General features: G+C 33.5%; 1 pseudogene; it reads left to right on the forward strand.

Moving 5' to 3' along the window:
• Positions 1 to 23512: 23512 nt before the first annotated feature.
• On the forward strand, positions 23513 to 58519 carry LOC149572090 (ATP-dependent zinc metalloprotease FTSH 2, chloroplastic-like; annotated as a pseudogene).
• Positions 58520 to 72089: the final 13570 nt, after the last annotated feature.

Consider the following 72089-nt stretch of genomic DNA (forward strand, 5'->3'; position numbering starts at 1 on the left):
AACCACAATGGAGTAGATGTTTAAAAGCAAGATTACCATAGACAATTAACAAGATTAGGACTCTGCTAGATCTTTTGAGAAAGAGATTAATCGGGTGAACTAAAAGTCTTTAAGTAATTCCATTAATGAAATTAGATGATTAATCTATTTAACCAAAGTCATAATTCATCAATTTGTTTTAATGATACATTTTAATTATGGGAAATAAATCATTAACCCTAAAGGTGGTCAAATCGGTTAGGCTCTCTAATAACTTTAATAACTTGATCAACCTTAAATTTTAAACCATTAATCATACTGGGGAAACCAAAATTTTAGAAGATCAGATAAAATTTTACTATTCAACCAAGCTAGCTACGTGAATAACTTTAATCAAACATAAACTAACTCATTAACTTATCATTTACAATAGACATTTCGACTAGGTTTAATTCAATTAAATCTATAAATTAAACTAAGCTTTATTCCAAACCATTATAAATTTAAGTCAAATGTTAACATGTCAATAATAAGATTAATCTAATTTATCTCCAAATAGTATGAATTAGAAAAAAAACATTAAAACTAATTTAATTAGTATACATTAAAGTCAACTCAACTTTAAGAAAGGTCAATTAATAATCTAACAATTAAAAGAAAACATTCCTAATTAAAATTAAATATAATTTTTTTAATACTAACATTTATTTAACTTCCCTAAAGCTACATACAAACTAAAGCTTTTCATCTTCTACTAACAATGATACTAAATTACTAACCTAAATTCCCTTCTAACTAACCACTAACTCCACTTAACAAAACAACACATATAAAAAAAAAATTATTAATCTAAAATACCCCACCCACCTAAGCTATTACCTACCCCTAGTGCTCGTCACAAGGCCTGCCCACGCGTTGCCCGAGGCCTACGCATGGTAGGTCTGTACCCCGTCCTTGTGTGGGGGAAACACGTCACTGTTGGCCTACGTTTGGAGACAGCAAGGGAGACTTGCATTTGGAGGGGATCATGGGGATAGAGGGTATGTACGTCCCTCCCTCAAATTTAAACATTGCTTGCCCTCCTTCATGATGGATCGACCCCCTGTGCTAGTTGACAGGTGGGTGAAAGGTTTAATCTTTTTAACTTTTCCATGTGATTTGACCAGCTTCAACAGTCCTATGGAATTAAATACCAAAAGTTTTATAGTTGAGAGATGAATTTTAAAAGTATTAACATATATAAATATATATGCTTTATATTCCAACTTATTAAAGTTATATTGTTAAATTAAATAAAAATGATTTAATTTGCAAGGAAAAGAGGAATGTTTCATGGAATATTCTTTGTAACATGGAGAATTTTAAGGCTTCTTCATACATTTTCCAAAGAGCCATTTGGCTTGGAGGTGCACATTTTGTTTGTTTTTTTTTTGTTGCCAATTTTGACTAAGTGTTGGCATGCTTTCTTGCTTAAGTTCTTTGATATGCAAGATGAGTTTGTAAAAATTTCTAGAGGCAATATGGAGTGATAATCCTCTTATTCAAATTGATACAAAAGCATGCAAAGGATTATAATCTTCTTAATCAAATTGATTTTGCTCTTTATGCAACTTAACAAGGAATTATGATCCTATATCCAGAATTCAAAAGGTGATGAATAATTCTTATCAAATTTAATTGTATTACTAATGAAGCTTAACAATGAATGTGATAACTTGGTGATCACAATGTAGGATTATTATTACGTGCTAATATTCAAAACATCGAATTGAAAACTTCAAAACCTCAATTGTCTTTTACTATCATAATTGAAACTTGAAATTTCCCAATTCAAGACATTATCTATCATTTTAGTTTCTCACATACATATGCCAAAATTTGGAACCTCATGAGAGCATTGCAAGGAAAATTTCATAATCTTTTCTTTTCTTTATTATTCATCCTGGTTCAAGGCTCCATTGGGAATGAACCAGTAAGAAAATCCGATGTCTTTGCCACTACATAAATTTCAATTACAATTTACATGATATTACAATTCATTGAGTTTCCTTCAAGGCTTCCACAAGAGACTTTTATCAAATGTCTTCATTGAATCAAGGGTAAACATGGAAGATACAAGAAATAACATGGAGATAGCAACACAAGGAGACAAGCAAAAAGAACATACATTCCCACCCGGTTGCACAATAGGTCCAACAATGAACCAATATAGGGGAAAGGTAGATTTTCTCAATAGGAGAAGTCTATCACCATACCTTCACTTAGCCCTTTTGGGGCTAAAAATTTAAGAAATTCCATTCTTTCACAAGGCCCTTTCGGGGCTAAATCCACAAGGATTTTCATTCTATTCCACATTCAAGAATTATCAATAACAACAAGGTATGGGAAGACAAGTAGGGGCCCATACACCCTACCCTTTCTCCCTCCTCTCTCCATGAGAGGAGACTCTACACTATTGAGGTCCAACTAAGGCCCTTTCCCCAAGCATGGCCACTTCTTCCCTATCCAAGGGTGAGTGTTGCCAAGAACATCCCCATGAAAACCTCTCAAAAACAAACAAAACATCAAGAAGGCATATGAATAACATCAAAGGAAAAAAAGATAAAATCTCTCCCAAATCCACCCCCAACACACAAGCAAGGAATGCATAACTACACAATGTCTCCAACATGATTCAAGCAAGATTCAAAACATGAACACACACAAAGAACCATTCATGGAGTGAAGAACTCCTACCTTCATAAAAGAGTTATGGAAATGGTGGTTTGAGAAGAGCTTCCCTTTTTCTTTCTTCAATCTTCAAGACTTCCTCCAAAACTAGAGGATTGGGTGACAAAAAACTAAACCCCCCTCAAAAATGCCTCTAAGTATGGTCCTTAACTCCACTAAGCTTCAAGTAACTCAAGATGGAGGTTTTTTTTCACTAACCCAAGTAAAGAGCAACCCCATTTTCGAAATCAGCCTATAATAGGGTTTTTAAGAGACCCTAAGAGTTAACCTAGGAGGCTAAAGGGTTGGAAAGTACCCCCACCCATACCCTTACCCATAGGGGTACTTAAATTTAATGTCTCTAAGCCTTTAAAGGCTTGTTAGGAACAAATAAAAGTTAGGAGAATAGTAAGATCAAATTACAACCTTTAAAGAATTACAATATAAGATTAGCACAAAATTAACAAGAAATTTAGCTCCGTTTCTTCCATTGAGTTTTCTCGGCTAATTTTCCTGCACACTCATTGCACACATCAGTAGGTCCAAAACCACATGCATAATGTGAATTACATATTAGAGGAATTATATAAATTAAAGCATCCATTTCTCAATAAATAGTTGTTTATCTAATTCTACTCATATTTCTAACCTTTTGACTTGCATAACCAAATGTGTTAGTGTTGCATACATTTTTCTTCATCATTATACATATTTATAAGCATTAAATGGCAAAATCAAATAACTAAAGTAAGCATCACACATCAAAAAATAGCATAATAATGTTTAGTGTATCCAATAATGTTATGACATAACAACATGAGTATCAAAATAACAATGTATCATCAGTGCTAGGATGGGTCGGGGTGAGGCCTCACAGGATCTGAACAATATTAAGATACACTATTTAGGACTAGAGTTACAAGTCTCTAGTTAATGGATAAATTCTCTAGAGATGTTATACACTTCATGACCATCTATAAATGATTTAAGTAACCCTTAGGTATAATCATGGGAGAATCTGTCCATTCCTTTCAGTCATAAAAACCGAATAGCTTTATCTCTTTCTATCATACAAGAGGGTTCCTATTACCCTTTTTATATAGTTTTTTCAAGGATGTCTTAGTTTGTTAATTAGAAACTCAATTTTATTTTCCAATAACATGTCTCATGTATGTATAATGGCTTCTATACTCTCTTTTAAAGTCTCATACATTATAAAATTGACTTACTTTGATTTATTAAAAATACTATTGGTAATCAATTACAATATTTTAAGCTCTACACTTGGACACTCAATGATCAAGAAAAGAAAAATATGGTGTATTTATAATTTCAAATATAAATCCTATAATATTTTTCAATCCATTTTAATGTTATGGTTTTTTAAATATGACCTAAAAAAAATACAATAAAGACACTAATGCTATTTTAATTCATCCAAAAGAAATACTATTTTTATAATGAATTCTTTAGATACAAAAATTATGTACAAAATTATCTTTAACAATTGATACACAACCTAGTTTCTATTGAAGGAGGGAGGATTTCTTCCCTATATGCAAGAAATGGCAGGATATGACAAAAATTATGCAATACAATTTGTGAATAGTTAGAATATCACAAGGTCACAATAAATGGTATTACTTTCCAAGTCAATGAGGAAGTGATTGCAATGGTGACTGGGTTGTCCATGAAGGGGAAATAATAGCAGGACGTCATGAAAACTGTAGATGAGGCCAGCATGAGTAACATTTTTGAGGAGAATGAAGAACCAGTAAGGTATAGGGGAGGATTCAGAAGAGATAAGCTTCTGACTCCATGGGATGACATCTTCCTGGTGATTATGAAATACCTTACACTTGAAGGTAGGTTTGGAATTTACTACTACTATCACTTTCCTCTTCTCAATCATTTTAGGAAAAGGTATTTTGTTTCTATTCCATTTTTTCTCTTACATTCCCTAGAGGATACTATAAATGATGTTAGGGAAAAAATGGGCAAGGGTCTAAATTTTACCATTATTCACCAAGGTCTGATCTTTAGGCTCTATCAGTTCCACCTCACCCTTTGTCACCCTAGGGCTATAGTGGTTGATAACCAATGCCAAAATCAAAATTCCCTCTTGATTACCAGCACAGGTACCAAATTCCACTCCTTGCAGCCCTTCCCTAGCGGAGATGATAAAAAAAAGAAAAAAACTAGAGTTGGCTATAGAAAAAAAGGGGTGTAAAAACATTAAGGTTGAAAAACTTGTTGTGGTGGAAATTAAGGAGTCAAAAGAGGAGGGAGGGGAAAGGGTAAGAGAAGGTCAGGAAGGTTGGAAAAATCCCAGGCTAGGTACAAACAAAAATTCAAAAGATATAGGCTAGAAGAGGAGGGTGAGGAGAGCTCTATGATCAAGGAAAGGGAGTTGGAGGAGGAAAATCTCTGTGATTCTAAGAGAGAGAATGAGGAATGGAAAAGAGAGAAAAGTGAGAACTTGGTGGATAATTCCTAGGTGTCTACTGGTAATACCCTAGCATTAGGTGGTAATGACATTACCATTGAAACTCATGTTTCGGTCAGTTTCACCCTTTAGCCTATAAATTTTTGTGAGGACAATAACAAAGTGGACACTTCCCCCATCACTATTTCCTCCCTGGTGAAAGAAAAATGTAATGTTTTTATTAACCCGCTGTAGGATGGATTTCATTTGACAAAGTCTAAAGGGGGACCTAGAAAGTCTAATAAGGTAGGGAATTTTAAAATGGAGGAATGTAATGAAATGACTACACCACTACAAAAAAGAATTAGATGCTTAGAGGAGCGATTTCATTCTTTCTCTAAATTTGCACTAAAGTTCACACATGTAGTGGTTACCACCCTCCAATTGCTGGCACATGAGAAGGATGATGTAGGGATGGACAAGGAAGATAATAAGCTTCTCTACAAGTTCCTTGCTGATGATTGGGCTCGAGTCCTTCTAGCTGGGAAAGGAAAAGAAAAAGAAAAAGATAAAATTTGAATGTTTTTGAGGGACTTAAAGTTTCTTATTTTTGTTTGTTTTTTGCTGCAACATAGTTGCTAGTTTACTACTATTACTAAGACTTGGGTTGGCTTGTTTAAGCCAATAGTGGTTATTCAAAACTTTATTATGTGTTTAAGATTTTTAGGCTTAGGCTACTATGTTTAGTTTTTAGATCTTGAACTCCTCTTGGTTAGTTTTTAGACTTTTGTTAGTTTTGCTTCCTTTTACTGGTGCTTTTAGGCTGTAATTGTCTTTGTGACTGGGTGGCACATTATTAGTTCTATATGTGTTTTTTGGTAGAGTGCTGGTTACCAATTTTTTTTGTAAGGGCCAATCCCCTTTTTTGGTCACTTTTAATTTAAAAAATAATTGATACATATTTATAAATATAAACTATTATACACTAACTTATATAATGTAAATTTTTAATTACAAAATCCCATCCACATCTTATAAGTGAAGTGTTGGTGATATGCTTTAGGTATAGATTTACATCATTTTATCCATCCATAGTTCACACAAACCCTAATCATTGTACTTTTTAAATTCACACGCAGTTCGTAGAAACCTTAATTAAATCCTTTGTATGAATAACTTCTCTACTAAGGACATAGTTTTGTTCTGATCTAAAGAAGATGAAATTTTATTATGATACCAATTTTTAGTGATCTCTTTCTTAAAAAAGGATAAAGAATGCCTATGCAAAATTCCTCTCTCCTTTAGTATGCTACATATGAAAATGCAGCATAACTTTTTCATGGAGGTGAATACTAAAATCAGCGAAGAAATGTGGAGGAAAATCTTCATTTTTTTAAAAACTTGGTTGTTCCCTCTAAAGATGTATTGCCAAATCTCAATAAAAACCTACCAAAATGTAGTTGTATATTAATGGAAAATACATATTTTAATTCTCTTTTCTTAATATTTTTGAATTTTTGAATTTTGTAAAGTTCATGACAATTGGGGTTTTTCATGGATCCATTATTGATGACATTGTCTAAGCCATTCTAGATTAGTGGTCTTTCATAGTTTTTTGTTTGAGGGAGCTTTGAGTTTATAAGATGATGAAATTTTATTTGAAGGTGTTTTAGGCTTCCATTTACTTTTTATCTTTTTCACCTTGTGTTTAACATGTATTGGTATATATAATATTAAATTAAACTTAAAAAATGGTGAGAAAAGCAGAGAAAGCAAATAAAGCAGCCTATGAAAAAATAATTTTTGCACAAATAAAAAACCCTCCCATGATAGAGGAAAAGTTGCTAAACATGGTTGCATAATAAATGCAATATTACCAAAAAGGGAACTAAGAGGAAGGAAGGTGCAACCCTATATTCCAACCAGTAACAAGTTCCAAGCACTTGTAGATGGTGATCAGAAGGAAAATTCTTTCCAAAATATGGTTAAAATGCATGAAGCTCAGATAGTAGAAGAAACATTTATATCCAAAACCAGGCCTCTCGATGAACCAAGGAGAAACAATTCTAACCTAGTCAGACACTGGTTTAGAGCATCTGCCAAGACCCAAGAGAATCTACAAAAATGCAAAACAACCAAAAAAAAAAGGATTCAAAACCCTAATTCAGCTTCATATAGAATGCAATGTTGTCATTCATAAGTCTTAGAACAACACGAATGAACATGAATGGAAGACCATTGTAAATAGAAAGAAGCCTAGACAAATAAATAGAAGCTAGAGTTCAAAACTATACAAAGGGAGTGAAGGTATAAACTAGTGGCTCAAAAATAAAGATGTATTCTTCAATAAAACCAAATATCCTAGCACAGAAAAACAAAAATCTCTATTGAAAAAAAGCTAATACAATAAGATTACAAATCAACCCACCCAGATATTTGGGCCCAATAATATACCTCTAGGTCCTTCCTCGCCACAAACATGGGCTCTTGTTGATAACTAGGAATCATATGATTTTATACCAAAAAAGCTAGAACCAATTCAGAGGGGAAACAAAGCACGGTCCTGGTCAGCTTATATTCCACCCCATCAAAAAATGAAAAATATATTAAACAAATCGAGTGATGAAAGATACCCTAAACAAAGTGATCCTATGGAAGAAGACAATATTGATACTATAATTATCAGCAACATATACAGTGAAGCAAAATGGAAGTAATGCATAGAAAAAGGTATTTATGCATATTGGAACGGTCTAAACAAATATAGAATCACTTTGGATCAGTACCTAACAAAGATCTCTAAAGCAAAGGTAAGTAACATAATATCCCATACTAAGCATTATTGGTTTCTATAATGTCTAGATATAGATTCTAGAAATAAACTTTTAGAATTATGAAAATGTTATTACAAAGGGCACCATATAGATCTCATACCATGGAAGCCAAATTCCAATGAAAATTATAACAATCATAAAAAAGCAATCAAATGGATGGAATGTGCGAACATACCATCAGAATTAAATGAAAAATCAATCTCTAGGAACTCTAATAGGCATTGAATAAAGTAAATAGAAAACAAGAAAAATAATATTTTTAGTTAAAAATAACCAAAGAAACTCCATAAACAAGAAAATCACAACAAAAAAATCAATATAAAAACTAACATTCACTGAATACACAGGAGAAATCAACAATATTATAGGAATTGACTTTACTAATACCACAGTAAAAAATAACATTAAGAAATTATTAAGGGAAGGTAGGAAAAAGGATGGAAAACTAGAGGAAAACATGGCGAAAAGAATACCAGAGAAGGACAAAAATAAAGACATAAAGAAAGTAGATATAAACCAAGAGACCCAAATAGAGGATTCTGAAAGGGAAAAAGAAGGCAGAACATGGATGAATGACAAACACTGATTATCAACATTCACTAGAAAAATATAGAAAATGTCAGGACTACAAAAAAAAGGTGGACTCAATAGATGAGATAGAGATCAATGTCAAAAAAATAAAGATGCTCACTCATGAGATCTTGCTATTACAGAATGATCTGGAAGATCAATGCATCATAATAGAAGCTAATAATATAATACACAAAGGTAAGGGAATTTTGGAGAAAGATGCAGAGGAGGAAATACCAAGTAGAAGTAATACATAATTTAAACTAGCAGAGGAAGAGATTTGTAACAATTAGTTAGAAAAAGGGATCCATAGAGAAATTGAACAAGAACGAGAAATAAATCAAGAACAAGATCAAACATTGAAGAAGAAAGAACAAAGTCCAAGTATTCCACCAACAGATTCAACACAATTGTGTAATATAACTATCAAGAAAAAAGAAAAAAAGAAGAGCTATAAATTCTATCAGAAACCAAGTAACAAAAAGGATATGTTCAATTGGGATAGAGAGGAATCTAGGAAGGAGATAGATATAGGAAAAGTGGCATCAGGAATAGAACATATAGATAAGCAAAAAAGCATGCAGAAAGAAGAACAAGAAAATTAAGTAGAGGAAATATGGGAGGATTATGGACCTTTTGTGGAAAGCACCTCTAGGAAGAACAAAACAATAGACAAAAGATTGGAGGAAGAAGGGAAAAACCTAGAAATAGAAGAGGACCAAATAAGTAACCAAATTATCCAAGAAATCCTAATAGAGGAAAAATAGATAATAGAAGAATCTAAAATTGCAAATAGAGTAATCAACCAAACAAATTTGGAAAACTTGGTTATAGTAATGAATCAGGAAGGCATAAAGACACCCATTTGTGGCAAACAAAAACAAAAAAGAGGATGCAAATCATTGAAAGAGTTAAGGGAAGTAGTAGGACAAGTAAAGGAACAAACTAAAATAATAGAAATACTACAAGGAGGGAAGGGGAAGAACCTTCCCAAGGAACACTAAAAATCACTACATGGAATGCTAGGGGCCTAAATGCCCCTAGAAAGACATGCTTATTGAAGCATAACCTAACAATATTTAATACAAAGATTCTATTAATTCAAGAAACAAAACTAAGAAAAGAAGAAGGCCTCAGATTAGGAAAGAAACTAGGAATCTGGAAATTATAATTTAAACCATCTCAAGGAGCCTCAAGAGCACTAGGAATTATTTGGAAGAACTAAAAAGTTAGTATAGAATACATCATTTCACACTCAAACTAGATGGGAAGCAGAGTTTCCAGCACCAAGACAAACTTACAGATGATAGTAATGAATGTCTATAGACCTATACAAATAGTAGAAAAATTAGTAGTCTGGAGTGAGATCAACACCTACCTTAGCACACTACAAGAAGAGAACATCATTATTTAAAATGAAATTTTAAATAGAGATAAAAAATATGGTGGGGCCAGAACAATGTCTAGAGCTATAGAAGATTTCAAAGAATGGATAGATAGGAACTCTATCATTGCCATTCCAACATCTGATGGAGTGTATACTTGGAATAATAGAAGAAAAGGCTTTAGCTACATAGTAGAAAGATTGGATAGATTTTTCTTTAAAGGAGAATTATGCAACCTGAATAAAGAGATCAAGGTAAAAATTCTACCTATGGCAAGATCAGATCATTTTTCGATCGAAATCAAAATCAAAGAACAAACCAAACCTAGTAGAAACCCATTCAAATGTGGAAAGATGTGGTTCATGGATAAAAACATTATGAATAATATAAAAAAATGGTGGCAAGAAGAACAATGTCAGGGATATAAAATGTTCTTCTTTGTATCCAAACTTAAGAGTATAAAAGAAAAGATACTAAAATGGAACAATGCACAATTCAAAAACATATTTAAAGAAAACTTAGATATAGAAGAGAAATTGGAAAAATTAAACAAAGAAGTTATATTGGAAAAAGGAATGAATAATAAAACCTACCAACTAGAAAAAGAATACTTAATAAAACAAGAAGATATATTGGCCAAAGAAGAACTAAAGTGGAAGCAAAAATCCAAAGAAAAATGGCTGGCAAAAGGAGACTGGAATATGAAATACATTCATAACAACACCTTACACCATAGGGAATATAACAATATACCAAAAATCAAAAACAAGCAAGGAGTACTTACTGATAATTTAGACAATGTAGCAAAAATTTTCATGGAACACTTTAAAGATATTCTCAATAATTATGAAACATCTAATAGATCAAAACAAGAAGAAATGCTGAAAACTATACCCAAGGTTATTACACCTGATGATAACAAAATTCTCAATAAACCATTCACACTACAAGAAATCAAAATGGCTCTTTTTAATATCAACCTAGACAAATCTCCTGGACCTAATGCATTTCAAGCTTTCTTCTTTCAACAATGTTGGGAGATAATAGGAGAAGATTTATGGAAAATTTGAAGCATCCAGGAATGGAGGAACACTTCAAGCAAAAATTAATCACACCTTTTTGACTCTTATACCCAAGAAAAATAAGAGTGAAGAACCAAGAGACTATAGACCTATAGCTCTTTGCAACACTATATACAAAAGTATTCTCGAAAACCTTAGCTAATCACCTTAACAATTTTCTCCCTAAGTTAAAACCAGAAGAAAAAACAAGTTTTGTACCTAGGAGATCTATCCTAGATGGCATCTCAATCATCCAAGAAAAAATCCATTCAACAATAAAAAATAGTGTAGCATATCTATTACTAAAATTAGATATACAAAAATCTTAGTAAATTTGACTGGAGATTCTTATGTAAATCTCTCGAAGCTTTTGATTTTTCAAAATAATGGATAAATATCATCTTTCAATGTATCTCCACCCCTAAAATATCAATCCTCATCAATGGGACCCTAGAAGGATTCTTTAGTATATCAAGGGGGATTAGACAAGGTGACCCTATTTTCCCTTTCCTATTTATCATTATGGCTGAATCCTTTGGAAGAGCGATCAAAATAACACAACTTCAAAATAAAATCTTAGGAGTAAAGGTCACCAAAAATGTGGAAAATACCACTCACCATTAGTTTTTTGATGACACAATTCTCACCAGAGTAAGTACTAAGAAAGAATCAAACCATTTTAAAAATATCCTGAACAATTACACTGAAGCTTCCAGTCAAAAAATTAATGTAGAAAAGTTAGAAATCTTTTGGAATGGCTTAGAAGACAAAAATAAAGTAGCATTAATAAAATGGGAGAAAATATGTAGACCTAAAGAAGTAGGAGGTCTAGAAATAAAAAGCCTAGAATGGCAGAATGAAGCTTTAGGAGAAAAACAAGTTTGGAGAATGTATCAAGAAAGAGATAGTAAATGGGCTAGAATTTTATACAAAAAATACCTAAATGTAAATGAAAGCACCTCATTATTTAGAACAAGGAATCCCCCCCAGAGGTTTGACAACTTGGAATTTCTTAATGAAGTGTTGTCTCCTCATAATCAAATATACAACTTGGGATATGGGGAAAGGAGATAAAGTGTTATTTTGGGAAGACTCTTGGAATGGTTACCCCCCTTGTAAAATTAGGTCTGAATCACAATGTCATAAGTCATTTAAAAAATAGTCGGGGCTCCAAAATTAAAGATTACATTAGAGTAACATAAGCCCACATAGAAACCTCTTTGGAATGGAAATCCTTAGCTAATTGTGGCTTTGAATCAGATAGATCAGGAGACCCTGGAAAATATTTTGAAAGATAGGCCGATCAGAGTTAAAAATAGGGAGGATAGGCTTATCTGGGCAACATCTAACGATCAAAACTATAAAGTCAAAGAAGGATATAAACAAATAAATAACTCACAGAGATGGGAAACATTAAACATCCCAATGAACCTATTTTGGGATTGTAGGATTTGAGAAAATATACCAATCAAATCCATGAAGCCCAAGAATATCTACATGTACAAAATATATCACGGAGAAGAAAAAGACAAGAAGAGGTAACAGTTTGATCTAAAAAACATGAAAATTGTAGCTAGATGAAGAAAAATATTATTCAATGGATTAAATTAATTACAAAGAGATCAATCCTTATAAAAAGAGATCGAAACCCAAAAAGTGTAACCTAAAGCCTAAAAAAGCTAGGTTGCACATTATAATTAAGATAAAATATTAATTATATGCACCTATGAGATAGCTTAAGAAAACTAGAGTAATAGAAAAATTATTTAATTAAATTAAAGTAATTTAATTAATAAGTGTAAAAAAAAATTACTCTAACACCCCCCCATAAGAGAAGCTTAGAAGGTAAGATAACCTAGCACAACTATGAAAGCAGGAAAATGGGTCCCGGCAACAAGGCCCGATGAGGTACCCAATCACAAAAAATCTCTATGAAATGGAGAAATAGAGAAAACCACATGGGAAAAAACCTAATCCAAAAAGAGATAGCAAAGAATGTTCCAAAAGATAGGAACAAAGAGTGATCATGAAGAAAACCACTAAAGCATGAAGAAGCCACAAACTCTATAAAAAAGAAACTATTGATCTCTAGAACCTCCATGGAAATAGAAGGCACAAACTGAGAATGTCTATATAGTAGATGATCTATCTCACTGAAATGCATAGGTAGCTAGCCACTGCAATCACCTAGTATATAGGATCATGTACTAAATATATAGGTCACACTAACGAACCATCAAATCAAGGAAGCATTAGAAACAATAGAATAATCCCCCCTTAATGCAGACAGGGTGAGGTGACAGGCAAATGAAAAAGTGGGCCAAAATCCTCTGCAGAAAGAACCAAGAGCAATGAGAGAGAGTAAGAGGTACAAACACCTATAAAGGCACATGTCACTGACACTGCATGGGGAAAAAAAGGAAGAGGGCACAAAAGTGGCAAACAACTATCCCCCCATGGCACTTTATAAAATAGTGCAAGTACAACTATCTCAAAACAATGTTCATGAACCCAAAATGCAAGAGTGGCACTTTATCTCAGTGTGTTTGCATAAAAATGCTTACAAATAATATCAACAATGATCAAAAGAGACAAAAGTTGATAGAAAAGATAATACAGCCCAAAATGAATCATTTGAAGCAATAAAATTGATCCCTAGACCTAAAACAACCAGGATATCCACTAGAATGCAAAAACATAGAAGACTAAATAAAATGTGCTTGGAGCAAAATCTAGAACAAAAACCAACATCACTGGAAAGAATGTGGAAACAAATTTCCAACAATATAAAGAAGTCCTAAATTAGAGATCGAATGCTCAAGATACGCCTCCCAGAGTGCAAAAAAAATCTAGCTTTGACTGCCAAAATAGGAAACCAAACTACATAAAAACCCAAAAAAACCTACACCAATGTCTTTGTCTTAGAACTAGCCTTTTGACACATTTTTTGGATAAAAAAAATACATCTGTATGCTCAAGTTACGGAGAAAAAACCAACAGAGTCCCTGGAGATACAAAAAGAATAATAAAAAAAATGAAAAAATGGGCCACCCCCGCACTGCCAATGGAGTAGTGGCTAGGGTGGAAGAGGGCCACCATAGGGTGTCATTATAGTAGGGATATGGTAGGGGCCACCAGTGGAGCCACTGCAGGCTGCTGGCAGACTGCCAATAGTAACTGCTAGCGATGACTGTAGTGGTGATCGCTAGTGGCTCCGCTATGGTTTGCTAATCGCCACATAGTTAAAACCATTTTTAAATTTTTTTTGGTGATTTTAATAAATTTCTTCACCTCAGAGTGCATGCAGAGGCCGTATAGCCTTGCTAGGAAATTTTTTTTGCCTCTTGGATCAATGTTGTCCAAAATGGACAAATTTTATATGGAAACAGGGGTTTGGACTCCTTCTTAATCCCTCTGTGATGTCTGTTTGGCCTCAAACAGATCCAAAAATACTAACCCCCCTATTTTCTTAGAAAAAACTTGAAAAACACTAGATCTAATCTGCCAAACCCTTATTCTTTCTTTTCTCCAAATATCGAACAAGGTATAGTAGATCTGGCTTTGATACCATGTAGGATTTGAGCAAATATGCCAATCAAATCCATGAATCCCAAGAATACCTGCACGTACAAAACCTATCACAAAGAAGAAAAAGACACAAAGAGGTAAGGGTTTGATATGAAAATCATGCAAATTGTATTCAAATGAAGAAAAATATTATTCAACAGATTCAATTAATTACAAAGATATCAATCCTTATAAAAGGAGATCAAAACCCAAAAAGGGTAACCTAAAGCCTAAAAAAGCTATGTTGCACATTATAATTAATATAAAATATTAATTATATACACCTATGAGATAGCTTAAGAAAACTAGAGTAATAAGAAACTTATTTAATTAAATCAAAGTGATTTAATTAATAAGTGTAAATAAATAATTACTCTCACAGGGATCCAATAGGGCTTCCCAAAGCTAGTATCTTCCTTTGGTCAACTATCCAAAAAAGAATCCTCACAGCGGACATAATTAGAAAAATGGGATTAGAAGTCCCATCAAGATGTATTTTATGCAAAGAAGAATCAAAAATTGTAGAGAACCTCCTATATCAATGTAAATTTGTGAAGGAGTATTGGATCTGGCTCAAATCTGAACTAAATTGGTTAGCGCCCTACCAAAAAAATGGCAAGATCATATAATTGGATGGCCGAAACATACAAACAAGAAAGCATATGGAAAACTCTGGAACATCACCCCAATAGTTTTAGTATGGGAGATATGGAAAGAGAGAAATAGATAGATCTTTCAAGACAAAGAGGTAAATATACTATTGCTCTGCAATAAAATTGAAGCTAATATAGTGGAAGTTATAAATAGAAACTTAAGAAAAAAGATGATAGAAGAAGGCACATTCATAGAATGGGATGCTAAAAATAAAAATAAAAAAATTCTAATCAATCCACCCCTAACATACATGAAGAATAGTAAAATGGCTAGAAAAGAATGTAAATGGGAACCACCCCTGAAAGGTTGGAAGAAATTGAATTTTGATGGGGCCTTTAGAGGTAATCCTGGCAAGGCAAGAATAAGATGTATAGTTAGGGAAGAAACAAGAAACTAGATAGCTAAAAGAGAAAACCTCTAGGAGTTACATCAAATAACATGGTGGAATTAGAAGCAATAGAAGAAGGACTAAAAATTTGTATCAAGTTAATAATTAAGAAAATTATAATTGAAGAAGATTCACAAATAGTCATAACTGCACTCAGAAAGGGAAAAAACTCCAAAATGGATTATAAATTCTTGATTGGAAGCAACTTTAAAATTATTGGAAGGATTAAAATAAGTTAGATTCTCCCATATATTTAGAAAAGGCAACACTAAAGAAGATTATCTAGCTAACATAGGTACAGATGGAGCACACATCTTAACATTTAATCATAGCTAGTTCATGTATTTTTTGAAGACTCTCCAAAATCATTTCCCTTGACACTTGGCTTTATGATTTCCCAAATTGGTGCAAATATTGGCTCACATTTCTATGATCACTTAATATCAACCTTATAGAAATAAAATGTATCAAAGTGACACTTCAATTATGACTTGAAAGGGAAATCATCATCCGAAGAACATAGAAATGGCATCACCTTGTGTAGTTCTAGATCCTTCTTTCTAGATATTATAATAAACCTTTTTGGAGTTTAGTTTCATCATTTTTACCCCTCTTTTCTAGCAATAGGCAATGTATAGCTTCCACATTATGGAAACTAACATCTGCCTGTACCATGCCTTTGAAAATAAAACAATGACATTTTGTGGCCCTGTTAAGCTGGAAAGATGGAACTGACTATTTCAACCCATTGATGACATGAGTAGAGTGGCTATTAGTAGGGTCCTAGGGGAATGGGTTTTCAATTATGAATACTCATGGTGAACCAATAGTGATATACTAGGGTTATGGATAGGATGCTTAGCAAGGGTCAAAGTAGCAAAATGGGACATTATCAGATTAACCCTCAATCTATTCGACCTGAGTTGGTTGATAGGTTTGGAGGAATTAGTATTGAAAATTGATGATAAAATAAAAATCCCTTTGCTAGAGGCCTATATGGAGTACTAGTTAGGAAGCCCAGAACTAGCTAGATGCCTTAAATGCCCTAGTTTGGTTATTTGAGACAACATCCTCTTTTATAGAGAATGGTCAAGAATGGAGGCAAGTGTTCAATTATTATTGCATTGGCAAGCTATCATAGAGGACCCAATAAGGGATTGGCTCATGAATTACCTACAAGCTTTTTATGCCTACATTCACCCGAAGGTGAACTTTTCTGACTTGGATGCAATTGAATTCTACCTACCCAACTATGACAGGTCAAGCAGGACTAGGAACACTTATGAATTTCCTTTGGGTTCAAGGGCAAAAAACCTTTAGGAAGCCACTGAAATTTTCATGTTCTTCAAGAAATGGAACCAAGAAGCTTAACCAGGTCTGTGGGTGAACCTACATCTTTGTTATGGTTTTTTCCCTCTTTTGTCACTATAGCTTTGAAGCTAATATTATTGTAGTTAGTTGATAGATTTTGAGGTATGGTTTGGATGTATTTTCCCTTGATAGCATATATAATGTAAAAAGTTTCAGATACGACTTGGCTGCATTTTCTCTTGGCAACATATATAATGTATAAAGTTTAGTAGATGTTGTTGTATTGCACTCTACATAGACAGTTAGGATAGTTTTTGGGTAATTAGGGTTAGATAGATTATTTTTTATAATTTAGACAATATTAATATGAAAACTATATTTAGTTTATCTTGATTCAAATTTGACGCTGCCATCTAGAATGCCTTCTGTGAGTTTGTAATCTATCACTAATTTTAATATTTGATAATCATCATACTTTTTAATCCAAATTACAAGGCTATAACTTGGCATGAGCAAACAATATTTTAATCATACTTAAAGATCTCAAAATTAAAATGGAATATGGGTAACATTATAATAAAGAAAAACACAGTACAACTATTATTAACACTCCTCAAAATCAGTAGAAGAGTACCTTAACCCTTATTTCTTTACAATTTAATCTATTAATCAATCTAGACACAAACTTTTAATCATCCAATTATTATCAAACTCAAGAGAGTGGTTATTTGCTGAGATATGGTAACTCTTATTTTCAATTAAGGATTACACATTAGATCATAATGGCTCCCTTTTAGTTTACTCCCTCTTTGGATTATAATGATATGGTCTTTGATTATATTCTAATTTTGGATTAACAATTAACATCGTTTGGTGGTTAGTTTGTGGTGTTTCTTATGTAATTAGGGCTCTTACTCCAAACACTAGGTGACATTTGTTAGAGTGCTAGTGGATTATCAACAATAAAATTACTAAAATATAAATGTATGTAAAAATTTATGAAAATTTTTGATCAATTTTCTTATTGGGGTATTCCTCTTTTATTTTTGTATAATAAAGGACTTCGGTCCCGAGCTAGACTGGAGGTTTTCTTTCTCTATACTTTCCTACCAGTGCCCATTAGAACAAAGAATTTTGTAATTATTTATTATTTCTTTAATATAATACAAGGCTTTGCCCATTTATTGATAAAAAAATGTATCGGTATATATGAGCTCATAATTTATTAGATTTATACATTTTTTTAATCTCTATCCCATAACATGTAGGACAATGTTGTTATAATATGGTAGAAAGAGATTTGTGATATTGCTATCAAGATTTAACTCCATAGTTTTTGAGTCAAACTCATTGATCCATTTATCATGAGTAGTGATTCATATATGAATCCATCTCTCGTGAGAATAAATGAAACACTTGTTCATTGGATCTAGGTAAGGCTCACAAAGGTGAAGCATTGGAATACATATATAAATGAATTATTGTGAAAATATAGATTAAAAAATACCACACCAAAATATTTTCATAGAAATGTAGATCAAAAGGTTATAAGGATGGTTAAATCAATGGTTGAAACTATTAATTACTCAGTGTTGGTGAATCATTCACCTTGGGAGAACTTTGGTGGGAGAGGGGACTAAGACAGGGTGACCCTCTCTCTCTCTACTTTTTTATCATGGTAGTTGAAGTGTTGGGAAGGGTGTTCTTGAGAAAGATGGAAAGGGGGGTGATGAAAGGCATTAAGCCTACCTCCATGCTTCCACCAAAGGTGATTCAATAGTTTGTGGATGACACCTTCCTAAGTGGGGAATCCTCTATGGGTGAAGCTAGGGCATGAAAATTTTTCTTGGAAGTTTATGTGGTCAATGAGGGATAGAAAATTAATTTGGATAAAAGTAAGGTGTTCTTCTTCAACACCCCTCCTAATATTCAGTGAAGGATCTTAAATATTTTGGGGTGTAATACTACTTTGTTACTTGACACGTATTTGGGCCTTCCTTTAATGGTGAAAGATGTATGTAACAACTTTTGGAATACCATTTTGGAAAAAATGGAAAAGAAGTTGATTGGGTGGAAAGGTAAAAATTTGAGTAGTGTGGGTAAGTTTTAGATTCTAATTTCATCCCTCCAAGGATTACCTATGTATTTTCTATTGTTGTTCAAAATTACTAAGTGTATGGCAGACAAATTGGAAAAAATACAATGTAACTTCCTTTGGTCAGGAGGAAGTGAGAAGAATAGGTTAAACTTGGTAAGCTGGGAAACAATATGTAAACCTAAGAGAAAAAGAGGCTTGGGAGTGAGAAGGATATCTGATTTGAATAATGTGCTTCCCACTAAGGTGGGGTGAAACCTGATGAAGGAGGAGGAAAATTGGTGTAAAATTCTAAAAGCCAAGTATTTGAGAAATTTGAAATTCTCTCACTGCACCTGGAGAAATGATATTCCAATGGGAATAGATTTGGGGAAATATTGTGAGAAATATAACTCTCTTGAAAGAAGGTGTGAGGTGGCTAGTGGATAATTCTAATTACATTAATTTTTGGGAGGATCAGTGGCTTACTAATAAACCTTTAACAAGAACAAAGTATGGGTCCCTTCAGGATCACCTTGAGGAGCAGATGGGGAATAAGTTTGTTGATTTTATTGGCCTAGGGAGGAAGTGGAAAAGGGTGAAATTGCAATAGAATGCTTTAGATGGCAAGGAGATGATTGAAGAGCTGAATGGTCTACTTGAAGGGTACAAAATATAGGAGTAGACTAGAATGATGCATTCATTTGGAAGGCTACTTCGACGGGGGAATTCTCTATAAGATCTACTTATAATTTAATGTTTGATAAAGCCTTAGAGCATACTTACTGGGGGAATATATGGTTTAATCATTTAATCCTAAATATTAATATTTTCTGGTGGACAACCATTCATGGGAAAATACTCACTACTGATAACCTTATGAAAAGGGGTTTTCAATTATCCAATAGATGCTATTTATGTAAGAAAGTGGAGGAGAATTTTACCCATTTGTTCCTTCATTTTAATTATACTTATAATGTTTGGGGGAGGCTACTATAGAAGTTGGAGGTAACCTGGGTGTTTAATAAGGGATTCAAGCAATTTGTTGAGAGTTGGCATGGTCCTTTTCCTCACCCTTCCTTGTCAATATGTGGAATGTAATCCCCCCATGTTTTCTAGAGTATTTGGAAGGAGAGAAATAATAGAGAATTTAGGAATGAAGAAAGAAGTGAGGAGGTTTTTGTGGACAATATTTGCAAAATTCTGGTTGAGAACATGAAGTGCAATAGGTGGAGAAAGTCGATGTTCCCCCCTAAATAGCTGGATATCAGAATTTCCAAGTGTTGGAGTTTGGAGGAGGGGATAATGGAGATTGATAATTCCAATCTATTGGCAAGGAGAAGGACATGATGGAAACCCCCAATAGAGAACTGGGTCAAGCTCAACTTTGATGGCACTGCCAGAAAGGATAGATCAATGGGTGGAGGTATAATTAGAGATAGCAAGGGTAGGATGCTATTGACTTATACTAGACAGCTAGGGAAAGTGTCCAACAATATTGTGGAAGCAATGGCTCTTTATTGGGGTCTAAAATTGGTGATTAGTGTGGGATGGGAAAATGTGGTGATTAAAGGTGACTATAAAATCATTATAGAGACTTTTAAAGGTATCATGAAGGAAGGGTGAGCTATTAAATGTTTTATAGAAGACATCAGACAATTATTAGTTATTTTAAATAGATTTGAATTAAATCATATTTTTTGGGAGGGAAATAGGGTGGAAAATGGAATGGCAGCTTTAGGCTTAAATGTGAAGGGGCTAAGATGTTGGAGGGAATTTAATGCCTTGCCAAATTTGGTAAGAGATTTAGTGATTAAAGAAATCAAGCATGATAAAATCTAGTTGGAGGATCATTTAAAATTTTTGTGACTTGTTGCTGAGTAGGCAGATAGGATAGAGTCATTATGGATAGATGGCAAGGAGTGGCAGAAAATGTACTTGTGGTAATAAATTTGCATAGCCCAAAAAAGAAAGAATTTTCAAGTTTGAGATGAAAGGATTTTTAATGATTTTTTTGTGTGTGTCCTTGTACATTGGGATGGGTAAAAGTTCAAATTTTAAATGGTTTGAGAGTATTGGGAATGATGGAAAAGATTGGAGAAGAGGTAGAGGCAATTGACATGTGACATTTATGTCCAGATGGAATGCTACTATTATTAACAATAAAGGCCTTAATGCTCACTTATGGGCTATTATTTTTATGCCTAAGTGTGACTTCATTCTTAGTAATTGCTTTTGTTTTGGGAGAAGAATAGAGTTTTAGGGAAAATTGCAGAGATGGCAAGAGATTTTTTAAGAATTGAGCCTTCTATGATAAAGGAGAATGCTAGGAAGCCATTGGTGTGCTACATGCTGAAGGAAGGTGGTTTCATCCCATTTATGGAGGTGTTGAATGAGTACGATGAAAATTGTTCCCTATAGTTTGTCAATTCTTGGGAGGACCAACAAGTCACGATTAATGGCATCTCATTTCATATCTCTAAGGAAGTCATCTCTTTGGCAATGAGTCTTTCTATAAAGGGAAAGGAAATGGGAAAAAGTGACAAGGGTGGCTAATGAAGTGAGTCTGCAATGATTCTTCTTGGAAGGGGAGGAAACTATTCAAGATAGAGGAGGATTTATGCGAGAGAAGCTCCCTAAGCCATGGAATGATGTCTGTCTAATGTTGATGAAGTACCTAACTTTGGAAGGGAAGTATGGTGTCTATTATTACTATCATTTTCATCTCCTAAACCATTTTCACCACCGTGACTTAATTTTTGTTCCTTGCTTTCTATTACATGATTTAGAGGATACAATTATTGATTTAAAAGAAAAAATGAGGAAGGGTGTTAATTATACCAGTCTACATCAAGGGTTGATGTTCTGATTATATCAATTTCACCTTACTTTGGTCCCTCATAGGATTCTTGAGATTGATATTCTTGCTCACCCCAACCCTTGGTCCCAATAGGTCCCCCTTAGAATCACAACCCTAGAGCCCCTACCCCATAGCCTTTGCCTAGTGGGTCCCTTATTGAGTTGAAGCCTACCCCCTTGGGTAAAAAATAGAAGTTAGATAAAGGTAAAGATAAGGAACTAGAGGAGTCAAAGGATGAGGGGATGGGTGATAGGAGGAGGTCTAGGAGAATTGTAAAATCAAATGCTCAAAGGAAACTAAGATCAGGAGCCTCATAGGAGGAGGAGTTAGATTCAAAGGACATGGGCCATCCTTAAAAAAGGATCAAAGAGAAGGCTTCAAATTTTGGTGAGGGGAACATGGAGTAGGAGGAAGTGGAGGTTTCCTCACAATTTGGCTTAGGAGGTGGGACTAAAGAGAAGATAGAAATAATGATTGTTTCAGCCACTAGTGGGTTGGGATGTGTGGACTTAACTTGGGACCAGTTCCCTAAAACTATAGATAGGGTAGCCTCCCCTATTATGATATCCTCTTTTGTTAGGGTTTCTTCCAAAGATAATGCTAACCCCTCAATTGTGTAGGATGTCACTAAGGAGCAAGTGGATGGCTATCATTGTGACAAGCAAGAGGTCACCGTGGAGGTCCAAAAGATGGCTAACAATGAAATGTGGGAAAGAATTTATGCTCTGGAGGAAAGAATGCATATCTTGACTAAATTTACTATCAAGGTGACACATGCTATTGCTATGATGCTACACTTGCTTAAAGACTAGGAGGGTGATTTTCAAAAGGAAGACTCCAAGATGTTGTTTGACTTCCTTGCAGAAGATTGGGCTAATATCCTCCTGGGGAGGAAGGATGCCAAGAAGCCTTAGGGCTCTTTCCTCCTATTTTTTTATGTTGTCTTTTTGTTGGTTGTTGAACTTTGTTGGGTTTAAGGTGGTAATGCCTTTGTTTTTATGTTTCCTTAGTTTTTTTTTAGTTCTAGTATTCTTTTAGCTATGTTTTCAAACAATTTTTTTGTGTTATAAGTGGTAGGGTGTAATTTTGGTTAGTGGTAATTTGCTAGTGGATCACTAATTTGAGAGTTTTATGGGCTAGCCTCCTAGTTTTTGGCTTCTTTTAATTCAAAATAATTTTTTTTATAAAAAAATAAAATTAAAAAATAAATAAAAAATAAAATAAATAAATAAATAAATATATAATGCTAGTATATTCACCATAAAAATAGACCCATGAAAAATAAATCTTCATAGAGAGCACAGGGTAATCCATTTGGTTAAAGGATTCCTTCATTTATTTTCATCAGACTTGGCAGTCCTCTTCCCCCTATGAGCATTCAATGCCACTTTTCCCTTTCTTACTTTTTTGATACATATCAAATAAATGTTTTGAATTTATCCAGAGCATCATAAACATCCATCCTTGAATTAGATGAGGTTACATCATGATTTTTATTTGATTCTAACATGTCATGCAAACCACATTAGATATGGAATGATGTTTTCAAGCCATCCCTTCCTTCCAATGTCTTTTTCTACCTAAACAGTAGCCGATCCACAATAGTTCTCAATCAAATTTGAATTCTTTGTCTACATAAACCCTAATTTTTTCCATATTAAGTTTCAACAATAAATGATGCAAATATGATCTTACTCAAGATTTTTTGAGTATTTAGACAAAGATCAAGTGAGAAAAATGGACATTTCTTAGAATGAAATGGTGCGTATTATGGAATTAGTGTCTCCTAAGATGGGAATAAGATACAAAGAGTCTAAGTGTAATTTCGAGGGACAAGCCATGAATTGATCAAAAAATTGAAGGAGAAAGTTGTAAATTTTTCTACCCATCCATTGCAAGAAGATGTGTGGGATGTCATCTTTAATCTATTTGATAACTTATCCTTTCCTTTGATTTTGATTGGTACTTTATTGATATTCTCTAGAAGGTCTCAAAGTGGTCTAGGAGGTCCTAGGGGACTAGGTTTTCCTTAGGGTTAGGAAGATCTAGGGAAAATTTTTAGTTGGAGCCTCATGTTAGTGTAACTTTTGATGATGTTGTTGGGGTTCATGAGGCCATGCAGGATTTTGAGGAGATTGTAGAATTTTTGAAAAGGCTTGAGAAGTTTACGGTAGTGGAAGAAAGGATTCCCAATGTAGTTCTATTAGTTGGTCCTCCAAGAACTAGTAAAACCCTACTAGAAAATGCTATAGCTAGTGAAATAGGGGTTCCCTTCTTGTCAATTTCTAGGTTTGATTTTATAGAGATGTTTGTAGGTGTGGAGGCTTCTAGGGTTCATGATCTATTCAAGAAGAACAAGGAGAATTCTCCTTGAATTATATTTATTGATGAGCTTGATTCTATGGGAAGAAAAAGAGGGACTAGTATTGGTGGAGAAAATGATAAGAGGGAGCAAACCCTAAATCATTTACTTACTAAAATGGATGGATTTGGAGGAAACACTAGAGTAATTGTCATTGCGACCACCAATAGAGTTGATGTGCTCAATCCAACCTTACTTCACCATGGTAGGATCAACAAATAGGTATTCTTCCTATCATATTTATGAGAAAACCTTGAAATGAAAACCTCTTTTCTTCAAATAGTTTTTAGTTTTGAGTCTTGTGGTAAGTATAGTTGTTCTTATATTTGAAAATTAGGTTTTTCTAAGTGATGGGCATTACTGAATCTACTACATGTTAAAGTAATCTTTCAATGCTTAGAACCATGAGTTAGATTCCAAAAAATATTGACAAGCTTTAACTTTTATGAGTATCACTATTTTAGTATTCTAAAGATTGCTTTTGGAATCAATTATGTTTTTTTTAAATCTTATACATCTAACATATTCAATAATTCCTCATTGAAAAAAGCGTATTGACATGGACAAGTTCTTTTAGAAAACAAGATAAGTGTTTAAGTTTTTTATTGTTGCATTTTCCAATTTGAACATCTGTTGAGATGAGTGGATTTAATTTTACCATTTCTTTCTCAAAAAGGAATTCATTAGTGAAATGGATTTAGTTTTTATCTTCACATGATCATTATTATAGAATAGATGAGACATTCCATCTGTATGTTCAAATGACTGACAAGGATTGTTACTGGAATTAGTTACATATGTTGAGATCACACTCAAGGATCCATCATGAACATGATGTTAACATTTGTACAATGATGGACAAGTTATTTTAGAAAATAGGGCAAGTCTTTTAAGTTATTTTATTCTTGTATTTTTTGGAAATATAAGAGGAGTAACTGAGAGGGGAGGGGTGAATCAGTTACCACTAAAATAAATCTCAGATCCCTTGGATGTTAGTACAAAATAAATTTTGAGAGCTGAGTACTGTTGATGCTTGGTAAACACACATAAAATGCTATAACTCAGTAAATACTAAATATGCTTGATAAGTATTAACATGCAAATCTTTAGATGTTATCTATGATTATCACTACTTTAACTTGGTTGCAAACACATAAAAGAAAATAGCATGAACACAATTGACACTAGGATTTAACATGGAAACTCAATTTTGGAAAACCACCAATTGCAACTAGTTACTATTTTCACTCTTCTGAAGTGATCCCTATTAGGAGCCAACCTTGTTAATAGTTACAAAACACATTAATAGGTGTGACCTTGTTAGAGGATTTAATCACCCTAATAGGAGTGACCTTGTTAGAGGTCTTTAAAAAATTCAAAAAAATTTCTGACTTGTTAGAGGGTTTACAAATAACTATTAAGACAACTCTATTACGAGATTTAGATCACTACTACAATGGTTAGAGAGTAACAATGAGATGACCCAATTTGAATACAACTAAATTGTGAATTACAAATCTTGAATCTGGTTTGTACTTGATCCTTCCTAATTGAATATATATTTTCTTCTCCTCAAGGATATTCTTCTCATACTTCAAATTTTCTTCCTTTCTTTATCATTAAATCTTTAATATATTCACACTATTTTTTTGAATCCACAACTTGACCTTATACTTATATCTTTCATATTGTCAAGTCTGCTCATACACAACTTAGAATAACTAATATTCATCATCTCAATTAGTTAGAACCAATAGATAAACCAATTAAGCTTAATATTCCAAAACAAGAATATCCTTTGCTAGCCATGTTGGGACTCAAAATTGAAGCTCTGATTTTGAGTACCATTGAAAAATCAAGCCCTATAAGTTCCTTTTAATGCATGCATACCCAACTATACTTGTGAGGCCTAATAGGTGTTTAATTTTTCTAGCACCATGAATTTAGTATGATTATGTGTTCCATGAAGATAAATTTCAATTCTGAGCCATTCTGTGAAGTCCCATTTTGAGCAATGTCCAATTCTGCATTTTTGCTCAAGTGTCAAACAATGACAAGAGGCTATGTTTGCAATTGAATATCTTGCACCTAGTAATGTTTCATAACTCTCCACTTTGGGAGCATTTAGTGTCCATATTAGAGAACCTATGTTTCAGATTTTGAGTCATTTTGAATAAGTTTGACTAGGTTTTGAATCCCTCAAAGTTGCTAATTTATTGTTGTCATTCTGATGTGAATTGTTCAAAATTTTGGGAGGCCCTATTTGACTTATTATAACTTTGACCCAAACAACTAAAATGAGAAAATTCATTTTGCATTGCATTTTAGAGGTTAGAGACTTGCTACATTTCAATTTTGAGATTATGAAAAATCCATTTGATCAATTTTCAAACATGATTCCAAATGCAATTTCTAAATTTTTACTAGTGTCAAGAAAGGCAGAATGGTCAGTACCCCTGTTTGTGATATCATAACTCTAAACCCATGATAGGTGAGATAAAATGGATTGTACCACTATGTTCTCCTCTTTAAATACTTTGAGTATGCCAAATTTGCAAGTCTTGATGAATCCATCTGCATGCTTTCCTAGGTCCATTCCATTTGCAAAAAAATGTTTTATGCCATTGTTTTCAGTCTTCAAATTCTGAGTAGCCTTCTTTGACCATTTTCCAAATGCATCCTATTATTTTTCATGAGCCATAATTGAAGATTTATACTATCCTCATGATAGTGAACCAACACTCCAATTTTCATTTCCCCAAGCATTAGTTTGCCCTATTTTTAGAATCGAATCTGAACACAATTTATTGTTTTCTGACATGTTTTCTTGTAGGTAATTCTAAAAAGGAAACTTTGATAGTTAATATCTTTGGACTGACAATTTTTCATGAGATGAGATTCAACAGGGTAAGAGTGTACATAATAGAAAATTAGTATGTCTAATTTCAGAGCTTGGTTAGGTGTTGATGTTAGTTTTTAAGGCCAATCATAGGACCTCTTGTCATGAAACTGATAGTTTTTAGGAGAAGTTAGAAAATGAGTTTTAATGGATGGTTTAGAGGTCATATGGTTTTCAATTCTAGATGTTCAGTAGGCCACTCTGAGGATTTAGTTGTTTGAAAATGAAATTTTCTTAGTTGGACCCACTTTGGGGACTGACTAAATTGTATCAAAGTGATAAGGTATATTGGGGATTAAAAATCTTCTAAATGAGAGAGTTATAATGATTGTAATCATTAAAATTTTAATATGAGACCACATCACACTCCAAGAGGAGTCTTAAAGTATTACTATGATGGATTAGTGGCAAGTTGTTCTATATCATGCAAAGGAAAGTACCACATGGATTTGATAGCCAAATATGGAGCGTTTCCATTGATTGTCCCAAGAATCTCAGCCCTACAACAGATGCTAGATGGATTTGAGTCATTTCATGGAGTTCATTTTATGAAGGGGAGGATGTGGATCTTTCCCTCTATATAAGAATAAGACTTGTCTATACCTCAATAAACTTAACAAAATAAAGAAATTAAATAGCAATGAGACTACCATTGACAGGGAAAAAAGACTCCATTTATTTCCAACTTGCCAATCATTGTCTAAAAAGAAACATACCTTATTTGGATACATCAGAAGGAGAAGCTCTAAAAAATCTTGGAGCATAAGATGTTCATGTAGATAACTCAAAATTTACAGCTGTTGATGTTTAGATTTCTGATCATAAGCTGTGAAAAAGTTGGTTGTTGCTATGTATGGGTCTGACCCCTTTCAATAGTAAGGTGTCTTGATCATGGTAGAATGTATGAAGTTCACTTATGAAGAACATACTTTTCATGTCAATCACTAACCTCATAATCTTGGGCTCGATCTCTCAAATCATAGTCTCAATCACGCTCACGAGCATCACATAGAGAAATCACATAAGAGCCCTCACATTGAAAATGGGAGAGAGCACAAGCATAAAAGTAGGAGGAAGCCACTGGAAGGGAATGGAGAGGCCATGATAGGGGATCAAAAATTGTCCCACATTGGAAAGTGAGGAGGCAAAGCAAGAAAATATTAGTGGTAGGGAGCAACGGAGGGGCCTTGTAAAAGAGAATTTTGTTATGAAAGGCCTTCAAAATAGATGTGAACAATGAAGTGGGATTTAAATTCATCTCGTGGGCATGCAACTCACCCATAGTTTTCAAGCAAGGTTTCTATAGCTCCATCTGTGTACATACCCAATTGCGAATAGATCAACTCTCCATTAGAGAATTACATAACAAGCTTGCTGAAGCTTAAGGACAAACCTAACTACACTGATAATAGCAATAACTACACTAACTCTAATGGGTTTCCAATAACACCCACCATTAATGGAAAGGTTCTTGTGGAGAGCTGCATTTCAAATATTTCTAACACTCCATTCATCCCATCCAAAATGGAAGGCACCATCAAAGGAAGCTATGTGAGGAGTTGAAGCCATGGCATGAAGAGTGAAAGGCCCACATTGATGGTATGAGCATTACCTCCCTCTCTAGAAAGGAGACACCAACTTGAGATTGCTCCAGCCTATGTTAAGGAGGGAGGAGATTTTAAATTTGGAGCCACCCACCATCCATAACACCAGTATTCAGAGCATTCAAAGACATAATGTTTAAAATGTAGGGATGAGTAGGGGCAGAGATAATGAAAAACTTTATCCCACATGCATCCATGAGAGGAGTTTACTAATGTTTAAATAGTATTCAACTCAATAGATAAAGTTACTTAAAGAAACAAAGGCTTTTGGTAGGCCCAACTTGTGCATGGGTCCCAACTAGCTAGATTTGGAGGAAATTTTTTTTTGAATAAACATGCTGACATCCTTAGTTGACTAGAGCCTTCAAGAAAAACCTAAGAGAGACACATGACATCCAAGAACCAACCACACAGTGATGTGGCGACTAGATTCCAAATGAACCAGATCATGCCATGTGGTAGATCTAACGGTAGTCACTATGTCACTAAGGCAAAGTTGCAAGGTAGTTAATCATGCAACATGGCGAATGACCATGTGGCGATGATGTGTCAAGTTGAGGTGGATAGTGAATGGGTGGTAACTGTTAGTGAGGTGGACAAATAAAAAATTGACACATGGTAGAGGCTTTAGATGTGGTGTGCTTCCTGAGGTACTGACATGGCATAAAATGACATGTGTTGCAAGGTTGTTATGTCACAATGATGATAGAATATTGATTGGGATAGCAACATAGCAACTGATGGTATGGCATGATGATGTGGCATGATGATGTGGTAAAATAGGAAGCCAATAAAATGGTGCCACATGGTACCTAGATAGAGGTTGCTAGGTGACTATGTAGGAAACAAGCCAATCTAGTGATGACATGTGTCAAGGTTGGTTAAACTAAGTTTGACCCATATTGAAAAGTGAGGGACAGGTTCTAAAAATAATATTTTTAAAAATGTTCTCCCAGAAATCATGTGTAGGGTAAATTTTTTTAACAAGATTTGAATTTAAAGCTATATTTTAACTTTTGAAAAAGTTAAATGTTTGCTGAATGCAATTTTTGAAGCCTAGCATGAGATTGATTTTCAAATCAAGATTCTGGGAGTCCGCAATAGGTGAATATAGGCATATTGTATATCGTCAAAATTAGGAGAATACAAACTTTCTAATTCTGGAGTTTGTTTTCACATAGGAAGTCACTGGCTCAAGTTATAGGCAGAAATGTGAAATTTGGGCCTTCTCAGTGAAACTAGTGAAATTGAAAATATAGTTACAAGCCTGGTAAAAACACATGGTAAAACATTTTCTAGGTTAATTTTGAGGATACTATGCCATTTTGGTATGATTTGGCTCTAGTTTTAAGTTGTAAGGAATGTTTTGTTTTTCAGCTATGATGAATTTTAAGATTGAAGTTGGTGTCATGATGGAAGAATTAGACCTTTTGTGCAATGGAAGAGGAAATGAAAATATCTCTAGGTTAGGATTGAATTCTTTCATCCTATATATGTATTTTCTCTCTTTCATCTAGGGTTGAAAAATGTTAGGACTTGGAAACTAAAGTAGAAATGGGTTCATGGAATTGATGAAGTCTAAATGGAAAGTATCTGGGATGTGCTAGTTCAAGACCATGAAGCTATGCTTTGGCTGTGATACCCCTTCACATCCCATCAATTTCTCATTCCCACCATTTTCTCTCTTGTATGAAAACATATGTTTATTGTACAGTCTAGTTTATTAGGTATCTTGTGAGTCAATTTCATGCATTTTTGACGTATTATTTTAAGGAAATCAATAAAAAGAAAAATAGGTGTTGAGTTTCATTTCAAATCTTGTCTCCTTTATCATCGATTTGCAATTTTTTATGATATTTGAACAAAGATTCTAGATCATAGTTGCAGTCCCTTAAAGCAATATGTTTTTTCATTGTTGCTTATAATTCAATGAGTTATGTAAATGTTTTAGGGAAATCAACAAGGTTGCAGGTGTATTGAGGAGGATATCAGGTAAGAATGAGATTTATATTGAACTTTGATATCCAATTTACAAGGTAAATGGATAGATCTAGAGTCTTAGCATAGCATATGTGTTTTAGATATCCAAAATGCATGAAAGAGATTTGTGAATTTTCCCACTGGATGATGCACTGATCAACTATAGGATCATTAGCTTGTTTTCTACACTTGGTTTTCATCTACTTTCCCCACTTACATAAAATCAAATCAAATTCAAATCATCTTTATATTTTATGTTTGAAGAGCTAGAATAGAATGCCCTCACTCAGCTTATGAATTGCATTGTCTTGCATTTACCTATTGTAGATCTATGTTATTAAATGAGTCAATAGGAGAAATAAGAGTTTCATCTACTACTGATAGGTTCATATTATATGTTTAATTGCACTGGTACCATATAAGTGAATCTGAGGTACATCCGCCTAGGTTTCGTAGAGCCTGAAGTAGAACTAGGGTCTAGCCTTATAGTTGGCCAAGTTTTTGAAAGGGTATGTCAAGGATGGAATTAGTTGCCCCTAAATGTATTTTTGTCTCATCAAGGTAATATGGAAAGGTGTTTCAGAACACCAACAAAATGGTGACTCTGCTAGGGAGTCTATGAAGAAATTCCTTGTTTAAAGTACTAGAATCTCTAGTATAAATAACATTTTCAGAATTTGTGTGATAGACAAACCTTGGGAATTTGAAAAAGATTCAATACATCAGGAATAATTTTCTACAAAAGAAAGGTTATGAGGTGTTTTCCATTTCTCTACTAAAGATTCATGTCTCCCAGTTGTGCCTTATTCTCGATAGTAGTAGTTTTGAAAGGATTACAATGATTGTTATATTGATGTCATTTAAATGTTTTGATAAGTTGCTGTTAGAATTTAGAGTTAATGTCAAGTTCTTTCACTTTGTCAAGAGTGTGAAATTCCCAACTTGTTGTATAAAGTTTTCAAATCCCTATTGTAAATCTTGGACCAGCTTGTTATGATCTAGAAGTTTGGTAAATCTTTCCTCACTAAGTGAGTGGTGACTCAAAGTCATATCTCTGTACTAGTGCATTGTGAATGTAAAGGTATTTTGATGGAAATAATAGTTGGAATGTAGATTTGAAGAATTTATCTCAAGATTCTTGACAATGAGTGAAAACGTTGTAATGGATGTAGTGCAAAACTTACCAACTCCAAATGAGATTTGAATATACTATTATTTGTAGCATTGAAGTAGTTTGTAAGAATCAAAATTAAAAGGCATTTTCCACTGTCATTTGATTTCATTTACATGAAAGTAAGCTTTACAAAATTTTCTCCATTAAGTGGTATTTTCAGCACTAAGTAGGAGATTGGTTTGGTACATTTCAACATACTTTGTGAGAGATAGATTCAGAAAAAGTGTTTTTGCATTTTGAAGTATGTTTGAAGCTTTGAATTGGTATAAAATTTTAGATTTGCTACAAGTTACAAATTCTAAAAGTAATTATGGTGAATGAGTTTTAAGTTTGTGAGAAATATCAAATTTCCCTTCACCTAATATGCAGTTCATGGATAAAATTTGTAGATCTATCTTTGCCAAGAGATATATGCCACTAAATTTTGATGGCATTCATGGTTTCCAAAACTCTATACCATATAATCCCAAAAAGTATTTGCCTAAAGTTGACAGGAACCATGAAATTTTAGCCAGTCATCATGTTTAGTGTTCATTGACTTAATGGGTGACTATGAAATTTCTCATAAAGATGTGCACATGAAGTTGTTCATTAAAACTTTAGAAGATGATGCTAGGGATTGGTTTTCCATTCTGTCAACATATTCTATTTCATCTTGGGATGAGTTACTTTCAGCTTTCATGAAGTAGTTTGGGGAAAAAGTAAGCATCTTCGATTATTTTGATAAGTTCTTGAAGATCCAAATTAGGAATGATGAATTAGTTCCTAAATTTAACATCAGATTTGCACAGGTTTTAAATGATATTCTTGAAAAGTGTAAGCTAGATGATCAAGTGTGTTTAGTGGTTTATCTTGATGCATCTAATAAAAAGATGAGTTACCTATTGAGAGATAAAGAACCTAAGACTTTGCATTAGGCATTCATGAAATCAATAGAGATTGAAAACAATATAAAGTATAGCTTAACTAGGAGTCACTTCTCTAGGAATTTTTGTGGGCAAGATGAGATGCAAAGGACAAATCAATGTCAAAAGGAGTTTTTGATTTCAGATCAAAAAATAGGTGAAAGTTATTCATCTCAGTATGAGAACGAGGAAGTTGAATGTCATGTTTCAAGTGATGAAGGTAAAGTTTCTGATCTGATGTATTATGAAGAAGCATCATGTGAAGACAATGATGAGATTTTTTCATCGAGTCAAGAAGAGGATAGCATGTAGTACATGTTCATCTTCATGTGAATCTGATGCAAATCGGGAAGAAGAAAGAAATGATGGAAGTGAATACTCTTACGAAAGTAAATGTATGAGTTATTTTTCTAAATTTGAAAATGAAGTTCCGTTTTAGAGTTATGTAAATCAGCTTGAGGTTGAAATTTTTGAAGAAGAGTTGTCTACACAATATGAAGAAAAAGAGATTATCTACAGGGATAGATTACCTAATTGAATAGATGAATATCTTGAAGATATATGCACTAGTAACTAGCAATATAAAAATGATTCTAAGGTTAATGCATCAACACCTATTGATAAAATGAAATAAGATTGGTTTTCAAGACATTTGAATCACCTTAATGAAGACAATGAAAATAACATTGTTTTATATTCTACATGATTCGTTGATGGAGTGGATGTTGTGTCTTTGTGTGATGATTCTGATTTTTCTTCTTCATATGCTAAAAGTGTCCATGACAATAATGTTAGAAATGATTTCAAAGTTTTCACAAATCCATTGGATGGTGAGGAGTTTGATGTTGATCAACACATCACTTGTTACAATATCTACAAAGGAGCTTTGCATGGATTTGTTAGCCCACTTTCTAAAGAGCATATGGGATGTTCAGATTTAATTAAGGATGAATTCAATTGTGATACATTGTCCTATTTATATAAGAGATCATATTTTTCTTCTTTAGGATATGATAGTGATTATAATGATGATGTTGCATCTCATGACATAGATAAGAAGGTGTTTGATGAAGTTGTTAATGAAAATTAGCATGCACCTTGTAATAAGTGACCTTTTTCCCCATGTTGAATATGAAGCTTTCATATTCAAGAGTGATAGTAGGCATGATTCAATTCATGAAGAAGATTTTCAGTTTGATTATGATATCTTTGAGCATGCTGATTAGAACTTTCATAATGAGTAGGTTGTAGAGAGTGATCATATTTTTTATATTCGTTATGAAAGTGAAGGTGTAAATTCTATTTTGCTAAGTGGTGTGTTTCAAGATGTGTATCTAATTGGTGAGACTAATATGAATAATATTTTTAGTTTACCTCACGCACATTTGGATGAAAATCAGATTTATGATAGAGGTAAAAACTTTTGTTGAAGTTCGATGGCCCAGGGCTATCGTGTGTATAGTTTAGGAGTAGTTGTTTTTGCTTTCAATAAAGTTGTTCAATAAAGAAGATTTTTCTGTTAGGTGTGTGGTCTACTTCTTCCATAGATCTGAATCCTTGCCATGCCTACAAGGGACATACTTCCCTAGATAGAGCCAGTATTGTGACTCAAAATTGAATCCCTGATTTTGAGTACCATTGAAAAATCAAGCCCTATAAGCACTTTTTAATGCATGCATACTTGGATGTACTTGTGAGGCCTAAGAGGTGTTTAATGTTTCTAAAACCATGAATTTAGTATGCTTATGTATTCCATGAAGATAAATTTCCATTCTGAGCCATTCCGTGAAGTCTCGTTTTGAGCAATGTCCAATTCTGCATTTTTGCTTATATCAAACAATAACAAGAGGCTGTGTTTGCAATTGAATATCTTGCACCCAATAATGTTTCATGAGTTACTACTTTGGGAGTGTTTAGTGTCCATACCAAAGAACCTATGTTTCAGATTTTGAGTCATTTTGAATCCATTTGTCTAGGTTTTCAATCCCTCAAAGTTGGTCATTTATTGTTGTCATGTTGATGTGAATTGTTCAGAATTATGGGAGGCCCTATTTGACTTATTATAAATTTGACCTAGTTAACTAAAATGAGGAAATTCCTTTTGCATTACATTTTAGAGGTAAGAGACTTGCTACATTTCAATTTTGAGCTTATGAAAAATCCATTTGATTAGTTTTCAAACGTGATTCCAAATTCAATTTCTAACTTTTTATTGGTGTCAAGAAAGGAAAATTTGTTAGTACCCCTATTCATGATGTCATAACTTTGAATTCATGATAGATAAGATTGAATGGATTGTACCAATGTGTTATCCTCTTTAAATACTTTGAGTGTGCCAAGTTTGCAAGTCTTGACGAGTCCATTTGCACACTTTCTTAGGGCCATTCCATTTGCAAAAAATTCTATTATGCCATTGTTTCCAGTCTTGAAATCCTGAGTAACCTACTTTGACAATTTTCCAAATGTGTCCTATTATTCATCATGAGCCCTAATTGCAGATTTATACTATCCTCATGACAGTGAACCAAAAACCCAATTTTTATTTCCCCAAGTGTGAGTTTTCCTTATTCTCAGAGCTGAAACTAAATGTGATTTATTGTTTTCTGACATGTTTTCTTGCAGGCAATTCTGAAAAGAAAACTTTGATAGTTAATATATTTTGATTGAAAATTCATCATGAGATGAGATTGGATAGGGTAAGAGTGTGTGGAATAGAAAATTAGTATGTCTAATTTTAGAGCCTGGTTAGGTGTTGGTGTCAGTTTTTAAGGCTAGATAAAGGACCTCTTGGCATGAAACTAATAGTTTTTAGGAGAAGTTAGAAAATGAGTTTTAATGGATGGTTCAGTGGTTGTATGGTTTTTAGTCAATTGTAGATGTTTGGTAGGCTACTCTAAGGATTCAATTGATTGAAAACATTTTTTTTTGTCGGACCCGCTTTGGGGCCCTACTAAATTGTATTAGACTGATAAGGTATATTAGGGATTAAAAATCTTCTAAAAGAGAGTTATAATGATTGTAATTATTAAAATTTTAATATGGGACCACATCACCCTCTAGAAGGAATCTTAAAGGATTAATATGATGGATTGGTGGCAAGTTGTTCTATATCATGCAAAGGAAAGTATCACTTGGATTTGATAGCCAAATATGGAGCATTTCCATTGATTGTCTGAAGAATCTCAGCCCAGTGATAGATGCTAGATGGATTTGAGCCATTTCATGAAGTTCTTTTTGTAAAGGGGAGGCTGTGGATCTTTCCCTCTATATAAGAATAAGAATTCTTTATCCCTTGGTAAACTTAACAAAATAAAAAAATTACATAGCAATGACACTACCATTGACAGGGCAAAAAGATTCCATTTATTTCCACCTTTCCATGCATTGTCTAAAAAGAAACGTACCTCATTTGGATATACATAGAAGGAGAAGCTCTAAAAAAGCTTGGAGGACAGGAAGTTCATGTAGATAACTCAAAATTTATAGCTATTGATGTTCAGATTTTTTATCATAAGCTGCGAGAAAGCTGGCTACTACTATGTATGGGTCTGGCCCCTTTCAATAGTAAGGTGGCTTGATCATGTTAGAAGGTCTAAAGTTCACTTCTGAAGAAAATACTTTTCATCTCGATGAATAACCTCATAATCTAGGGCTCAATCTCTCAAATCATAGTCTTAATCACGATAATCCTTTTCAGACTCTGCTGAGTCATGCTCACGAGCATCGCATAGAGAAATCACATAAGAGCCCCTACATTGAAAATGATAGAGAGAAAAAACATAAAAGTAGGAGGAAGCTACTGGAAGGGAATGGAGAGGCCACTGTAGGGGATCAAAAAATCTCCCACATTAGAAAGTGAGGAAGTAGAGAAAGTAAATTTCAGTGACAGGGAGCAAGAGAAAGGCCTAGTGAAAGAGAATTTTGTTATGAGAGGCCTTCAAAATAGATGCAAAAAATGAAGTGGGATTTGAATTCATCTTGTGGGCATGCAATTCACCCATAGTTTTCAAGCAAGGTTTTTATAGCTCCATATGTGTACATACCCAATTGCCAACAGATCAATTCTCCATTGGAGAATTACATAACAAGCTTGTTGAAGCTAAAGGACAAATATAACTACACTAATAACAACAATAACTACACTAACTCTAAGGGGTTTCCAAGCATGCCCACCACTAATGGCAAGGTCCCTGTGGAGAGCTACATTTCAAATATTTCTAACACTCCATTCACCCCATCCAAAATGGGAGGCACCATTAGATGAAGCTACGTGAGGAGTTGAAGCTGTGACATGAAGAGAGAAAGCCCCACATTGATGGCAGGAGCCTTGCCACCCTCTCTAGAAAGGAGACACCAACTTGAGAATGTAGCAACCTACATTAAGGAGGGAGGAGATTTTAAATTTGGATCCACCCACCATCCATAACACCAGTATACATAGCAGTCAATGATAGAATGTTTGAAACATAGGGATGAGTAGGGGCAAAGATAATGAAAAACTTTATCCCACATGCATACATGAGAGGATTTTACTAATGTTTAAATAATATTCAACTCAATAGATAAAGTGTCTTAAAGACACAAAGGATTTTGGAAGCCCAGACTTGTGTGTAGGTCCCAGCTAGCTGGATTTAGAGGGAGACAAATTTTGAATAAACATGCTAACATCATTAGTTGACTGGAGCCTTCAAGAAAAACTAGAGAGAGACACATGGCATCCAAGTACCAATCGCATAGTGATGTGGCAACCAGATTCCAAATGCACTAGATCATGCCATGTGGCAAATCTAATGGTGGTTGCTATTTTGCTAAGGTGAAGTTGTAAGGAAGTTAGTCATATGACATGGTGACCAACCAGGCAGCAGTGACATGTCAGACTAACATGGACAGTGAATTGGTGCCAGTTAGCAGTGAGGTGAAAAAATAAGAAATTGACATGTGGCAGAGGCTTCAGATGTAGTGCACTTCTCAAGGTGCTGACATGGTAGAAAATGACACGTGTCACAAGGTCATTATGTTTTGATGACATCAAAAAATGCTGACTAGGATAACAACATAGCGACCAATGATGTGGCAAAATAGGTGGCCAATAAGATGGTGCCATGTGGCACCCAGATGGAGGTTGTTAGGTGACTATGTAGGAAATGATCCAATCTGGTGATGACATGTGTCAAGGTTGGTCAAGCCAGGTTTGACCCAAATTGAAAAGTGAGGGACAGGTTTTAAAAATAATATTTTTAAAAATGTTCTCCCAAAAATCACATGTAGGGTAAAAAATTTAAATAAGATTTGAATTTAAAGCTATAGTTTTAACTTTTGAAAAAGTTAAATATTTGCCCAAGTGCAATTTTTGAAGCCTAGCAGGAGTCTAATTTTTAAATCAAGATTCTCGGAGTCCCCAATAAGAGAATATAGGCATATTGTATATTTCCAAAATTGGGAGAAGATGAACTTTTTGATTTTAGTGTTTGTTTTTGCATAGGAAGTCACTGGTTCAAGTTATAGGCATAAATGTGAAATTTGGGCCTTCTCAGTGAAATTGGTGAAAATTGAAAATATAGTTACATGCTTCGTAAAAACACATTGTAAAAGGTTTGTTGAATTAATTTTGAGGATATTATGCCATTCTAGTATGATTTGGATCCAATTTTTAGTTGTAAGGAATGTTTCATTTTTGTAGCTGTGATGACTTTCGGGATTGAAGTTGGAGTCACGATGGAAGAATCAGATCTTTTGTGGAATGGAAGAGGAAATGAAAATATCTCTAGGTTAGGTTTGAATTATTCCATCCTATATATGTATTTTCTCTCTTTCATTTAGGGTTGGAAAAAGTTGGAAAAAGTTAGGAGTTGGAAATTGAAGTAAAAATGGCTTCATGAAATTGATGAAGTCTGAATGGAAAGTATCTGGGATGTGTTAGTTCTAGACCATGAAGCTATGCTTTGGATGTGATACCCCTTCCCATCCCATCAATATTTCATTCCCAACATTTTCTCTCTTGTATGACAACATATGTTTATTGTATAGTCTAGTTTATTAGGTATCTTTGAGTCAATTTCATGCATTTTTCATGTATTATTTCAAGGAAATCAATACAACGAACAATAGATGTTGAGTTTAATTTTAAATTTTGGTTTGCTTTATCAGTGATTTGCAATGTTTTATGATCTTTGAACAAAGAGTCTAGATAATAGTTGTAGTCCCTTAAGGTTGTATGCTATTTCATTGTTGATTATAATTCAATGAGTTATGTAAATGGTTCAGGGAAATCAACAGGGTTCTAGGTTTATTGAGGAGGATATTAGGTAAGAATGAGATTTAGATTGAACATTGATATCCAGTTTATAAGGTAAATGGATAGATCTGGAGTCTTAGCATAGCATATGTGTTTTAGATATCCAAAATGCATGAAAGAGATTTGTGAATTTGCCCAATGGATGAGGCACTAATCAGCTACAAGATCATTAGCTTGTTATCTATAATTTGTTTTCATCTACTTTCCCCACTCACATAAAATCAAATTAAATTCAAATCATCTTTATACTTTATGTTTGAAGATCTAGAATAAAATGCCCTCACTTAGCTTATGAATTGCATTGTCTTGCATTTAACTATTGTAGATCTATGTTATTGCATGAGTTAATAGGAGAAAAAGGGTTTCATTTTCTGTCGATAGGTTCAAAATATATTTTTAATTGGCACTAGTACCATATAAGTAAATTTGAGGTACACCCACCTAGGTTTTGTAGAGCCTAAAGTAGAAGAAGGGTCTAGCCTTGTAGTTGGCCTGGTGTTTAAAAAGGGTGTGTCAAGGATTGGAAGTAGCTTCCCCTAGATGTATTTTGTTCTCATCAGGGTAATTTGGAACCATGTTTTTTTAAAACAACAAAAAAATGGCAACTTTGTTGGGGAGTCTATGAAGAAATTCATTGTTAAAAGTACTGGAATCTCTGGTATAAATAACATTTTCAAAATTTGTGTGATAGAAAAACCTTGAGAATTTTAAAAAGATTCAATACAACAAGAGGAATTTTCTACAATAGTAGGGTTATGAGGTGTTTTCCATTTCTCTACTAAAGATTCATGTCTCCCAGTTGTGGCTTATTACTGATAGTAGTAATTTTGAAAGGATTACAATGATTGTTACATTGAGGTCATTTAAAAGTCTTGATAAGTTGCTATCAAAATTCAGAGTTAATGTCAAGTTCTTTCACTTTGTCAAGAGTGTGAAATTCCCAACTTGTATAAAGTTTTCAAATACCTATTGTAAATTTTGGACCATCTTGTTATGATTTGCAAGTTTGGTAAATCTTTCCTCACTAAGTGAGTGGCAACTCAAAGTCATATCTCTGTACCAATACATTGTTAATGTGAAGGTATTTTGATGGAAACAACAATTGGAATGTAGATTTGAAGAATTTATCTCAAGATTCTTGACAATGGGTGAAAGAGTTGTATGGGATGCGATGCAAAAGTTACTAACTCCAGATGAGATCTGAATATTCTTTTATTTGCAACATTGAAGTAGTTTGCAAGCATCAACATTAAAAGGTATTTTCCACTTTCATGTGATTTCATTTACATGAAAGTAAGATTTACAAAAGTTTCTCTGTCAAGTGGTATTTTTAGCAATAAGTAGGAGATTGGTTTGGTACATTTCAACATACTTTGTGAGAGATAGATTCAGTAAAAGTGTTTTTGCATTTTGAAGTATGTTCAAAGCTTTGAATTGGTAGAAAATTTTAGATCTGCTACAAGTTACAAATTTTGAAAGTAAATATGATGAATGAGTTTTAAGTTTGTGAGAAATGTCAAATTTCCCTTCTCCTGTTATGCGGTCCATGGATAAAATTTGTAGATCTATCTCTACCAAGAGATATATGCCATTAAAATTTAATGGCATTCATGGTTTCCCAAATCCTGTACTGTATAATCTTAGAAATTATTTTCCTAAATTTGGTGGAAGCCATGAAATTTCAGCCAGTCATCATGTTTAGATGTTTAGTGACTTAATGGGTGACTATGAAATTTCTCATAAAGATGTGCATATGAAGTTGTTTGTTTAAACTATAGAAGATGATGCTTGGGATTGGTTTTCCTTTGTGCTAGAATATTCTATTTCATCTTGGGATGAATTACTTTTAGCTTTCATGAAGCAATTTGGGGAAAGAGTAAGCATCTTTGATTATTTTGATAAGTTCTTGAAGATCCAAATCAAGAATGATGAATTAGTTCCTGAATTTAATATTAGATTTGCAAAGGTTTTAAATGATATTACTAAAAAGTGTAAGCCAGATGATCAATTGTGTTTTTTGGTTTATCTTGATGCATTTGATAAAAAGATGAGTTATCTATTGAGAGATAAAGAACTTAAGACTTTACATTAGGAATTCATGATAGGAATAGAGATTGAAAACAATATAAAGTATGGCTTAACTGGGAGTCACTACTCTAGGAATGTTTGCTGAAAAGATGAGGTGTAAAGGACAAATCAATGTCAAAAGGAGTGTTTGATTTTAGATCAACAAATAGGTGAAAGTTATTCATCTCAATATGAGGATTAGGAAGTTGAATGCCATGTTTCAAGTGATGAAGGTAAAGTTTATGATTTGATGTACTATTAAGAAGCATTACGTGAAGACAAAAATGAGAGTTGTTCCTCAAGTCAAGAAGAGGATAGTGGTAGTACATGTTTGTCTTCATGTAAATATGATGCAAATTGGGAAGAAGAAAGCAATGGTGGAAGTGAATACTCTTACAAAAGTAAAGGTATGAATTCTTTTTCTAAATCTAAAAACATAGTTCCATTTCAGAGTTATGTAAATCAGCTTGAGGTTGAAATTTGTGAAGAAGAGTTGTCTACACAATATGAAGACAAAGAGATTAGCTATAAGGATGGATTACCTAATTGTGGAGATGAATATCTTGAAGATATATGTAGTAGTAACCAGTAGTATACAAATGATTTTGAGGTTAATGCATCAGGACCTATTGATAAAATGAAATAAGATTAGTTTTCAAGACATTTGAATTAATTTAATGAAGACAATGAAAATAACATTGATTTATATTCTACATGCTTCATTGATGGAGTGGGTGGTGTGTCTTCATGTGATGATTCTAATTTTTCTTCTTCATATGCTGAAAGTATCCATGAAAGTGATGTTAGAAATGATTTCAAAGTTTTCATGAATCCATTGTATGGTGCAGAGTTTGATGTTGATCAACACATGACTTGTTACAATATCTAAAAAGGAGCTTTGCATGGAGTTGTCAACCCACTTTCTGAAGAGCACATGGAATGTTCAGATTTAATTGAAGATGAATTAAATTGTGATACATTTTCCTATTACTATAAGAGATCATATTTTTCTTCTTTTGGATATGATAGTGATCATGATGATGATGTTGCATCTTCATGATGTGGATAAGAAGGTGTTTGATGAAGTTGTTAATAAAAATCAGAATGCACCTTGTAATGAGTTTTATGATGAATACTCTCATGTGATGACTAATCCATTTGCTGATTTTGAAAGACCATTTGAAGATTTTGGATTAGTTTTAGATTCTAACATTGATGATATTTGTGAGTACAAATCTGATTACTCATGTGAATACTCTCTAGTTATGCATATGCATACACAATTTCAAGGTATGTGTGACCTTTTTCCCCATGTTGAATATGAAGCTCTCATATTCAAGATTGATAGTATGCATGATTTAATTCATGAAGAAGATTTTTAGTTTGAGTCTGATGTCTTTGAGCATGCTGATGAGAACTTTCATAATGAGCATGTTGTAGAGAGTAATCATAGTTTTTATATGTGTTATGAAAGTGAAGGTGTAGATTCAATTTTGCTAAATGGTGTGTTTCAAGATGTGTATCTAATTGGTGAGATTGATATAAATAATATTTATAGCTTACCTCATGCACATTCAGATGAAAATCATATTTATGATAGAGGTAAAAAAATTTGTTGAAGTTCTGTGGCTCAAGGCCATCATGTGTACAGTTTAGGAGTAGTCATTTTTTCTTTCAATAAAGTTGTTCAAGAGAGAAATTTTTGCTATTAGGTGTGTGGTATGCTTCTTCTAGAGATCCAAATTCTTTCCATGCCTACAAGCGACATGCATCTCTAGATAGAGCCACTATTGGGACTCAAAATTAAAGCCCTTATTTTGAGTACCATTGAAAAATCAAGCCCTATAGACCCTGATGTATTTGTGAGTCCTAAGAGGTGTTTAATGTTTATAACACTATTATGCTTATGTGTTCCATGAAGATAAATTTCCATTCTGAGCCATTTCGTGAAGTCTTATTTTGAGGAATGTCCAATTCTGCATTTTTGTTCAAGTGTTAAATAGTGACAAGAGGCTATGTTTGCAATTGAATATCATGCACCCAGTAATGTTTCATGAGTAACCACTTTGGGAGTGTTTAGTGTCCATACTAGAGAACTTATTTTCAGATTTTGAGTCATTTCAAATCCATTTGAATAGGTTTTGAATCCCTCAAAGTTGGTCATTTATTGTTGTCATGCTGATGTGAATTGTTTAGAATTCTGGGAGGCCCTATTTGACTTAGTATAACTTTGACCTAGTTGACCAAAATGAAAAAATTACTTTTGGATTACATTTTGGAGGTCAAGGAATTACTACATTTCAATTTTGAGCTTATGAAAAATCCATTTGATTAGTTTTGAAATGCGATTCCAAATGCAATTTCTAACTTTTTACTGGTGTCAAGAAAGGTAGATTGGTTAGTACCCCTGTTTGTGATGTCATAACTTTGAATATGTGATAGGTGAGATCGAATTGATTGTACCATTATGTTGTTCTCTTTAAATACTTTGAGTGTGCCAAGTTTGCAAGTCTTGACTAATCCATCTCCACACTTTCCCAAGTCCATTCCATTTGCAAAAAATGGTTTTATGACATTGTTTCTAGTCTTCAAATTCTGAGTAGCCTACTTTGACCATTTTCCAAATGCATCCTATTATTCATCATGAGCCCTAATTACATATTTATACTATCCTCATGATAATGAACTAACACCCAAATTTTTGTTTCCCCAAGTGTCAGTTGTACTTGTTTTCAGAGCTTAATTTGAACACAATTTATTATTTTTTGACATGTTTTCTTGCAAGAAATTTTGAAAAGGAAACTTTGAAAGTTAATATCTTTTGACTGAGAATTCATCATGATACAAGATTGGACAGGGTAAGAGTGTGGAGAACTGAAAATCAATATGTCTAATTTCAGAGCTTGGTCAGGTGTTGGTGTCAGTTTTAAGGCTAGTCAAAGGACCTCTTGGCATGAAATTGATAGTTTTTAGGAGAAGTTAGAAAATAAGTTTTAATGGATGGTTCAGTGGTCATATGATTTTTAGTCAATTGTAGATGTTCGATAGGCCACTTTGAGGATTCAGTTGTTTGAAAATGAATTTTTTTTTGTCGGACCCACTTTGGAGCCTGACTAAATTGTATCAGACTAATAAGGTATATTGGGGATTAAAATCCTTCTAAATGAGAGGGTTATAATGATTGTAATCATTACAATTTAATATGGGACCACATCACCCTCTAGGAGGAGTCTTAAAGGATTACTATGATGGATTGGTGGCAAGTTGTTCTATATCATGCAAAGGAAAGTATCACTTGGATTTGATAGCCAAATATGGAGTATTTTTAGTGATTGTCCCAAGAATCTCAACCCTACAGTAGATGCTAAATGTATTTGAGCCATTTCATGGAGTTCTTTTTGTGAAGGGGAGGATGTGGATCTATCTCTCTATATAAGAATAAGAATTTTTTATCCCTTGATAAACTTAACAAAATAAAGAAATTACATAGCAATGACATTGCCATTGATAGGGAAAAAAGACTCCATTTATTTCCAACTCGCCAAGCATTGTATAAAAAGAAATGTACCTCATTTGGATACATGCAAAAGGAGAAGCTCTAAAAAATCTTGGAGCATAGGAAGTTCATGTAGATAACTCAAAATTTACAGTTGTTGATGTTCAAATTTTTGATCATAAGCTATGAGAAAGCTAGCTACTACTATATATGGGTTTGGCCCCTTTCAATAGTAAGGTGGTTTGATCATGGAAAAATGTCTAAAGTTCACTTATGAAGAACATACTTTTCATCTTGATCACTAACCTCATAATCTGGGGCTGAATCTCTCAAATCATAGTCTCAATCATGATAATCCTTTTCAAAATCTACTGAATCATGCTCATGAGCATCACATAGAGAAATCACATAAGAGCCCCCATATTGAAAATGGGAGAGAGCACAATCATAAAAGTAGGAGGAAGCCATTGGAGGGGAATGGATAGGTGACAATAGGGGATAAAAAATGCTTCCACGTTGGAAAGTGAGGAGGTAGAGAAAGTGAATATCAACGACATGGAGCAAGGGTAAGGCCTAGTGAAAGAGCATTTTGTTATGAGATGCCTTCAAAATAGACTCAAACAATGAAGTGGGATTCGAATTCATCTCATGGGCATGCAACTCACCCATAGTTTCCAAGCAAGGTTTCTATAGCTCCATATGTCTACATACCCAATTGCCAACTCTAATGGGATATCAGAGTTGATATCTAATTTTCATGAAAGGATATCAAGTAAGAATGAGATTTAGATTGAAAATTGATATCCAACTTACAAGGTAAATGGATAGATCTAGAGTCTTAGCATAGCATATGTGTTTTAGATATCCAAAATGCATGAAAGAGATTTGTGAAATTGCCCAATGGATCAGGCACTAATCAACTACAGGATCATTAGCTTTTTATTTATACTTGGTTTTCATCTACTTTCCCCACTCACATAAAATCAAATCAAATTCAAATTATCTTTATATTTTATGTTTGAAGAGCTAGAATAGAATACCCTCACTCAACTTATGAATTGCATTGTCTTGCATTTAGCTATTGTAGATCTATGTTATTTCATGAGTCAACAAAATAAATAAGGTTTTCATCTATTTTTGATAGGTTTAGATTATATGTTTAATTGCTCTAGTACCATACAAATGAATTTGAGGTACACCCACCTAGGTTTTGTAGAGCTTGAAGTAGAAGAAGGGTCTTGCCTTATAGTTGGCTTAGTGTTTGAAAGGGTATGTTAAGGATGGGAAGTAGCTACCCCTAGATGTATTTTGTTCTCATTGCAGTAATTTGGAATTGTATTGTTTCAAAACACCATGCTGACCTAACTCAGTAGACACTAACTCAGAAATGATTTTCTGTGTTAACTAACTAAAACTTGGTTAACACTGCATATTCATATATATCCTTTGTTAATTAAGTGAGCTTAGTTAGCACTAGTTCAATCCAACTTTTTCTTCATTAACTATGTGAGCTCGGTTAACACTCATCTTTTGTAGGCTTTCCTTTGACACCTGAGTGAACTTGGTAGATAATGTCTTCTGAACTAGGCAAATATAAGAACACTTGATAGATATAGAAAACTGTCTTCACTACCCTTGTGAGCTCAACATACAGTGACTGATAATGATATGAAATTTGTGTAACATCAAAGACAATACACAGTTAATCAATTGTATGCAACAATCTCCCTCTTTAGCATTGATGGCAACACAACATGTCATAACATAATGAAATTTTGGAACAAGAATAAAGTAAGGAACATATCCTTAGTTTCATTCTAAGAACTCCTTCTATTAGTGTGACCTTTCTCAGCCTTTAGTTTCTCCCTTTGTTAGAAAAACTTATGTCTACAATAACTTCTTGCCAAGTTCATTCTCCCTCTTTGACATCTCTTTATAAAGTTTCTATGATAGCAAACTTCCTCTTACATCGAACTTCTCCCTCTTAGAGAGATTTCTTATGAGATATGATAGTTATGATAGAATAGCTTCTCCCTCTTTGAAAAACATATCAAAGACAACAATTCTGTTAAAATCAATGTACCTTAAGTATCGATTCATTTGCAATATGTTCTTGTCAATTCTACACTAACTAATTGATCTTCAACTTGCTCTGGTTGATGCATCACTTAACTTTATTTAGTGAGATTTAGATAGGGGAATGACCCCTATCTTACCTCTTAGATACAAAAATTCATCTTTAGGTATTGGCTTCATGATTATGTCCACAATCTATTCTTTTGTGTTCACATATTCCAATCTGACTTCTTTGTCTTGCACCAATTCTCATTAGAAGTGATATTTTATAGCAATGTTCTTTTTTTTGGAATGCATCACTAGGTTCTTTGATATATTGATTGCAATGGTGTTATCACATTATATGACTACTAGATCTTTGATTTCTATCTTCATACTTGACAATAGTTTCTTGAACCAAATAATGTTTGAACAATTAACTACTGCAACCACATATTTTTCCTCAATTGTGGATTAAGATGTACAATTTTTCTTCTTGCTTTTCTAAGGCACTAGTCTTTTACCAAGAAAGAATGCTCCACCACTAGTGCTTTTCTTGTCATCAATACTTCCTACCCAATCACCATCAGTAAACACCTTCAAGTCTAAATTTCCTCCAAGTTTGTGCCATAAGCCATAGTCTTCAATACCTTTTAGATATCTCATGATTCTCTTGATTGCCATCATATGATTTTCTCTGGGATTTGCTAAGAATCTTGCCACCATACCAACTGTTAATGCAATATTACACCTTATATGCACTACACATTGTAATTTTCCAATCATTGATCTATAAGTGGTCTAATCTACCTCTTTGGAGTCATCATTCTTAGAAAGATTATGTCCTATAGACATAGGGCTTCCAACTAGTCTTGAATCTTCCATTCCAAACTTCTACAACCCAACAACGAATTTTATCTCACCAAAAATGGACATCTCAAATTCTTTACTCATTTCTTCTGAAAATGCTTTACATAAGTCATCATTTCCTATGAATAAAGTATCATCAACAAATATTTCTACCAATACAATCTTCTTGTTTGGTCCTTTTTTGATATACAGGCTACTGTTATCGTTTGTTCTTTGAAAACCAATCTGTACCAAATAGTTATGTAGTCTTTCATACCAAGCTCTGGGAGCTTTCTTAAGACCATATAATGCTTTGTGTAATTTCAAACCATGTCTCTTTTACTAGGATCTACAAAACCTTTTGGTTGTTCAATGTAGACTTCCTCATCAATAATTCCATTCAAGAATGCAGATTTAACATACATTTGATACACTTTAAATCCTCTATGTGTTGCATATGCTAGTAAGTTTCTAACACCTTCTAATCTTGCAATAGGAGCAAAAGTTTCACCACAATCAATACCTTCTTCTTGACAATAGCTTTTACATACCAATCTTGCTTTGTTTCTGAAAACTTCTCTATCTTCATTCGGCTTATTTCTAAACACCCACTTTGTGCCAATTACATTTTTATCCTTGGGTCTAGGAACAAGAGTCCAAGTTTTGTTCTTCTCAATCTATTCTATTTCTTCATTCATTGCTTCAACCCAACTTTCATTATCCAATGCATATTTAACATTTCTAGGATCAAATTAAGTGAGTAAACATGTACCTTTTAATGTTTTCCTTGTCATTGTTCCATCAAATTTGTCTCCAATGATCTAATTAGGTGCATGATGTCTTCCAACATATCTTGCTAACACAAGTTCTTTGGATTTGGAATGAGTTCCACTATTTTCATCATGAACTTTAGTATCAAGCTTAGGTCCCACTATTTATGACTCAGGTCCATCAGACTTGGTTTGAACTAGCTTAGTAGCTTCTGATTGTGACTCAGGTCCTTTAGACTATGACTCAGGTTACACTATCTACAACTTGGTAACTTTTGGTGATTTTGGGGACTCGGGGGGTGTGTTGGCACTCAAAATTATAGCCCAAATTTTGAGCACTTTTGAGAAAATTAAGCCCTATGAGCGCTTTTAATGAGATTGTACCTGGCTGTATCTTTGAGCCCCAAGAGGTGTTTAATGTTTCTAACACCTTCCCTTTAGTGCATCTACATGTTCCATGAAGTTAAATTGACATTCTGAGCCATTTTTTGAAGTCCCATTTTGAGAAATTGCCAAATTTGCTTTTTACCCTAAGTGTCAAACAACGACAGGAGGCTATGTTTGCAAGTGAATATCTCGCACCCAAAAATGTTTCATGACTCACCACTTTGGGAGTGTCTAGTGTCCTTACTTGAGAGCCTATTTTTTAGATTTCAAGTCATCTTCAATCTATTTGACTAGGTTTCGAATCCCTTAAAGTTGGTCAGTTATCAATGCCATGCTGATATGAAATGTTCATAATTTTGGGAAGCCCTGTTTGAGTTGCTATAATTTTGACACAGTTGACCAAAATGCTAAAATTCTTTTTGTGTTGCATTATATACATCAAAGACTTTTTATGTTTCAAGTTTTAGCTCATGATGAATCCGTTTGATCAGTTTTCAAACACAATTCCAAACACAATTTCTATCTTTTTACCAGTGTCAACATTTGTAGATTTGTCAGTATCCCTGTTTGTGATGTTATAACTCCTAATCTATGATTGCCTAGATCAAATGGTTTGTACCAATGTGTTGTGCTCTAAAAATACCTTAAGTGTTCTCAATTTCAAGTCTTGACGAATCCATTTGCACACTTTTCCAAGTCCATTACATTTGCAAAAATCGCTTTTTTGCTAGTGTTTCTAGTTTGCAAAATCCAAGTAGCCCACTTTGACCGACCACCATTTATCCCTAGTTATTTTTCATGAGCCCAAATCACAGATCCATACTCTCCTCATGATAGTGAACTAATGCCCCAGTTTTTGCCTTCCCAAGTGTCAGTTTACCCAATTTCTGAAGCTGATTCTGAACCCAATTTAGTGTCATCTAACATGTTTTCTTGCAGGAAGTTCTGAGAGGTCAACTTGGACAGCAAATATCTTTTGACCTCAAATTCATCGTGAGATGAAATTCGACAGGGTTGAAGAATGCAGAGCAAAAAATTAGTGGGCTAGTTTGAGGTTTTAGTTGTCCGAAAATGAATTTTTTTTAGTCGAACCCACTTTGGGGTCCAACTAACTGCTCCAGATTGATGGGTCGATCCGAGATCATAAGGGTGTTGCTATCTGATGAAAGATGACTTATTCTCAATTTGCAATTTGTTGAGATTTTAGAAATCCAAACTTTTGATTATTCAAAGAAGGGGATGAATATGTTCATATGTCTTTAAGCATAAAAGAAGGGGAATGCCCACGCCATGAACTCATAATAGCATAAAGAAATACAACTATTGAATTGAACTCAAATCATACACCCCTTTCATCATATGATCAATTAGTTTTCAACCACAAAGATTTTTACAATCTTACCTTGCTTTCATCCATCACAACTTTGACAATCGATCAACAATGAGTCCAGTCGTCAGTGCTAAAAAGGAAGATCATGCCTGTACTATAGTAGACCACGTAATGAAAGAGATCTATATTCACTAATGAAGAGCCATCTAAGGAAGGAAGTTGTGGAAGATTTGAAGAGATGCCTATAAAACAAGGGAGGTGTTTCATTTGAGGAAAGCCACGTTTAAATAGGGGAGTCAAAGAGGATGTTGGAATAGAAATACCAAAGCCAAACATCAATCTGCAGTTCAAAGATCAAACACGTAGTAGTAGAGGGCAATTCAAAAGTGAAGAGTCAGTTAGCAAAGACCCTGAGCATTGGAGAGAAGAAACTAGCATTTGAAGAGAGGAAAGAGCCACGTTTAAACAGACAAGGGAGCATCCTATGCTAAAGAAGTGACGCCTCATAGCTATAGTCTACGATGATGGAGTGCAAGGGGCCAGCAAAAGTGGTAGTAGAGGATCCAAGGGGCCATGTTTTGAATAGGACAATCCTCACACAAGAAGAAGCATTTGGAAAGCCACAGGCATTCACCAATATTTTCAAACTCGCACATAATAAATCTAATACGATCTGTTTGCTCATGAGATTTGGCATGCGTCTTTTCCATTCAACAGAGTAGACTAGAAGAGAAGCTTTAAAAGAAACTCCTACTTACCTTGTTATGACATCACAAAAATTAGAAGAGATCGGCTGAGGGAATCAAAAGATGAATGTGAGCTACCTTCAAAGTGATTCATTGGCCAGGCTTCCAAATCGTAAAATATTTGATTAACCAATTGAAAACATGAGATTTTAATTTGTTCAAAATAAAAGCAACAGGGAACAACACAGCGCATGAAGTAAGCCGCCATAACAGAATGTCAAAGCACAGAGTAGGACAGAGAGGGAAAATTGTGAAAACATTTTGATCCCACATTGGAAGCACGGTGCCTTTCTCTATAGTTTAAATACTAAAAGACATAATAGACTAAGTGTCTTAAGGACGTTGACTTTTGAAAGTTGAGTGCTCATGTGCGTGGGACCCCAAACATGGATGCTCAACTGGCAGCAATCAGGAAGAAATTTTGGAACTAAATATATGCGCGCTGATGTGGCGAGTTCAAAACCAAGTGCATAGGATTCTGACATGTGTATTCATCCAACAGACAATGCAAATTTGCAAAATGAAGATGCAAGACGGTTGAATAATGCAGGATTGTGGAAATGTGACACGTGGTAGCAAGTCCTGAGTGTGGCAAGGTGGCACTTAATAGTAGTCTCAAGTAGGAATCACTCAGATCGTGACACGTATCATGATCCAATGGTTAGCGCATGCCCTCAAAACCAAGATGCACACCGGTTAAATATTGTGAGTATGCACGATATTGACATGTGGCATCAAGCCAGCTTGGATGATGATGTGGCACTCTGTTCGAGTTGCTGATGTGGTGGTCTAGTGGTAGTGTGTGCAGAGGCTGATGAATCAAGAAGTAACACATGGAAAAAGGTTGGTCAAACTAGTTTGACCTTGAATTTGAAGGGGTGAGGAAAAACAAATAGTTTTAAAATGTTATTTTAAAATTGTTTTTTCAAAAGTGGGTATGCACGTTAGATCATTTTTAAATTTAAAAGGGTCATTTTCCTAAAATTTATACTTTAGAAGTTTTAAATTTTTGAAAATTTAAAATCAAAGTTGCAGATAGACCTAATAGGTCATTTTCAAACTGGCTTTTTGGGGGTTTTTGAGAGGCAAAATATGCGATGTTATATATCACCGAAATCAAGAGAAACTAATTTTTTTGATTATGGAGTTTTTTTTTGTATAGAACACCACTGGTTCATGCTATAGGAGGTTTTCTCTTAGAGATTGATCTACATGTTTTATCAGGTGTTTCAAGTCACCAGTTGTAGAATTCAATGGAAAAACATTATAAAGATATTTATTGACTATTGTACCAGATTATTTTGAGTTTTTGTGATTTTTTGGCTTCAATTTGATAAATTGGCACATATCTGGGTTTATTTGTAGATCTTTGTCTTTTGCTAAGATATTTTGCATTTGGAAAGGCAAAATAGAAATTATATGATTAGCAGTTGAGGGATTTGATTCACCCATGGAAGAGAGAGATTAGAGAGTGTCTTTTTTTTGCTAGGAGAGGGAATTTCAAGTGGACATAGGTCAATCTCACATCAGATCTAGGAATTCACTTCCTCCTATATCTTTCTTTCATTCATTCATTGTAGGGGTTGGAAAATATTGGAAAGTTTCTCTGGAATGAAGGCATTTAGTAGAATTGGCCCTGGAATTAATGAACTTTGAATGGAAGATCTGGGATGTGCTGGTTCCATACCATGAAGCTTTTGCTTTGGCTGTGATACCCCCTTCCCATCCCATCAGCTTCTCATTCCCACCATTTTCTCTCTTGTATGATAGCATTTTCTCATGGTATAGTCTGGTTTATTAGGTTCTTTGTGAGTTAATTTCATGCATTTTTATGTATTGTTTCAAGGAAATCAATACAAGAAACAACAAGTGTTTAGTTTTAGTTTAAATCTTGTTTCCTTTCTTAGTTGAGCTGTGATGTTTTATGGTCTTTGAACAAAAAGCCTAGATCATAAATGCAATCCCTTAAGGCTATATGTTGCTTGTAATTCAAGGAATTATGTAAATGCTTCAAAGATTTAATAGGGTTACAGGTTTATTGAGGAGGATATCAGATAAGAATGAGATTTAAGTTGAACATTGATGTCTATTTACAAGGTGAATGGATAGATCATATATCTAAATATATGAATAAGTATCAGATATCCAAAATTCATGAGGGAGATTCATGAGTTGCCCAATGAATTAGGCACTGATCAGCTACAGGATCATTAGTTTTTTGTCTATACTTGGTTTTCATCTGCTTTCCCCACCCACATAAAATCAAAACAAAATTTAAATCATCTTTACATTTTATGTTGAAGAACCTAAATGTGATGCCCTCACTCAGCTTGTGCATTTCATAGAGTTGTAACTTGCCACTGCACTTCTTTTTTACTGCATAGGTTATTAGGAGAAATAAGGGCTTTTATATGCTTTGAATAGATTCAAGAATATGTTTTGCACTGGTACCATATTAATTGGATCTGAGGTTCACCCACCTAGGTTTTGCAGAGCCTAAAGTGAAGGAGTTATGCCTTATAGTTGGGCCAAGACTACAGTTAGGTGTACCTTTCATAGGAATTTTCTAGCCTTAGATGTATTTGTCTAGTTTCTTGGTCATTTTCAAAAACTTTTAAATTAGGAGCCAACAGGGTGAAGTCTCCTTTCTTTTAGATAGATTTGGTAGAGTATCAGGTTCATAGTTAACAAATCTTATATAATTTTTTGGTTCTTTGTTGCTATCTTCTTCACTCCTTTTTGCAAACTCATTAATTCTAACATGTGCACTTTCTATGATTTTATGAGTAGATAGATTCAAACATTTGTATACTTTACTTCTACAATAATATCCGAGAAATATGCCTTCATCACCTTTTACATCAAACTTTCCTTTTCTAGATTCTTTCAAGATATAACATTTGCTACGAAATACCTTGAAGTAATTTATATTAGGTTTGTAGCCATACCATAGTTCATAAGGAGTTTGTTTTGAGTCTTTCTTCAACTATACTCTATTTAAGGTATGAACTGTAGTGATGATAGCTTCCTTCCAGTATTTGATAGCAACATTCTTTTCTATCATCAATGTCCTTACACAATCCATGATGGATCTGTTCCTTCTTTCGACTATACCATTTTGCTGTGGTATACCAGGTGTTGATACTTGTCTTTTAATTCCTCTTTCAATGTAGAAATTATTGAATTCATTGGGGATGAATTCACCACCTCTATCTAATCTTAACAATTATATCTCTTTCCAGTTTCTTTTCTACTCTTGCCAAATGCCACTTGAATTTTTGAAAAGCTTCAAATTTTTCTTTCAAGAATATTATAATCATCATTCTAGAATAATCATCAACAAAAAGAATGAAAATTTTTCTCCATTGTAACTCTCTATTCTAATAGGTCCACATAAGTCAGTATGCACAATTTCTAAGACTTCTTTAGACTAATAGTTTTTGCTTTTGAAAGTAGTCTTTCCTATCTTACCAATTTGGCAATTCTTGCATAAAGCCATGTTAGGTTTCTTCAAGCTAGGAATACCTCTTACTCTCCTATGTTTTCTTATCTTAACTAGATTATCAAAGTCTACATGACTAGTCTTTTGTGCCATAACCAACTTTCTTCTACTTGATCAACAAAACATGAACATTCACTGAGATCAAGATAAAATAGATTACCTTTTGTTTTCTTGCCTGATCCAACCAGATTTCCTTTACCATCCAGTAGTTTGGCCTTGCCATTCATGAATTCTGCTTTGAATCCAATGTTGTTAAACTATGCCAAACTTACTAGATTATGCTTTAATTCTTCAACCCAATAAGCATTGTCACATACAAGTTCATTATTCAATGATATACTACCTTATCCTTTTATGCAACAAGGTTGATTGTTTCCAAATCTCACACTAACTCCATCATAAGGTTCCATTTTCTCAAATTTTGTTTTATCTCTAGTCATATGATATGAGCAGTGACTATCAATAATTCATGTATCATTTTTGCTAACATGAGAGATAAGTGCCATCTTATCTCCTTCATCATCAGATTCATCCTTTACAACAATATATACCATTTCATCTTCACCATTATCAAAATCTTTAGCCATAAAATAAGATTTCTTACCTTTTTCCTTGAAATTATTGTAGTTCTTGAAATCCCTCTTGCCTTTGTGGTTATTGCTTTTCTTTTCATCTTTCTTTTCACTATTTGGACACCAAGCAACAATTGACCAACTTCTTCACACGAAAAGAAGATCAGAGGAACTTTACCTTTGTACTTTCCTCTACCTTTGGAATACTTTCTTGCAAGTAGGGCTTCAACAATTTCAAGATCACTTTTTGAACTTTCTTCTGATTCTTCTTCTTCACTTCTTGATTGACTAGACTTTGATTTCTTACCCTTTAGCTTCAAATGTAGACTCAATAACTTTTGAACTAGGAACATAGTTTTCAAAGTTATCTAACTCAAAAGTAGTCAATCTTCCAACTAGAGCATCCAAAGATATTTTATTGTTTGGATCACATCTCATCTCTTGAATAGTAGATACTCTAATTGCATAAATAGGAAAATGGGTTCTAAGTACCTTGCGTACAATGATTTTCTCTTCAATGTCTCCTCTAGATGCTTTGATCCTTTCTACTTATTTTGCAATGCTCTCATCTTCTCTCATTTTCATCTAATAAAAATGGCCTTGAAGACTTTTAGCCTTAGCTCTTCTTACATTTTCATCTCCTCCATAGATGTCTTTTAGTTTGATCCACCTATCTTCAATTGATAACGTTGTAGTGGGAGTCTTGTATTTAGTATCAAGATATTTGCACCCTGAATCACTGATGGTAGCTAGATTTAATCTCATGACTCCTTTCCATGCTACAAAATTGTCTCTATTCAACTTTAGAATCTCTCTTCTGTAAGACATCCTAATCTTTAGCTTAGGTCCTTAAAACCTTCCTTGCAAGCACTAAAAGATCTGATACCAATTGTTGAAAATGTGAGAGGAGTAACTGAGAGGGGAGGGGTGAATAAGTTACCACTAAAATAAATCCCATATCCCTTAGATGTTAGTACAAAATAAAACTCTAAGAACTAAATAATGTTGATGCTCAGTAAACACACATAAAATGTTGTAACTCAATAAATATTGAATATGCTCGATAAGTATTAACATGCAAATATTTAGATGCTATCTATGATTATCATTACTTTAACTTGGTTGCAAACACATTAAAGAAAATAGCATGAACACAATGGACACCAAGATTTAATGTGGAAATCCAATTTGGGAAAACCACCAATTACAACTAGTTACTATTTTCACTCTTTTGAAGTGAGCCTTGTTAGGATCCAAACCTATTAAAGGTTACAAAACACACTATTAGGTGTGACTCTATTAGAGGATTTAATCACCCTATTAGGAGTGGCATTGTTCAAGGTCTTTATAAAATTCAAAAAAAATACCACCTTGTTAGAGGATTTATAAATAACTATTAAGCCAACTCTGTTAAGAGATTTAGATAACTACTATAATGGTTAGAGAGTAACAACAAGATCACTTTATTTAAATGCAACTAAATTGCTGATTATCGATCTCAATTTTGGCTTGTAATTGATCCTTCTTGATTGAATATATCTTTTCTACTCCTTAAGGATATTCTACTTATCCTTCAAATTTGTTTCCTTTATTCATCATTAAATCTTCAATATATTCAAACTATATTTTTTGAATCCACAACTTGACCTTATACTTATATCTTTCATATTGTCAAGTTAGATCATATACAACTTAGAATAACTAATATTCATCATCTTAGTTAGCTAGAACCAATAGATAAATCAATTAAGATTAATATTGCAAAAAAAGAAAATCTTTCATTAGCTTACCCAACTTAGTAGACACTAACTCAGAAATGATTTCTTGTGTTAACCAACTAAAACTTGGTTAACACTACATATTCAGATAGATTCTTTGGTAACCAAGTGAGTTTGGTTAGTAATTTTTCCATCCAACTTTTTCTTCATTAACTAAGTGAGCTCAGTTAACACTCATCTTCTACAAACTTTCCTTTGATGTTGAGTGAACTTAGTAGATACTATGTTCTGAACTAGGCAAAAATAGGAATGCTCGATAGACACAAAAAACTATCTTTATTGCTTGAGTGATCTTGAAATACATTGACTAATAATGAAATGAAATTTGTGTAACATCAAAGACAATACATAATTAATCAATTATATCAAACAATATTCTCTAATTTGCATATCTTTTTAGATGAGTAGATTTAAATTTAGTGCTCAATAAAGCACTCTTTATTGAAATCATGAATTTAGATTTTTATGTTCACTTGATCATTCTATAGAAATATATGATTCCTTAAAAATTCAATTATTTCAACAACATTCAAAACTATCAAAAGAGTTGAGAAGTTATAGATAATGATGCTAATGTTGAAAATCATCTGCTTGTCATTTATAGGTCACTATTGATGTTCTTGATATAAATGGTCACAAATCTATTCTTAAGGTTCATGCAAGAAACAAGAAGTTTGGAAAAGATGTCTTAATTGATGTTGTTTCCATGAGAACACCTATATTTAATGGTGTTGAACTTGCAAAGCTCTTGAGTGAAGCAACAATTATTGTTGGAAGGCAAAGCAAACCATATATATCAAGTAAGGAAATAGATAATGCAATAGATAGGATTATTATTGGCATGGAGGGTACATCAATGAATTATGGAAAGAGCAAGAGTTTGGTGGCTTACCCTAAAGTTAGACATGCAATTTGTGTGTAAGTACACAAAAATAAACATCTATTGGTACTTTATTGTATGTTCTTATGTAGACCCTTCATATATGTATGGATCATAAGTTGGAAGTCTAATTTTCAATTAGATATGATATCAATATGTGTTTTAGAGGAAACTAAATCTTATTTTTGTAACTCTTAAAAGGTTAGCACAATGGCCCCTCAGCACGATCTAGTTCAAAATGTTACTCTAGTACCTCGAGAACAAGCATGTGGTCTTACATGGTTTTTTCATAGAGATGATCTATGTCTTACTACCAAGCAGCAAGCATTTGCTTAGATTGTGGGGGATCTTGGTGGTAGAGCTATAGAAGAGGTCATATTTGGTGAGCCTAAGGTCACATCAGTTGTAGCTAATGACTTATAGTAGGAAACACAAATGAAAAAATAAGTATTTTTATCTAAGTGGATATTGTAAAGAAAACCATTATTATGAAATTATATCTATCTATCTATCTAGCTATATATATACATATTTCTTATTCCTAACTTTTGGATTTTTTTTCCCTCATTGCATTGTGATTATGATTTTGTTTCTTATATTTTATGTTTGGCAACATAGGTCAGCACCAATTTTAGCCTTTCTATTTGAAAATTTCTAGAAGTGAGGTGTCAAATGGGAAAACTTAGTATGGTTTTCTATACCTTGTAGATGGTGACAAGGTTTGGAATGTTTGAAATTGGTCTATTGGATTTATTGGACCATGTAGTCCAAAGTGGTGATGTTGGTTTACACATGATGGAAAATATTTCTATGGAAAAGAAGCTAGCATAAGAAATTGATAGGGTTGTAAAAGGCATTTCAGTTAATGTACATGAGGCGGCCAGGAGTCACATCAAGAATAACTAGGAAACAATGGATAATATTATGGAGATCTTATTAGAAAAAAAAAAAACTTTTAGGGGATAAATTTAGGGCCATCCTATCTGAGTTTACAGAGATCCCAATCAGTAGCAAGGATGCACATGATTCTCCTCGACTAGAATTGACTTGATGCATATGGATAAGAAGATTGTATGAATATATTGTAAAGTTATACAACAAAATAGGATGCAAGAACCCTGGTATTTTTTGGATACATAGAGAGATTTTGTGTCTCTAGTTAGACACATGTGCCATTATGCACATTATGTACATAGTTTGTTATAGTAAAAACAAAAAATTTATTATATGCAATTTTTAGAGAGTTGTGGATCCATAATAATTAATAAAGTACAAATATACTCAATGAGACACTCTAGCACTCCATGAAACTTATTTTGTTTAGCTACTTTTCTTCCCAAAGTTGGGGCCTTTCCTAGCTCACAACATTAGTTAGAATTTTTGTAGGCATGAGACTAGGAAAACTTGGGATTAAAGTTGTATTTCCTTGATTATTATGTGGTCATTTCATTGAATCTTTAGACCATTGGTTATCTATTATCTCATTTGTTGTTGGTTATTGCTATTGATTATATATAATGATGGGTTAATTTTCTTTCTTCTTTTCCTCCTTATGGGTCATTGCAAGTTCACTTATTGTTTGAAAATTTTGGTTGGAAATAAATAATTGAATCTTTAAAATGACTCCCTCTTCCTTATCTAAGGTCCCTTTATAATTAAAAAAATTCCATCTTAGATTTGGCTTTCTTGTATAAATATATAAGAATTTGGACCATTTAAATAGGGTTATTAAAGCAACTTGTAAATCTAGTATGGGTGTGGTTATAATTGATTGATATGATAATATTTTCATTTATCATGATATTGACTCAATCTTTTAATTTGTGTTGTTCATGTATAATATTTTCGTTTTCTTTAATGTTTTAGTTCAACTCTAATATCATGTTTTTATTGTATTTTAAAATTTATTGTATTCAATAAATTACTTATTTCATAATTATATTTGGTACTAATTAATGGAAACAAACAAATAAACATCCAAATTAGCTATCAAACAAATGACTAGGCAACTACTAAATATACTACCAATTTGACTACCAAATTAAATACCAAATAAACTACCAAATAAGCCACCAAATAAGTCACCAAATAGGCCATCAAATAAGATATCAAAATAGCCACCAAATAAATTGCCAAATAAACCACCAAATAAACTTCCAAATAAACTACAATTTAATAACAACCAACAACCAAATCAATGTTTAAATCAATGACCAAAATAATGATTAAAATAGTTTAGTCATAAATTTGGTTGTGATATTAACGACCGACGATAAACTACCAATGGTCACGTGATCAAAAGTGGTCATATATTTGTAATTTTTACTAGTTTATTTAGTCATATATTGTTGTTTTTGTACTAGTGAACTTTACTACATTCACCATATTAACCTTCTCATATATAGTTTATGCATAACATAACTTGTAAAATCAAATATTGTAATAAGTAGATCTAACTATCAATCACATCCATGAAGTGTAAACGCGTGACACAAAAGATTTGGTTACCTAGAAACCCTCCCAGGTGAAGGTAAACTTGGGGTGGGGATGACACCCACAAATCTTCACTATTGTAGTAACAATCTTAACTTGTTAGGGTTATAATTTTGATCACTTATGATGATCTACCATGTGAGGGGTCTACCCTACTAAGAGTATTTAATACTATTAGGTCTTACCTTGTTAAATTATTTTACACTTACAATGAAGTAAGAACTCTGTTAGGAGATTTACAAAGGTCTATCAAAACTACTCTATTAAGAGATTTTCCCTAATTCAATCTGTTAAAGCTGACTTACTACCTAATCCTTTGGTATAAACTTATAATTTTTTATTATAGATTTCCTCCTTCCAATATCTAATATGATATCCAATCTGATATAACTTTTCTTAGTCATTTATTGCTTCATAAGGTTCCTAAACCTTGTCCTTCACAACTCTCTCTTGCATGCATTATCTAGAACTTAATTTCTTTGCTTCCTTCACACACTTCAAAATATCTTCTATGATAACTCATTCCACACTTATAAAATTAGGTGTGGATTTTCCTATTGAAATAATTTTGTGGAGTCTTCTAGCTGCTTCCCTTTTCACCTATTCCTTTGATTGGTTGTTCATTCCTCATAGGGATTAGTGATCCACATAAAAAATGTGTAACAACCTCCATAAAAAACTCTACAATTATCAAATATCATGTCTATGTCATCTTGAAATAGTTTCCCTCAAAGTTTGTATCATTTATGACATTTATGTTCACTCTATCTCTGACACATACTATCTCTAACAAATACTATCTCTGATGCTCGGTCATAACTATTGTTTGTTCTATTGCTTGACCTTAACTCTAGTCATCTTCTTCTGTATAACTTGGCATTCACTAGGCTCAACTTGTACTAAAAATACTCGATGACCAAAGACTTTCTCAGCTCCTATAAATCTCTTCATATACATGAGTATCTACAAGTCTTTACATGAATCATCCTATATATAGTAGCTCAGTTATAGTGATGATTGATTGAATCTATGTTATATATGACTAAGTGTTTGACACTAATAGACAACAAGACTTAGAGCTATCAAAAATCTCCCCCTTTGACATTAGTGGAAAAATAATTTTTTCATGATTAAATCTTTACAATAAAAGAATAAGAGTACTCCTCCTAAGCCTATGACTCAGTTCTTATAGATCTTCAAAACTTTTACAATGTACACAATTGAAGTAAATATGATTTTAACTTTATCATACTTTGTCTACTTTATGCTCTTTGAAATCACTGTCATTTATCATTTTATTTCCCCTTGTAGATATCAAACATCTATCTCAATCATCTATCACCCTTTATTCTATTAATCATCATTCCATATTAATCATCTATCCCCCTTGTTTTTGACACTTATGTCTACTAATTTTGTTTCTAGGGATGTGAAGGTGGAATCAAACCATATTTATCAATGAATAGTTTGTGAATTTTATTGATCATAGCAAGTGCATGATCCCATGTGGTTCTAGGTGATTCCAAAACATGAATCTTTAACTCCAAATTCATTTCTAGGTCAATTAAGCTATCAAAAATCAAAAGATTATGATCTCTTTGCACTAGATCCTTTGCTAAAATAAGCTCTCATTGCATAACCCCCAAATGAGGTATTAAAATTAACTATATGGAGATTACTTTGGCCCTCATCCACTATAATTTTTCTATCTTGGCCAACCTCCCTTATGCAAAGAACAATCTGTTATAGTGCAATGAGCTTGATTTGGTTGACTGAGAGATAAAGCTTCTTGATTATTTCATATCAGCTCGAATCCTCTATATGTTTTCTTGAAATTCATTTGTAAATCTTGGCATGTCACAAAGTATATTGTATATATCTTGCACTTTCTTTACAAGCTCCTCTATGTTTTGTACAAGTGGCTACAACTCAACTTTTCTAACTGCAATGACAGTAGAAGCTTTCTCCAATACTCTCTTCTCAAGTTTCTTTTTAGACCAAGCCATAAATTTTTCATTCGCCTCAATATCTGTAGTGTTGACCTTTTCAACAATTTGGACCAAATAAAAGATAATGGGGACCTTCTCATCAATGGTATAAATATCAAACACTAAAAAAAAAAAGTTTTTTATGTCATGCAACACTTGTTTTTGTTTTTTTTCTCTACTCTTCTCTTCTTTCTTCTTCTTCCTTGCTAATATATCCCCTAAGATGACAATTTTCCAAAAGTGAGATTGACTTGGTCCATTTTAGCATATCCATTGCTTCATGTAGACTAATGATATTATCTAGAGAACTATTCTTTATCTTCTTTCTTTTGCTTTCTCTTGAAGTGTTTCTTCTTGATACTACTAGAGTATGATTATGTGATGGGGTGTCACCACTCAGTCTAGCTTGAAATTTAGTGGTTGGAACAGCAATGGTAGCACTTGACACTACATTTTATTTTTCTTATTCAATATCCTTATCTCCCTCATCTCAAGGTCCTGAGACATGTGGTCCTTCTTGATTGGTAATAGAAACTTGTACATTTGTTTCCTTGACTGATTCCTATTGTTCTTTCTTCTCCCTTTCTTTTTCCTTAGCTTTTGAGGTCTTTGTTTGCTCACTAATGGGAGTGTCAAGTGTGGTGGCATGAATAGGGAATACGTTTCCTTGAGGGCTTGACACACCTAAACTTTCTTCATCACTTTGATCATCTTTAATGGTCACTGTATCCACTATTTTCTCCTATTAACTTTCTTAGTACTTAATCCAAAAATACTCTTCCATAGAAATTCATTTTGCTACACAAAAACCTCAATTTTATTCTATAGAATCATGAATGTTTTGAATATAGGAATCAACTAGTTCCCATGCTTCTCCAAAATTGTTATCTTTTGTTTATTTGACAATTTAGGCATAATATTGGCCAATGTGCCTTCTCTAATTTATTTATCTACTTCTAATGTCTATTGCCATATTTTTTCTAGTCTACTATATGAATCACTTGGAATCGTATTTTCCAATTTAGTAGGAGCCAATTTATTTTTATCCATCATATCTATCATGGCCTCTTCTACCTTGGATTTGTTAGCATTTCTTAATGCATCATATTTCACAAATCTAAAACTTGATAATCGTACAAAGATTTTGATGTTGGCACATACATCATCAATATTTCTTGGCTTTGTAGGTATAGTAACTTGACAATGTCTAGGTTCATTAGACTAGGTCCTCTCTACATCTTCCTTGTCAATGTCTTTCTTCTTTACTAGCCTTCTTCACTTTGGTTGGCTCATAATGGCTGTAATTTTCCTCTTTTCTATACTAGTACTATTGGATTTTGTAATTTAACCACACTTTTCTTCACAAGTGGCCCAACACTTACTATTGCCCTAGTCATTGGTTTTTTTAGTGTAGGAAGAGAGAGGGGCATCATTGCTAACTTCTTTGTAACCTTCTTTACTTTTGTCTTTGTGATTTCCACATTTTAGCCTTCTTTACTGGTGGAGAATCTAGTGCTAGGGCTTCTCCCTTTTTCGCTATACTTTCTTCATCTTCCTCATCACCACTATCATTTTCTTCATCTTCTCCATGGCCTTGTGTTAATTTCAAAGGTTCTTTGTCTTTTCCTTACATGCCTAATATCTCTTCTAGGTCTTCAATAATTTTTTCTCTCATCTTTTTTGTAGAAGCAATTTTGATATCAATTGTGATTTTAGCCTTTACTTCTTCATACTTCCCAAAGGGTTTTGATATCAAAAGTTTCAACTTCATAATTAAAAGTTTTGATATCAATTGTAGAAGTAATTTTGATATCAATTGTAGAAGAAATTTTGATATTACTTTCAACTTCATAATTACAAGTTTTAAGCCATGCCTTCCTAGGCTTAACTACATGTACAAATGTATTATCCATGTCTACCATAAAACATACATCATTATAATGCTTCATTACTAATAATGGTTGGATCCTCAATCTTTTTTCTCATCTTTTACTTGAATTCCTTGAAGTACTTATCCATAAAATTCTCAAAATTTTCTCCCAACTGTATTATGTACTCACTAATATATTTATAATTAGTTTTCCTTGCTCCCAAAAAACATTTCCAATAGCATAAATATAATTTTGAACATAGGATAAAATACACATAATTAATGATCCAAACTTACACATTGATTTCTTCACCTTCTTGATTGATTTTAGGTTTGCTGCCAATTATGACCTCTGCAACTCTGCAAGATCATACTCGTGATCCTTCACCACAATCTTGCATGATGGGTTGACTACCATACAAGGCACACTATTTAGTCTACTTGATTGATAAAGTTTGTGAGAGATGTCTCTCACTACAAGCTCAATCACCAGATCTATGATAGTTGAAATAGACAATCTTTGTCCATTCTACATGGCTTTTGTATTATCCTTATTTTCTTCTTGGCTTAGGCAACATATTTTATTCTTCTTATCCATCATTGGGTACTTGATAACATTATGAATCATTTTCTTCAAAATCTCAATAGTTCCATTGTCTAACCATAGGGTCATGAATTTTTCTTAGAACTACCTTAATCCATTCAATCTTAAAGTTTCTCGAAAAAATCTAGAGCACAAGTTAATCCTTTTATCTCAACAATTTTGAATTCATCCTTTAGTATACCTTTATCACATAATTTCTAATAGACCACATGAATATCATAATCACAAACTTCACCAATTTTGCACATATAGTAGCTCGGTACATCATGTATCACAATAACCTTAGGTGATATCAATGATAACACGCCTGTTGAATCTCTTTCCATAGAAATATCTAGAATAACACAAAACTTTGGTGGAGTACAAGTGTCACACATCACCAATTCAACATTTCTTATCTCTACTCCTTAATTCTTTTCTGTAAATGAAGATGCCATTTTCTCATGTTAGGGTTCTAAAAAATTTCTTTCTAAGCTTTTTGGCACAACTAAAAATCAATATTTGATCACTCTTTCACTACTAATTCACTTTCGATCACCTTAAAATTACTTTGAAAATTTCTCAAAACACTCTATGCTCTTAAAATCTAAATGCAAGATGTGTAAAATACCTTCAAATTATTTATATATACCTCCATTCATTCAAGTTAGGGTCTCCATTAATGCTATGTCTTCTATTAGGTGGAATCCAACTATCTTGGTTGATATAAACACTTTTGAACTCAGACTCCACTATATAGCTCACTCAACTCCATTTAACTTGGCCTATACATTATTATACATTGGGGTACTTGGTCCATATTGTGATGCTTAGTCAATATAGATAATTTTGCTGATGTTCGACACTCATTGCATAAATGATTCTTTTACACTACTCTTTCCATAGATCTATTCTAATACATCTTTTCTCATTATAATTATGAACTTTTACACATTTAATGTTAGGAACTAATATAAGATAAATTATTAAATACATAGTTCCTTAAATACCTTTCTTGATCAGTTTGAGATGGCGTGATTACCTTCTCCATTGTATTGGGTGACCTTGACTTCATTTTCTCCACTATTCTCTTCTTCCACCTTTTTTTTGCAAGTTTTATTTATCTCCTTCATTTTTTCAAGGCCCACTTTTCCTTTACCTTTGTTGTATTAATTTTTAGGTATTAGTACTTGGGTCCTACAATTCTTTCTCACATGTCCAATCTTGTTATAATTAGAATAAACTTTCTTAGGTGCATTATTTTTCCTTTTATTTGTCTTGTAGAGTTTTGCCTATAATATGTATCCATATGCTCTATGTCCAAACTTTTGATAATTGTAATGATATCCCTTAAATCCAAGTGTAGTATACGTATTGTTTATTCTTGTTCTACACTCATGTATTTGATGACCTTACTTCTTGTAGTAAAAAAAAACCACTAAACTTAGGTTTAGGGTTTTGCATACCATTTTTTCTTTTGCAAATCTTTATAGTGTGTCCAAAATTACCACAATGATAACATGTAGGTTTTCCTTTTGATTTTGTATTCCTTACCTCTCCACACTTGGATGATTCTCCTTCTTTAGTAGATGAATGTTTCTTTGTGTGTCCTAGTCCAGAAGTGTTGCCAGATGACCTAGGTGATTTCATCAGTTCTTTAAAGTATCTTAAAACTTTACTGGGCTTTTTTATTCTTTCCACAAGTTCCTTATCATATTTTAACTCATTCCTTAGTAGCTTAGTTTGTGATCTCAAATTTTATACTTCTATGTCTTTCATATTCAATTCATGATTTGAAAGCATCAATTGATTCATCATGTCTAGCTGAGTGCTTATAAGATTTTTCACATTAGATGACCTTTCTTCAAGTCTGATAGTCATTTGTCTCTTGTCTTCCATAATTATAACTTTTCTTCTTCATCTTTCTTCTTTTGTTTAGTCATTTCACAATGCCTTACTGACTGGATTTCATGTTCTCTTTTTAATCCTATTATTTATTCATCCATGATATTGTTCTTCTCAAGTAGATCTACAATGGTTCCATCACTCTAATTAGAATTTTTAGTGTCAGACATTCCTTGTGTACAAACTTCTTCATAAATGTGTTATTATGTTGAATGTCCATATCCTTTCTCTTTCCTAGGGATTTTCTTAGTTCCTCTCCACTACTTAAAGTTACTGTAGTATGAGCTAGATATCAATCAATTGATTTTCAATAACCTTTACCAATTCCTAAGCCTCTATTTCTAGGATCTAAAATCATAAGATGTTGGACTTCCCTTAAGAAAAATAGGCTATGATACCAATTTTTGGAAGTTTAATTGGAAAACTAATATGTTGGGGGGGGGGGGGGGGTGCTGGCTTGTAAATCAAGATCTATATAACTTTTCAAAACAACTTTACTGCATTCACCATATTGAATTTACCATATCTAGTTTATGCATAAAATAAATTGTAAAATCATATGTTGTAATAAGTAGATCTAACTACTAATGACATCCATGAAATATAAAAACATGACACAAAATATTTGGTTACCCAGAAACCCTCCAAGGTGAAGGTAAAACTAGGATGCGAATGACAACCACAAATATTCACTACTATAGTAACAAAGTTAACCTATTAGGGTTACAATTTTGATCACTTTTTATGATCTACCATGTGAGGGGTCTACCTTGATAAGAGAATTTAAGACTATTAGGTCTTACCTCAGTAAAGAATTTTACACTTATAATTAAGTGTTCATGTTTTGAAATGTTACGGGTTTCAAATTAACCCAATGAGAACAAGACATATCTAGGGGTAGCTAACTCCCATTTTCAACATATCATTTTAGACACTAGGCCAACTATAAGGCTAGACCGTTCTTCTACTTCAGGCTCTGCAAAACCTAGGCGGGTGGACCTCGGATTCAATTAATATGGTAATAGTGCAAAAACATATTCCTGAATCTATTACAAGTAGATTTGACCCTTATTTCTCCTAAAGGCTCATGCAATAACATAGATCTGCAACAACTAAGTGCAAGATAATGCAATTCATAAGCTAAGTGAGGTTATTTTGTTCCAGCTCTTCAACATAAAATATAAAGATGATTTGAATTTGATTTAATTATATGTGGGTGGGGAAAGTGGATGAAAAACAAGTATAGACAACAAATTAATGATTATGTAGTTGATCAGTGCCTAATCCATTGGGAAAATTCATAAGTCTCTCACATACATATGGATACTTGAGACATATTCATATCTTCAGATATTTGATCTATCCATTCATCTTGTAAATATACATCTATGTTCAATCTAAATCTCATTCTTGCCTGATATCCTCCTCAATAAAATTTCAACTCTATTGTTTTCCCTAAAGCATTTACATAACTCCTTGAATTATAAGCAACAATGAAACAACATATAGCCTTAAGGGACTACAACTATGACCTAGGCTCTTTGTTCAAAGATCATAAAAAATTATAGCTCATTGAGAAAGGAGACAAGATTTAACATGAAACTCAACACTTTTTGTTCTTTGTATTGATTTCCTTGACATAATACATGAAAATGCATGAAATTAACTCACAAGATACCTAATAAACCAGACTATACAATAACATATGCTATCATACAAGAGAGAAAATGGTGGGAATGAGAAACTGATGGGATGGGAAGGGGGTATCACAGCTAGAGAAAAGCTTCATGGTTTGGAACCATCACATCCCAGATCTTTCCATTTAGATTTCATCAATTCCAGATCCAATTTTGCTAAGTGTTTTTATTCCAAAATTTCTAATTTTTCCAACCCCTACAATGGATGAAAGAAAGCAAGATATGGAAGATAGTCAATTCCTGGATCTGTTCTGAAGATACATGTGTCCACTTGAAATTCCCTCCTTTGCAATGAAAATAATCTCTCTAATCTCTCTCTGCAACTAATAAATCGGATCCTTGATCATTTTTTCTTTCTAACTAAAAATTGGAGCCAAATTATACTAGAATGGTATAATATCCTCAAAATTGATCCAATAGACCTTTTACCAAGTGTTTTTACCAAGCCTGTAACTGCATTTCTAATTTTAGACCATTTCATTAAGAAGGCCCCAAAATTACAAATATGATTGTAACTCAAACCAGTGAATTCTTGTGCAAAAATGAACTCCATAATTGGAAAGTTCATGTTCTTCGAGTTTTGGTGATATATAATGTCACTATATTTGCCTCCCAGAAACCCCCTAAATCTAAGTTTGAAAATCATACTTCCTAACATAAAACTTTGTCTACAACTTGAATTTTCAAAAAATTAAAATTTCTATAAAGTCTACACTTTAGAAAATAACCTTTTGAATTTAAAATCTTCTCCACGTGACCCCTTTTTGAAAATTAAAATTAAAAAATGACATTTGAAATTTTTTTATTTTCCCTTTATGTCTCCATTGGCCACTTCAACAATCCCACATGTCATCATTGTATTGGCTAAGAATTGTCCATTCATTTCCACCTCACTACTCTGATTGGTTCACCACCTACCACCACCCTGGGCCCAATGCCACATGGCATCTAAGCACATGCTTGCATTATTCATTTTTTGAGCAACATACCCAAGTGGGGAAGCACCCACCACAAGATGTACCACGTGGCACAATCCTATGCTTCATCACCACATCACCCTACTTGGCACTTCATTCAAAATTTTTCTATAATCGCCTCCACCTCGCCAACCACTGGCCCTATGCACAAGTGGGTTTGTCTTTGGAAAGGCATGTCTTTTCAATCACTTATTTATTGAGCTGAAATGTATTGAAACATTTAAAAATTCCTCCACATAAAGAATGTGGGACAAAAGCTTCAACTTTTCTTTCAAACTCTGCATTTACCTTCTACCATGCTTTCAAAATCAATTGGCATGGATTTCCAGCTACTTGAATGCCATAACTCCTTTGGCTTGTTTGCAAAAATATGTGGTAGAGGATATGGACATCAACTATCTTCACCTCTATTCATTCACATGTCACTGCCTCTTTGCAGTCTGGGGCTCCATTTTTCACATGCTACTCCTTTTTCTACCTCCATGGTATAGGAAGAATCTGATACTATTTGAACAATGAAAAATTAGAGGAAGCTGAATGAGGCTTGATCCAGTGACATCGAGGTTCCTTTATATGCCAGAGTGATCTCCAAACTATCTCCTTCAAATTTGAGAAATGAGAGGATTTTGGGTGCTGCTCTATTCTTGTAGTTTCCTCCATCATGCCTGTAACATTTAAGAAGCTTCTCCAATGGTAATATATAGTGCTCCCCTTGGATTCTCACTTGTCCTGAGCTTTCTTTTGGCTCCCCTGTAGCTTTGTTCTATTGCCTTTGACTCTTGCATTTTTAGCAACTGACATTCATGTGGGGTTCAACCTCTTTAATCTTCATTTTTGCCTTTTCTTTTGGCTTCTCCCATATATGTGAACAATTTCCTATTCGCTGTGTGCCAGGGCTTCTTTTTATTTGTTGTGAACTGTTGTTTCCTCTTTTATTTCTTGGTGTTTGCTATTTTTTTCCTATGTGGGTAGATTTAAAGGCACATTTCTTGTGTTTTGTCTTTTTCCTGAGAAAGTAGCCGCTGCCACTCAATGTGGAGATTCTTGCTATTTAATGTCAACTACTCCATGGTATGATTTATTCCTAAGAACTAAGTGACAAGCTTTTACAATCCCACGTGCCCCTCTTCTAAGTCCAAATTGTGTTCACCATGTTCCCAAGAATGCTTGAAATGATAAGGTTTAATATCCATGGATTGCTTACTATTCCAACTATCCTGGCCACTTTTAATATTTGACTCCATGGTCCTAGGATTCTTGATATGATTAGTTGCATTTTCAACAAAAAAAATTTCCATTTCCAACACAACAAGAAGGCTGGGATGCAAAAGGTTTGTCAATGATTCTTTCTGACTATTTTTGTCCATAAACTCTAAACTTTAGCCACCATTGTTTGTATCTTCAGGAAGGACTTTGTCACACTTAGGAATTCCCCAGGAAGGTTGAGAAAAGCATGGTTCAGGCTCACCTAAAATAGATTGGTTTTCATTCCACCCACTATTTATGCCTATTCTAATGCTTGAGTCAAAGGTATCTTTGTTCCAACTAGTATTAGATAAATCTTGAAATTTATGGGGAGAACCTCCATTTAGCTCAACTGTCGGTACTAATGAAATTTGATTTGATTGCCTTTTCCTTCCAAGTGGAACTATGTTTGCCCCTACTACTTTGGATCAGATATTTGGTAGCAAATAATTCCTATTAAAGGTTTGCTAATGAACTCATTGGTCTCAACATTAATGACACATACAATGTATATTTCATCCCCTTTATTGTTCTTTGCATATGTAATCAACTTATGATCAGGGATCATCTTGAATGCTCCCATAATATAAAACTCATTTTTTATTAGCGTTCATGTTTTCATCAAGTAGAAACTCTTTCATTTTATTTGAGAACTTTGATCATGCATTCAAAATTATTTGAATTATGACAACGTTTATTTAATATTCACAATCACACATGCCTGAAGAAATTAGTTAGACCCCAAAGTGGGTCTAGCTATTTTTTTTTTCCCTTTCAAACAATTGGAATTCTCATATTTGTTCCTTGACCCCATTGGACATCTCAGACTGACAAGATTCAAATTCAATCATCGATTCATTATTTAAAACTTACTTTTAATCAATTTTTTAAATTGTGAATTTGTGTTTGGAGGCCTGCAAGCTGACCTTAAAAATTGATTCAATCAAGTAACCAGGCCACAAAAATTAGCATGAATGTTCAATCCTACATGCTCTACCATACTAAAAATTCTTAGCGCATGATGAATTCCCAGTCAAAATATTTTAATCGTCAAACATCCATACTTCAATTATCTTGCAAGCTGAAAACTAGGATGTAGGTTCTATGTCATTCAAAGGATAAGAATCCATAATTAGGGCTATTGGAATTATGTTATATTTTTCATTAGTGAAAACACTTATTCAATTCTAAATGGTTACCAAGATCATCACTCAGTCTATAGTTTATACCGAGCATTCAGTGGTTGTCAAGTAAGTTCATCACTTAAATAGTTCACACTAAGCATTCCTAAAGCTATCGAGTGAGTGTGCAGTTCAGAAGTGTTTAGTGAGCTTATAGTGCTCACCGAGTAGATAGTGGTCACTAAGCTTCATAGTATCTACCAAGTCATTAGTTTTTGTGAGGTGAAGCTAGTGTCTATCGAGTGATGGATGTGTAGTGTTTACCAAGTGATAGCAAGGTAAACAAAAGATTCAATATCTATCAAGTGACACTATATCTATCAAGTCTCCAATGGTTATCGAGTTCCAACCTATGTTGTGTGATTAGTATGGACTAAGATTCTACTTCTATTGGGTGCATGATGATGCCAAGTAATGAAGTGGACATCGTGTATCAAAAGTTCACCAAGTTAGCTTGAAGAACCTGAGTTTTCTACTATTTGGCCAGTCAGTAATAAATTGTTTATTTGTGTTTTAGCTAAACTTGTAATTGTAATTATTGGAATGGTATATATGTAATGTATTGTATCAATTGAAATATAAGTATGTATGTTAATGAAATGGACTTTTAATGTTTTGAGAAGAGTGAATGCGAATCAGTAGCAGAGTAGAGCATACAACAAGGTCATTAAGAAGCAGCAAA

The sequence above is a fragment of the Cupressus sempervirens genome, chromosome 2, assembly GCF_028749045.1.
Source record: "Cupressus sempervirens isolate cs-2001-9-10 chromosome 2, ASM2874904v1, whole genome shotgun sequence".
In the NCBI taxonomy this organism is placed as follows: Eukaryota; Viridiplantae; Streptophyta; class Pinopsida; order Cupressales; family Cupressaceae; genus Cupressus; species Cupressus sempervirens.